This window comes from Papaver somniferum, chromosome 5 (genome assembly GCF_003573695.1).
Source record: "Papaver somniferum cultivar HN1 chromosome 5, ASM357369v1, whole genome shotgun sequence".
NCBI classification, from domain to species: domain Eukaryota; kingdom Viridiplantae; phylum Streptophyta; class Magnoliopsida; order Ranunculales; family Papaveraceae; genus Papaver; species Papaver somniferum.
In genome coordinates this window covers 206,219,961-206,292,049 of record NC_039362.1, presented here as the reverse complement: position 1 = coordinate 206,292,049, position 72,089 = coordinate 206,219,961, and the positions used below count along the sequence as shown (strand labels likewise).

The window sequence follows — 72,089 nt, the reverse complement described above, 5'->3', positions numbered from 1 at the left end:
GCAAGCAACATAGTTGCAACGAAAACTTCTTTGAGAGAAAAAAAACAACATCAGACACAACCAATACTTAAGCAAACTTGTTTGCGGACAATAGTTTAGCTATGGACGATAAGAAAATAGCTCAACTAAACATAAAGCAATTTTTCCAACAATATACTTGATTATTAACACATCTTACTCAACAGGATTTTTATGAGTAAGTTCTCAACCCTTGTGATTAATTAGCACAAGTATGAGCCTTAAGCTCATTAGATGAAATGTATTTACGGTTGAGTCCCTTTTTTCTTTCGAATCTAGAAAAGAATCCCTTCTGATGTGAAAAATTATCATAAAACTTATTGTCATCAAAATACAAGACATAGTTTGAGTTCTTACCAGAAGAATTTTGACTTGAGGAAGTTGACAGCCTGTTGACGATTTCTTTATAACCTTCAATTATCACCTTTAGGTTATTTTTCATATCATCATTTTTGCTCCCTTCTCCTGATACTTTGTTCACATCAAAAGTAACATTATCTCCCTTTTTGACAGAAGAGAATTCCTGATCTCTTCTTGGACGTTTTTTGTTAAGACGTCTGTTATGCTTTTGAGCTTTCGAGGAACTCATCGAACGGACTTTCCTGGTAGAATACACAGGGTGAGTACTGAAACCAATCGGTTTAAACATACGAGTGTCAGTTACACCTTCGAGGATTAAATCTAAGGTGTGTTGAAGTCGAACAATGGAATTGTTATTCAACCTAGAGTTTCTCTTTTGCTTAACAAGCCCTTTTGAATCACAAAAGGGACATACTTTAAGATCACAAGGGTGATTAGACAGTATAGGCTTAACATCATCGTTTGAAGATTTCTTCCTTCCCTGTGATGTGGAACATCCTTGATTAGAGGAGGCTATAAGCACATCTTTTCCAATAGGAAAGGATTCAGGTTTTACTTATGGAACCGGAACTCTTTCAGTTGTGATAGAAGTAGATGGTATAGTAGACTTTTTGGAACATTTCGAATCGAGAGTTTACTCAAGCGATGTTCAATTTCCAAAGAATACTTTTTGAGGCTCGCCTCGAGTAAGATACTTGAAGACTGTACTTCAGCATTTTCTTTGCAAGGATCTTTTTCTTTAGAGTCACAGTCTCTTACTATACCTAGAAGTACATTAACATTGTTTTTCAACCGATTAAATCTATCAGCTTGGATTCTAACGAGGTTTAGAATCCATTTACTTTCTTCAGCTGCTTCCCTTTCGTCAACGGAGTTAGACTCTTTCGAAGGGTAATCAGGATAACACTTGTCAGTGTCCGTTTGTTTCGTCAGAACACTAGGTTCATTTATATTTGAGATTGAAGAATCTTTCTCTTCAACAGACATTGTCGAAACAAAACTTTTGTTTCTGATGACGCGTTTATCAGGGATATTATTGCCGTCCATAGAGTCAGATCGCTACAAACACAGACTTATAAGGTCTTAAAACGTGTTTGCCTGCTCTGATACCAATTGAAAAAGCGGGGGTTTAACAACCTCACACAATATTTCGTTTAGCAATCTGTATGGAATAACTCCAATATACTTTTAAGAGAATCAACTAGACAGTCAGACTCAATCTTAATAAGAAGTATATCAAAGAGTTATATCTCAAATTCTCGATTCAATCCTCACTCAAACAAATAGAAATCTGCGAGCCTGATTGAATACACGAGAAATAACTTGAACACCAATGTTCAAAGATCAATCAATTTCAATCAACAACCAAAGGTTGGATTTACCAATTGATCGATTCAATGCACAACCTGTGATATTTCAATTATATAACAAACTATAATGCGAAAAAGAAATAACACAGAAACCAGAAGTTTTGTTAACGAGGAAGCCGCAAATGCAGAAAAACCCCGGGACCTAGGCCAGATTGAACACCACACTGTATTAAGCCGCTACAGACACTAGCCTACTACAAACTAGTTTCGGTCTGGAGTGTAGTTGAACCCAAATCAATCTCACACTGATTCAAGGTACAGTTGCGCTCCTTACGTCTCTGATCCCATGAGGGTACTACGCACTTGATTCCCTTAGCTGATCTCACCCACAACTAAGAGTTGCTACGACCCAAAGTCGGAGACTTTAATAAACAAATCTGTCTCACACAGAAAAATCTATAGGAATAGATAAATCTGTCTCCCATAGAAATACCTACGAGTTTAGTTTCGTCTTTTGATAAATCAAAGTGAATAAGAACCAATTAATATACCGGACTTATATTCCCGAAGAACAACCTAGAAATATCAATCACCCCACAATAATCTTAATCGACTAGCGAAACAAGACATTGTGGAATCACAAACGATGACACGAAGGTGTTTGTGACTCCTTTTATATCTTGCCTATCGGAGATATAAGTCTCAATCCAATCTTACGATTATACTCAATCACGATAGAAACAACAATATCGGATCACGCAACTACAGAGAAAATAGTTGGGTCTGGCTTCACAATCCCAATGAAGTCTTTAAATCGTTAACCGACAGGGTCTCTAGAGAAACCTAAGGTTAAAGGAGAATCAACTCTAGCTTAAACAACTAGTAACACACAGGAGGTGTGCGGATTAGGTTTCCCAGTTGCTAGAGTTCTCCTTTATATAGTCTCCAAATCAGGGTTTGCAATCTAAGTTACCTTGGTAACAAAGCATTCAATATCCACCGTTAGATGAAAACCTGATTAGATTCAAGCTAATATCTTTCAACCGTTAGATCGAACTTAGCTTGTTATACACAAATAAAATGTAACTTCATTTAGGTTTGAGTAACCGTACCTAAACGTGTACACTTAGTTGGTTCAACAATGGTTAATCAATGGTTAGCCATATGAGCACTTTCATATCAACTTGATTCATCTTCACCATAACTAGTTCAAATGACTCAAATAAACTAGTTAGAGAGTTGTTAAATTGCTTAGATCTTATAGAAGTATACAAGAAATAATCGAAGCAAAATAGTTTTGATTCACTCGAATCGATTCATGAATATTATAGCCACGGTTTGCAAAGATTGCATTCCTTAATATATAAATGTTTTAGTTCATGAACAAATCGATTTTAAAAAGTAACCTACCTAAGTATGCGAACAGGTACGTGTACTTAAGTAATCGGATTGAGTTTGGTTTCACTTTCAAACTCCAGCAGAATTTCACGGACGTGAACTTTCCGCTAGTACGCGTACGGGTACACATACTTACCCGGATTTCCAACAACCGCCAGTATGCGTACGGGTACGCATACTTTAGGTTCCCGGTTTTGGACTTTTACACAAATGTGAAAACACACCATGTTTATATCCAAAGATGGTTATATGTTCTAAACTCTCATTTCAATCATTGAAACATTCTTAGAGGATGTTATATAGTTGTTATTCACATCTATTTTTCATCAAAGAGATTTTCAAGATATTGAAATAATTAACATGACTTTCTTCACGAGTAAAGATGAACTTGGCCAAAGCGAAAGCTTACCAACACGTATTTCGAGAAATAGATAAGCGAGATAAACTCAGGTCGAAATAGCAAATGTGTATAATCGAAGTCTATATAGCAATACGACTTTTGTCTCAAGATAGGAGATAGAATAGATATACTTTTGAGTGATAGATAAGTTCAAGTCTCCACATACCTTTTTGTCGATGAAGTTCCACCAGTTCCTTGAGTAGTTCTTCGTCTTTGCATGATGAATGTCGTGGATCCTAGAGATCAACTACACTTACTTTCCTAGTCCGAGACTTAGCTATAAGTAGACTACAAATCAAGACTTATAGTTTTGGCAACTAAACTTGACAAACAAAATTGAGATAGCAACGCTTGCGAGTTCGACCGAGCAGTGCTCCAACACTAAGTATATATGTGACTTTGTATTCTTGTAAATATGGGGAAGTGAATCGAAAGCAAAGGCTTGGGCTTATGAGCATGGACTGCTAATAAATTGCGTGCTAGTGACCGGGCAACAAAGCCGATGGAACCGGGTTGAAATGATTTGTGAGAGAAGTGGGAAAGACGTTGATAAGCATAAAAATGGTTCCGTATGTGTTGGGAAGACAGGGAGAAAGAACAAGACCAAGACGAAGAAAAGAGAGTGCCCCTTCAAGATCGATTTCAACAATATAGAAGATAACGAAGATAAAAAATATTGGACTATGAACGAAAAGATGGATTGTCGTCATAACCACCCACGTGCACTTGTTCTTCATGGACATGCAAGAGTCGCAAGAATAAAAAAAAAAAAGAATACTTGGAAATATGTAAGATGTATCGAGCACGTGTGCCACCAATTAAAATCCTAAGCAAGTTGAAGGCGGATGACCCTAATAACAAATCCATTATACGAAATATCTACAACGCTAAAAGTACTTTGAGGAATAAAGAATTGCAAGGTGGGATAATGATGCAACAATTGATGTGGTTGGCGGGGAACAACAACTACATGGTCCAAAAGGAATTGGATGACTTCGGCCAAGTCACATACCTCTTTCTTGCTCATCCGGATTGGATTAAATTAGCTCTATGTTTTCCGCAAGTGCTTACAATGGATTGCACCTACAAGACAAATAAATATAAGATGTCGTTGTTGAACATAGTTGGGCATACCTCAACCAAGGCACCATTCACCGTGGACTTTTGTTTTTTAAGAGGTGAGTTGAAAGAAAGTTATGTTTGGGTATTAGATCAATGTAAGTTAATGTTCCGGGAGGATGCTCTTCCTAAGGTGATTGTAATCGGACAAGAATCCGCTTTGATGTATGCCATTCGTGAGGTATTTCCAGACACCCAAAATTTTCATTGTGCTTTTCATATAGGGAACAACGTTAGGAAAAAATGTCAACCAATAATTCAACCGCTGAAGATGAAAGATCTAGAGGATATTAAGGCACTACCGGATGGAGTACAAGAAAATAAAAAGGATAAATTTATGAAGGAGTATGATGAAAATGAAAATTGAATTGGTATTATAGGTCGAACTTGTTACTGTGGTCGACTGAAGCTAAAGAGAAAAGTATGTGATCAAGTAACTTAAAAATGGAATTAAAGTTATTGAGAAGCACTTGAAAGAGAGTGAAGTTTCCTCTAATGTTTCTAGAGTCTAGCCTAGAGCCTGTAGCAATCAACTCGAGAAGGAATGCAACACAAGCAATTCCCCAAGCGTACTCATGAAACTTTGGAAGATCTTTTAATAATTTGAGATATGGAGCACTAACTTTGTTTCCAGTATGGTCGGGAAATATAATTCGGCCGAGAGTGTACAACAAATAAGCAGCCGCGACCTGGTTTACTTTGGTCACGTCCATCACCAACCCATCCTGAACTTTCTGCACATTGTTCTCGAACTTTTCTTTCAGATTCTTTATCTTGAACGACTTCAACATATTTAGTTTGTTATCCATGCCACGACGCACGCTTTCCACCTCTTAAGTGGCATAGCAAAACTCCAACTCGGTAGTATCGCGATCCAAACCAAGAACTTCTTCGGACAACTTATGAAGTTGTTCTCAATCCAATTCAGAATATTTAGTATCTACACTTTTCCAACGTGCTCTAAGACCTATAATGCTATCAGCGTCATCAGGTGTGATTGTCATCTCGTCGAATGGAAGATGAAATGTGTAAGTTTCAGGACAAAATCTCTCAATAAAGGCAGACGCGGTCACTGAATCACAACACCTTTCTTCATGCTAAATTGCTTTCCATAAACCATAATTCTGAACTATTACTTCAATCTCATCGACCTCATTCTTCAAATCCCAAGCAGCGGCCCTTTAGTGTCTCAAATTTCTGATCACACGCCTACGATCCAGAGTCTCATAGATTCTGTTTTTCCACGACTCCTTGTAACCAATCAAAACCTTTCCTCCATCTTGAGGAAGACCAAATATTGGGGAGTTCCTATGCGTAGGTATTACGTAATCATCATCTGGAATACGAAGCTTTATCTTCTGTGGTTCAACAAGTTTCCTCTCTTTTACTTTTTTTTTTTGGTTGGGGATGTGGTGGTTCTTCTTGTTCATCATCTTCATGTTCTTCATCTTCAACGACTTGTATTCCAGCCCTTTGTGGTCTTCGTTGCTCATCTTCTTCATCATCTTCATCTCTATTTGTGTTACCTTGTAATCCTCCTCTGTTCCGATCTCTTTGGCTACAGTAGTATTTGTGTTGTTAGCTTCACTTCACTTCCTTGAACTTCTTCTTCTGGTCGTATCTTTGTCCCTTCATCCTATGTATCGGAGGTTGTACTCCCCTTTTTACGTGCACCAAAATTTTGGTTGGGGAGTTTTAACATTAGAAGTGGTTATTATTCCATAGACCTCTTATTCTTGTTCTTTTGAGTTACAACTATACCACCATCAACTTTGGTTTGCTTCCTAACACAAAGAAGAAAGTCTAATTAACGCATACACCATACCAGGTTCAGCCAATAAAAAAAGTTCGCATAAAGTATATACTTAGTTCGACCTTAAATAACATAGTTCGGCCTAAAACTAATTTTTTTGAAACACACAGTAAGATGTTCGTCTCAAAGCTGGAATACTAATTTTTGGACGAACTTCATTGAACTACAAACTGTGCCTAAGTGATAAGTTCGGCCGTAAACAAAGAGAAGTCGAAGCCGAACTTCACTGTAGTCTGAGTTCGGCTCAAAACTAGAATACTGATTTTACGCCGAACTTCATTGAAAAAAAATCGAATGAGATGAACTTCACTGTAGTCAGATTTCGGCTCAAAAATGGAATATTAATTTTGGGCCGAACTGTTCATCCATGGAACAAAAAATAAAGCACAAACTTAGGTTTGTCTCTTTTTATCGCAAATTTTTAGGCCAAACTCACTCCTGAAACCCTAAATTCATCTAAGAAATCCTATTCTATAGATCAAACAGAGTAAGAACAATTAAAATCAAGATGGGTTTGTATAAATTACCTTCTAATATACATTATCGGGGTATTCGCATCTGGATTTCGTGAATCAATGCCCCTCGACTTGATTTGTTCTTCACTTGCCCTAGAACTTGCTTGATTGTAATGAAGTCTAACATGCGCGTTTGGAAGTAGATCTCTAGCGCAACCAGTGGCGGAGCCAACTTTTTTTTTAAAGGGTGCTAAAATATTTATGTGGACTTTTGTGGAGCAAATTCAAAATTTCAGGTGGGCTAAATAAGAAATATCAGATAAATACAAGGTTTTCTCATTGGCTTTATTGATTTTAGGGGGGCTGGAGCCAGGGTTAGTCTAACCCTTGAGCGCAACATTTCGTTCTACTCATCTTGTAGTTTTGATTCTAATCAACGATCAAAGATCTTTCATCGAACAATTAATCGGTTTATGGCGGGGGTTCGGCTGCTAGAGCAAAGAAGAAGAAATAATGAAGAAGAATAAGTGTTGAGTGATTCAGTTTTAGTTTAGGTTTTAATTTAGTCAACGGGTATTTAAGTAATCTGACTAGTTTTAGTTTAAGTTTTTAATTAAATTGAAGATTAAAGATCCCTTATAAAGATATTCTACATGGCATCATCATTTAGTATGCCTAAAAAAAATCAGTATGCCTCAAAACAAGTTTCCCTTTATAAACACCTCTGTATTTAGCTAGTCGTCATCGATGCCGACAAATTTTTCTCTCCATAAAATAAAAGATATCAAGTTAGCACCCCAAACAAAAACATAGGTAGGAGCATTGCATTTTCTAACCACCACAGTTACTTTTTTACCCCCAAGTGGTACGTCAAAACCTCTTGGGTTTAGATATGGTCAGATAAGGTTCAATGAGAAAGGGAACCATGTCTGCTGGGACGCGTGGGGAAGACCCCTAACACAAACAGTACATGACTTGGTCCCAATATTGAGCATAATGCAAGAGATTACCGAAGGCCAAGTAGGTTGTTGAAAACCTACGCACAAAGCATTAAGGCGGAAGATTTGTGCTTGACATTAGAACTCGGTGTGGTCTAAGGTTATTATAAGAAACTTAACTAGTCAATATATTGACATGCACATTGATTTAGCCTGGGGTAGATCCATCAGGAAACACTTACTTGTGGAATTATGCATCCAACGGTTTGAATAAAAAAAAATGTTTTTGAGTTGTGAATCATGATTTTGCGAGTGAGGAATGTAAAAAGCAGGTAGTGAAATAGCAAAAAAGGTTCTTGCAACTCTCATACCAAACGCATGGCGGAAAACACTAACATCGCCATCAAAAACTGCATCTCCAATTTCTTCATCAGAAGGAATGCCATCAATCATATTATTATCTTCGTTTGTCAAGACATGAGGAACTGCATCAAAAAAAATCAGGCTCAAAAGATACATGTTGAGCAGTAAAATTTAGATGTGAAGTATTCAATCAAATTATCTGCAATAAGCTGTTGACTGGTAATTATATTACCATTTGAATTTTCTAGTTCAGTAATTGCATTATGAGGTTTCCTTAAGTTGATTTGGGCATAAAAAAACCTAATATTAGCTTCACCATATTTATTCCGATTTACTCTATCTTTTTGACTAAGCATAGCATGATAATTCTGAGCAGCTACCTCATATTGACCCTTAGCAGTGATATAGTTGTTGAGCAGAATAGTATTAGCAGGATCAGTATCTGACAATTTAGAAATTTCCAAAACTTTCTCTTCAGCTTTTTTCAGATTCTCATTAACATTACCAAAAAATTGCCAGTTCCATTTCTTCAGACTAACATTTAATTTTCAATTTAGACATAAAATAAAAATAAGGTTACCATCTAAAGCCTCATTCCAAGAGTCAGCAACAACAGACAGAAATCTAGGGTGAGAGACCCACATTTTTTGGAATCTATATGGTGCATCATGTAGTTTTAAAAGATTAACATATGAACCAATCAGGGGACTATGGTCATATATACCTCTTGCACCAACCTTGTAGTTCCAACCATTATACATTTTCAACCATTTCAAGTTATAAACAGCTGTATCAAGATTACATGATATCCTTCTCCTCCCATCTTTACCATTATCCCAGGAAAATTGCAAACCAGTTTTAGGAGCATGAGTAAGACCACAAAAATCTAAACATTGCGTAATTTCTTTCATTGCTAATTTTAAAGAAGATCTAGCACCTTTTTTTTCATCAGTAGAAGTAACTATATTAAAATCACCTAGTACTAATATTATATAAGTCCTGCCATTTTTCTCTCCTATCAACAGTATAGGTGTCAGCATGAATACTAGTACTAAGAACACCGCCAATTTCTACAGTAATACTTTGTCTTAAAATAGAAATAATAGAAGGAGGTTTGATAGAGCAATTCCAGAACAACCAAATATTATCTTTCCTATCATCACAAGAGTTATGAATAACAACATGAATCACCCCTGGTAATTTTAAAGAACTACAAGATTTAGAATTTACTTTAATTTTTGGCTCAGCAATCAGACTAGCATAGGATTATTTTTAGAAACTAAACATCTAAGTTTATCCTTGGCTTTGGGTCTCCGTAAGCCTCGGATATTCCAAAAAATTATCTTCATTTAAAAGAAGTAGGTTGAGGAGATGAGGAACTCCCCTTATCACTCATTGACTTCAAATTACCTTTATTAGTTTACTTTCTTGTTACTGGAAATGAAGTTGTCTCAGGTGGTTTCTTCTTAACATTGTCATTTCTATTAGCATGAACCTTCTATATGCCATTTATATCATTACAAAAATTAGCTATTTCCAATAATTGATCAGAGCTCAACTGTTCTATATGAGATGAATTACTTTCCTCATCATCTTGAGAAATATTACCATTAGAAGAATATAATATAACACAAGGCTTATCAACAAAAATTTGAATCAAGAGATTCAAAAGTAAACTCATCTCCGTCACCACCAGACTTAACAACTTGAATTGTTGAAGAACTACTTGAAGATACATCCAAATTTTTAGTAACACTAGTTACAAGAATATCATTTTGTGTGCCTTGCAAAACATGAAATTTACCAGAAGTACCACCTATCTCTGCATAGGAGTTCACATTACCATTCTGACTACTTGGAAATATTGCATCCACTATTACATCACCAAAATTCTCAACTTCAATATTTTTTTCCTTGCTCTTAGGAGTTTCACATATATCAAAACCAACTGATTGTAGTGACTTCTTTTTCTTAAACTGCCAAACCTTTTTGTTCAAAACAAGATTTACTTCTTTAGAATTCCTGAAGATGTTTCATTCTTTTTACTTCTGCATTCAACTACCCAATGACCCACACCATCTTACAGTGATCACATAATTTAGGTAATTTTGGTATTTGGATCTCTTGATTAAAACTACCATACTTTGATTTAACTACTACATGGTTAGGGATATGTTGTGCTAAGTCCTCATAGTATCCAACCTCTCTTTTTAGTTTCATGCACCTTATTAGCTCTCCCAATAGCATCTCTCAAAGACAACATAATTTTTTCTTTCCAATACTCCCAAACCAGGAAAATGAGCTCCAAAAAAAGCAGTAGTTGATTTCTGGGCAGCAGGGCTAAAATTTCCTAGCATTTTTAGGGTCGACCCAAAAGGAATTAGGGGCGACACTAAAAGACAAAAAGGACACCCAAACATAATTCTAAGCTACCCCTTATCTCTGATTTTTCGAAATGGCCAATATGCCCTCATATAATCGGGAGCCTACACCATAATCGGTAGGTTGAATTGAAACTATACCTACCGATTATAGTGTGGATACTTCGGCTAATAATCCCTTGTATAATCGGTGGGTTATCCAACTTGTAAGACTACCGATTATAAGGAGCCCCATATTCAACCTTGGCCAAATTCCATAGGTTCTGTAGGATCAGAATTTCGCAATGACAATGTTTCAGCGAAGTTATCAATGACACAGCATAACAGCGTCGCAGAACAGTTTCAGAAATGATAGAATAAATGACGTCATCTAAGGTCACGAGAAAGATGTGATAGTCTTGCGAAGATTAGAGAGTTTGCGAAATTAACATCTGTAAGGTCGCGAGAATGTCGCAAATCATATCCAAAAATAAAGGAAAAATTAGCTGTCATCCACTATGTATTTCCTTATAAATAGTCATTCGAGTTGTGAAGAGGAGAGTGATCTTTTTTGAGTAAGAAACAAGTAAATAGGAGAGATAAAGTTCAGAGCAGAGATCATTCTTGACTTCTTTATCTTTCTTGTAAGAACATTCAAAAATTAATCAATAAAATTAAGAGTGTAAATCTAAAAATGAGTTGATCAACAATGAAATCATATGAGGGGTGTAGTGTAGGATTGCCGGCAACTACATAATGGCGCTAGAAACAGGGAGGAGTTGAAGATTATTCTAGAAAAATCTAAGGATTGATATTGAGATTTGTGAAAATTTAAAGTGATTGATTAAGAATTTTTCATAATTACTTGCAATACTGTTAGCATTGAAGAAATGGCTAGAAGAAGAAATACATCCGAACAACCGACTACTATTAGAAGAAGCAAAAGAATTGCTGGAAGAGAAAGAAGTGAAATGGGAGAATCTACTAGAATGAGAAATAATAGAGAAAATCAAATTCAATCGTCAATTTAACAAACACTAGTTCGAGAGAGGAATACAGATTATGACAGAGTGAGCGTACACACTTGGCAATCAAATTCAGCAGAAGAAATAGAAGAAAAGCAACAAAATAGAAATTATAGACAGGTGATAGCTAAGGAATTAAACCTAAAACTATGGTTATATTTACACCTGCAAGTATACAGGATCTAAAGTAGAAAGTGAATAAGCAGGGGTTTGTCCACAGGGACTTGGAGGGAGCTATTGTTGTTTTCCTAGAGATTTCTGACAAAAAAAAATATTTTTGTGTTGTGTTGAAACACAACTGAGCTGTTTTGGTATGTGACTGAAATAGTGACAGAAAGTAAAGCAATGCAATATGGGTACTAAGGCTTCGAATCCACCATGTGACCTAATCAAGAAATGCAATTCTAGGTTGAGTTGAAGACCTTGAGCATATATTAGAATGGGAGGAAAATCAGCTTGCTCACTGATATGCCCCTAGTATTGACTGTCTTTTGACAGCACAGTCAATCACAGGCATACCAGAGCACTGATTACTTCCCATTGCTCAAGCAAAAAAGGCATCAAGATAACTATCCTAGCAATACATCATTCAACAGTGCACTAGGCTTCATCTGAGCCTTAGCAAGTGATAAATTAAAACATGATGAATATGTGAAAATAAAACTGAATTTGAAAGTGAAGCAAAAACAGAACATGAACAATTGAGGAACTGGCTAGTCCAGTCCTCTTGGTGGTGCACTGGCTAGTCCAGGCATATTTACAACACCCACACACCCCTCTATTTATACCCAGAAACCCAATTAGGGTTTTTCCCCAAATTACAAAATTAGGGTTCTTCCCCAAAAATATCCCCAATTTAAACAGAAATTAGGTAAATTATTTCTACCTAATTTGACAGTACAAAACAGACTCGTATCTTCTCTAATGCTCTCCCTAACAGAACATTAGGGTTCTTTAATAAATTCCCCCAAATCAGAAAATTTAGGGTTTGGTAATTCTTACCCATATTGATGTGATTTGACGAGTTTGTCTTCGACCCATTCTTCTTCTGACTCTCCTGCTCCTCTCCATGCCTTCCAATTGATTTTCTAACTCGACCTATTCTATTGATTTCTTACCTAGGGTTTCAGAGAGAAATCAGGGAAGAAATCGAGAGAATAGATGGCTAGAAGTTTAGGGGAATGATGGGTTTCGGTGAGGGATAGCCATGATGGCTTTTGGTGGTTGATTGTGGTGGTTGAGGCAGTGGAGTTGGCGGAGTTGGTGGTGAAGGTGAGGCTGTTGCAGACGGGGGTGAGGGAGGTGAAGTCGATGGAGAAGAAGGAGGGGAGTGTTTGGTTGACGGGTATAGGTGTTAGGTGCTCGGGTGTTGGGCGGTTGTAGCAAATTGGATGATTTGAGAAGCTCAGCCGTTGGATGTGGAATTGATAGATCAATCTGACGGCGAGATAGAAGGGAGCTTGTAGCGACCGTTGGATGAATAATACATCAAAATTAACGGCGCAGATTAGAGTTAGGTGTTGTAGTGTGAAACAGGATCTTCAGATTTTGATGAGCGACGATGAGGCGACCATAGGATGCTGAGATGATCCAATCTGACGGCTACAGGAGAAGTGGGCTATGGATATTGGAAATGGGTTTGGGTGAGGGTTTTGGGCCTTGGGTATGCCAAGCCCATATCTTCTTTAAGGACAATTCTTCCTCTTCAAGCCCAGTTCTAGCCTTTTGGTCTTGCGCACAACATTCTTCGCGGCTTCCTTGTGTGATTCCTCTTGGCTTCCACCACTTTTCTGCTCTTTTCCGCTCCGCAATTCATCCAAACTTTATTTATTACCTAAAAATGCAAAATTAATTAATAAAAATATTTATTCTTGAAAACAAAGAAAATACAGAATATGGGATAAAATGTAGAATTAATGCACAAAAGATGAGTTAATTGCCAACAAAAAGATATAAAAATATGCACTTTTTAGCACTCATCAAATACCCCCAAACCTGAATTTTACTTGTCCTCGAGTAAAACAAAACTAAGGAAATCCTACCTATACCACTGTCGCTGGTCTCTCGAATGCATTTAGCGTATGCACTAATCCTTTTAAACCACTAAGTGTCCCTAGTGGACGAGTGAAGTCTCGTGAAGGCTTGCTTAGAACGTACCTACAAAGTTCTAGGTCAAAATATAAGCTCAGATTCCATCAAATGTGACATGTGCAAGTCAGTTTAAGCTCACAGCAAAATGGAGATGTCAATCTAGCTATCCAAGGCACAATCCTAGCACTGATAACAAATAAAGACATGTGATAAGAGTGTAAAGTGTATCTACACATGTGTAAAGAAAGATCGGATGTTATGACTACTAATCACCAAGAGATAGTTTCTCAGGCTAAGAACCAAGGTCGAAATCTAGCTAGCTGTCCGGACTTTACGAGAATTGTGAATGAGTTGGAGGTATTTCACAATTACTCGCGTTGTACATCAATGGCATACACCCTCCTTGCTTATTACAATGAAACAACAAAATGACTATTTACATGACTCTTATTTACATTGACTACTCTCTTTTATTTTTGGAACAAGAGAGGATGGAATTGATAAATACTTGATTGATTTTTTCATTTTTTGCATTCTTTTTTTTTTTTTTTGATTTTTTTTTTTTTTCTGAAAATATACATCTTTTTTTTTTTTTTTTTTTTTTTTTTGATAAGGAGACACTTTTGATACATATACAAAAGGAAACAAAAAATTACATGACACTTTGCAAGAGGTAGCCCTTTTTGATGCACCCACTTAAATTCGATGGTTGTTTTTCTTAATGTAACCTCCACCTTCTATCCCAACCAACCAAAGAACAAGCTAGTCAAGTTTCGTTCAGTATTCTAAAGTGATTGGCAATCGTGATTTCCTATCAAACACCTTGAAGATCGAGGCTATACATGTATTGGTAGATCGTGCGCGTGCAAATTTCTTATCACTATGTGAATTGTGCTAGAATCAGGGTGCCTAAATATCTAGACTAAGACTCCTAATAATTACATATTTGCACAAGAGTCAACATTTCAAGGTAAATGAGCTCCATTTTTTTTTTTTTTTTTTTTTATAAGGAGACACTTTTGATACATATACAAAAGGAAACAAAAAATTACATGACACTTTGCAAGAGGTAGCCCTTTTTGATGCACCCACTTAAATTCGATGGTTGTTTTTCTTAATGTAACCTTCACCTTCTATCCCAACCAACCAAAGAACAAGCTAGTCAAGTTTCGTTCAGTATTCTAAAGTGATTGGCAATCGTGACTTCCTATCAAACACCTTGAAGATCGAGGCTATACATGTATTGGTAGATCGTGCGCGTGCAAATTTCTTATCACTATGTGAATTGTGCTAGAATCAGGGTGCCTAAATATCTAGACTAAGACTCCTAATAATTACATATTTGCACAAGAGTCAACATTTCAAGGTAAATGAGCTCCATTTTTATTTTTTTTTTCAATTTTTTATTTTTTATTTTCATTTTTCATTTTTTTCAAAAAGAAGGAGTTCTTGTTTTCAATTATGGTATATTATCAAAGTATCTACTTTTCACCCCCAAACCTAAACTAAACATTGTCCTCAATGTTTCAAAATATGAACAAAATTATAATACAACATATGAAGAGGATCATGTTGAGTAGAGAAAAAGGAAAGAGAATACCCGATTTCGGCGAAAGCAATATTAGAACTCCGTTATTCAAGGCAAGAATCCAACATATGTCAGCCGAGATCATATTGGATTAGCAAAATATATACAAAAGGAAAAAAAAGGTTTTTAAGAAATTTTATCTACTGGATTATATACAAAAATTCACCATACACTAACAATCTAAAGAGTTGAGGATCAACCCAAAAGACAAAGTGTAGAGGTTTCAACAGCTTCACACAAATATAACAGGAAAGAAACGCAAGTGAAACTGTGAAACAAAATGAGCTACCCCCAAACCTGGATTTTTCAATGGATAAAATTTTGGAAACAAAATCTCGCAGTTTTGGGGGTTCATCATGTACAAGGTCTAACTCAAAGTGAATCCAACTGTGGCTCCTCAAAGATATTATTCTTAGATGCAAAATAGTCCAAGAGGACTTGGGAAGCACACAGTTCCAAACCTAGATTAGGGACTCTCAGAAAAGTCGGTTTGACAATATGGGTACAAACCAAATCTAGGTTGGGTGGAAGGCCATCAGATTGTGACTTATGTAGGACGATAGGCACATCATTACTAATCACCTCAACATCTCCTAAGTCTTCTACACGTGTCACAACATGCTCACAATCATCAAACAAATTGGCAAGATCACAATCAGAGTCATCAACATCATCAACAAATTTGTTCTCATGCATCGGAAAATCAGGAGAAATATCACAATGTGACCTAGGTAGAGAATCAGACACATCAAATATATTTTCATGCATATTAGCATTAGTGTCTACAGAAGATTCAACTATTCTTATGTCATGCTCATCTTCAAAGAATAATTGTACGAATCCCATGTCAATATCAAAATCATATGAATTACAATGAGTATTAGAAAAAACAACATTCATGAAGGTCGAGGGCGAGAATCCATATGTTATTGAACCAACAGGTTCCACAATATTTTCATGTTCTTCTAACATATCATCATAATCATCATAATCATCATCATGGTAGCATGCATATTGGTCCTCATTAACAGTTGTGGTGTCATTAGTCGATTCATGTTCCTCTAAATTAGGTTCATATTCAACATCATTTACATGAATGAGACTAGACACTTCATTAGGGACAACATACATTTCCTCATGAATTTCCTCCTTTTGTAGGTGAAGCAAAATCTGATCTAAATATGCATGAATTCATGATGTAGATCTATCAAAGTTTTGCTTACTGAGTCTTAAAGCTTCTGTGGTGGAGTCTAAATTCATGGGAGTACAAAATTCTTCATGTTCAAATTGTGGTGAATGGTACATGTGTGCATGGTCATTAGGGTTTACAAAATATTGATCGCAACCCTCAAAGGATTGATTATGGTCCCAATGACTACCATTCTCACAATTTATGGGCATTTCATACCTTGGATTTTCTCTAGATTGCCTAAAATTATGCAAAATATGACAATTCTCAACAGGGTGGTCTAAACTACCACATGCGGGACATGCATAGATTTCAGGTTGCCTAAGAAAATTAGGTGTGACAGATTCCTCATGTGATTGCATTTCTAAAGCTGTGATTCGAGCTTTTAATTGATCGATCAGTGATGATTGTGTGAGTGAGGCACTAGCAAAATGTTCATTTTCACGTTGTGATGAATGATGCATGTGTGAATAGTCATTAGGGTTCATGTATTGAGGCTCGGGACTTTGAAAATGTCCATAATAATTCCTATAACTATTGACATCATGGTCTATGGGAGGTTCATAACGTGGAGTATGTCCATACGCAAGTTCTCTAAGGGATTTGTTGTATTCCCCAACTATAGACCAAGATCCAGACATGATTTGGCTCAAAAGCTAAGTAACTATGTTACAAAGCCCAAAATTTGGTTTTTAATGGGTTTGGATTTTTGGGAAAACTTTGGTTTTTATGGGTAACATTTGGTTTTTATGGGTTTAAAAAACTTTGGTTTTAGACTTTGAAGACAAAGCCCATTTGGGAGCTTTTGGTTTTGATGGGAGCAAATTTGAAGAGGTTTGGGGGTATTTGGTTTTAAAGAGGTGGAAAAATTTGGTTTTTAATTGGGAGCAAAAATTTTGGTTTTAGTGTTGGGAGCAAGCCCACATTGGTGGGAGAAATTGCTTTGCCAAGGGAAGGTGAACTAAGCCCACAATGTGTATGCAAACTGAAGCCCAATGTAGCTTTTGAAATAGCCCAACTGTTGCTTGTTTGGTCTGAGGCCCAGTTGGGCTTTTAAAAGTTCAGTTTTTCTAATTTAAAACTACAGGCCCAAATCAATCTAATACCACAAGCCCACAAGCAATTAAACAAACAAGCCCACAAGTAATTAAGATTACAAGCCCAACAGAAAAATGGAAAAAATTATTACAAGCCCACAAATGAAAAATGGAAGCCCACAGGTTGGGTTCTCTTAATGGGTTTAGGCTTACTTGCTTAAGCACAGCCCAGCTGCTCAGTTAGGTTGCAAAAGCCCAGTTGGGCTTTGGTTCATCCTAAGCTTTGGCTTCAACACTCAAGGCCCAGTTGGGCTTGGTTCAAATCAGTTCACTTCACAAGCCCAGTTGGGCTTTATCTTACACCAGCTGCAGCAGCTTCAGCAGGGACTCAGCAGCAGCAGCAGGGAGCAGCAACAACAGCAGTCTTGGCAGCAGCAGAGGCTGGCAGCAGCAACAGGAAGAGCACCAGAGGCTCAGCACCAGCAGCAGCAAGCGCAGCAGAGCAGCAGCAAGCGCAGCAGAGCATCACAGCAGTAGTTGGCAACAGCAGCAGCAACAGGCAGCAGCAGCAACACAGTTCAGCAGCACCAGAAGATGGTACCTGGTGAACTCAACAACATTCAAAACAGTAAGTCAAAGCAGTAAATCAAAGATGCAGGAATGCAATATAAAAATGATGTAAATGCAATATGCAAGATATGCAAGTTACAACTAATGCTAACAACAGATGCAGTTGGGGATAAGATGCAAGAAAAACTTCAACAACACAGCACCAAGTCCCCGGCAGCGGCGCCAAAAACTTGATAGCTAAGGAATTAAACCTAAAACTATGGTTATATTTACACCTGCAAGTATACAGGATCTAAAGTAGAAAGTGAATAAGCAGGGGTTCGTCCACAGGGACTTGGAGGGAGCTATTGTTGTTTTCCTAGAGATTTCTGACAAAAAAAAATATTTTTGTGTTGTGTTGAAACAGAACTGAGCTGTTTTGGTATGTGACTGAAATAGTGACAGAAAGTAAAGCAATGCAATATGGGTACTAAGGCTTCGAATCCACCATGTGACCTAATCAAGCAATGCAATTCTAGGTTGAGTTGAAGACCTTGAGCATATATTAGAATGGGAGGAAAATCAGCTTGCTTACTGATATGCCCCTAGTATTGACTGTCTTTTGACAGCACAGTCAATCACAGGCATACCAGAGCACTGATTACTTCCCATTGCTCAAGCAAAACAGGCATCAAGATAACTATCCTAGCAATACATCATTCAACAGTGCACTAGGCTTCATCTGAGCCTTAGCAAGTGATAAATTAAAACATGATGAATATGTGAAAATAAAACTGAATTTGAAAGTGAAGCAAAAACAGAACATGAACAATTGAGGAACTGGCTAGTCCAGTCCTCTTGGTGGTGCACTGGCTAGTCCAGGCATATTTACAACACCCACACACCCCTCTATTTATACCCAGAAACCCAATTAGGGTTTTCCCCCAAATTACAAAATTAGGTTTCTTCCCCAAAAATATCCCCAATTTAAACAGAAATTAGGTAAATTATTTCTACCTAATTTGACAGTACAAAACAGACTCGTATCTTCTCTAATGCTCTCCCTAACAGAACATTAGGGTTCTTTAATAAATTCCCCCAAATCAGAAAATTTAGGGTTTGGTAATTCTTACCCATATTGATGTGATTTGACGAGTTTGTCTTCGACCCATTCTTCTTCTGACTCTCCTGCTCCTCTCCATGCCTTCCAATTGATTTTCTAACTCGACCTTTTCTATTGATTTCTTACCTAGGGTTTCAGAGAGAAATCAGGGAAGAAATCGAGAGAATAGATGGCTAGAAGTTTAGGGGAATGATGGGTTTCGGTGAGGGATAGCCATGATGGCTTTTGGTGGTTGAGGAAGTGGAGTTGGCAGAGTTGGTGGTGAAGGTGAGGCTGTTGCAGACGGGGGTGAGGGAGGTGAAGTCGATGGAGAAGAAGGAGGGAAGTGTTTGGTTGACGGGTATAGGTGTTAGGTGCTCGGGTGTTGGGCGGTTGTAGCAAATTGGATGATTTGAGAAGCTCAGCCGTTGGATGTGGAATTGATAGATCAATCTGACGGCGAGATAGAAGGGAGCTTGTAGCGACCGTTGGATGAATAATACATCAAAATTAACGGCGCAGATTAGAGTTAGGTGTTGTAGTGTGAAACAGGATCTTCAGATTTTGATGAGCGACGATGAGGCGACCATAGGATGCTGAGATGATCCAATCTGACGGCTACAGGAGAAGTGGGCTATGGATATTGGAAATGGGTTTGGGTGAGGGTTTTGGGCCTTGGGTATGCCAAGCCCATATCTTCTTTAAGGAAAATTCTTCCTCTTCAAGCCCAGTTCTAGCCTTTTGGTCTTGCGCACAACATTCTTCGCGGCTTCCTTGTGTGATTCCTCTTGGCTTCCACCACTTTTCTGCTCTTTTCCGCTCCGCAATTCATCCAAACTTTATTTATTACCTAAAAATGCAAAATTAATTAATAAAAATATTTATTCTTGAAAACAAAGAAAATACAGAATATGGAATAAAATGTAGAATTAATGCACAAAAGATGAGTTAATTGCCAACAAAAAGATATAGAAATATGCACTTTTTAGCACTCATCAACAGGAAGAGAGAAATCAAGAAGCAGATGAAGGAATAATTCATGGAGGTGATGAAATTGGAGCGTTAGAATCATTGAGGCGAAGAATACATGAAGAAATAAGAGCTGAGGCAGAAGAACGTGCGAATTTAACAAGGCAAAATCACGAATTAAGGATGGAGAATATAAGACTGCAGAATAGAAGATCGAGAAGTATTACAAAATCATATTCAAGATCGACTAGAAGAGAAATGAGGCGAAATTCACCCACAATCAATATTGGAAACAATATTCAAGAAGAAATATCAAATCCTAATGAAGAATATCGCGAAAATAGAGAAAGAACTGATGATCGTTACATTCCACAAAATGAAACTTTTGAATGATGGGAAAATTGGAGGAAATCAAGAGAACGGGAAAAATCAGAGACAAAATAACCAAGATGGCGAAGGAAATCAATAGGAAGGAAAAAAAAATTTACATGTGAGAGAAACTCAAAGAAATCAACAGACAATTGAAGAAGAAATTGAAAGACATAATGCTGATCAAGCACGTTTAATCTGCGAACGTGAAAGATTGAGAGCGGAAATGGAAGAACAAGAGATTCAGGAGACAATTCTCCAGAACAATCATGACAATCGAGAAAGAAGGCGTATACAAAACCGGAATAACGATAATCTCAATGAGGAGTATGATAGAGTAAAGAGAATGGCTGAAAGACAGCGAATTGAATTGATAAGAAATGAACAAAATTATGGAGGGGAAAATTAACGACATCATCATTTGCGAATTCAAGATAGGGATGAGGAAGAGAATCGCAGAAGAAGACGAGATGAGGATAATGAAGAAGAGATACAAAATTTCGCAAGAGAAGATAGACGTGAACGCAGAAGAAGAGAAGCAAAATTAAAGAGTCCAATGGGTCAAGATTCAGGTGTAAATAAAGAAATCTTGAAAGAATTAGAAGAAATGAGAGGAATGCTAAATAACATAGGAGAAGTAGGTAGAAGACAATTGGATGAAACAATAGAAGAAGCTGCGAAAACTCCATTTACAAGGGAAGTACAATTAGGAGGAATACCACCGAAATGCAATTTTCCCGCATTAACCAGCATTTTTGATGGAACAACTTGTGCAATTAAGCACATTAAATCTTATGTGAGGTGCCTTTTACAATGGGAAAATCATGATGCGGTATTGTGCAAATATTTCGCATCCAGCTTAACAGGAGAATTGTTAATATGGTTTGAAGGTTTACCAAAGAATACAATAACCTCCTTCAATCATCTGCAGACCACATTCTTGGGAGCATATATAAGTAATAATTCCTCACGACCTGGTATAGAAGATGTCTTTGTATTAAAACAAAGGATTGGCGAAAGTTTGAAACACTTGACTAAAAGATGGAGAACTATGTGTAGAGAAATGGCTGGTCGTGTAGATGAGAGATATCTCATATTATCATTTATCAATGTTATGTTTGCAACAAACCTGTTGTATGTCCAAATTTTCAGAGTCAAGAATACGATTACAATGACTGAATTGTGAGAACTTCAATAAGAATACATTGCTCTAGAGGAAAGACAAAATGAAATGGAATCATATCCAGTTGCGAACACCAGCTCACAAACAGCGAATGCAAGCTTATTACCCAAGCTAATAAACACAGTGGCGAATACTTCGCAAGTACAACAAGAAAAGGTGACAAGTAACAATCAGCAGAAATGGGTAGGTATGGGGAGCCGACATCAAGAAGAGTATGAAAGAGAAAGAAATTTCTACAATCGTGGAGGAAATAACAAGATTCAAAGACTCGATCAACCGCAAGAAACTTATGGAGGTCAAAGACCAAACTTTAATAGAGGACAAGGAGGTCACAAGGTAATATGAGAAGAAATCAAGATGCCACCTCTAAATGAAAGTGTGGAGAAGATATGGGAAGCTATAATTTTGATGGAGAATATACCAACACCATGGAACATGGGAACGGAACCACCTCCAAACCACAGAAGTCATGAATTTTGTTCTTATCATCATTTTCATGGACATACCACAAACGATTGCAGAAATGTAAAGAGAATTATTTTGAGAATGATAGATCAAGGAAAACTAAACGACTTTCTGGTAGGGCATCCGCAATCTCAACCATTACCACCACCGCCAGAACATCACAAAGTGAATACGATGAAAAGGAAAGAAACATTCTTCATAGAAGTTGGTTCAAAAGAAAAAAATATATTCTGTCACTCTATCGTACATTCATATAAGACAATTGAAGATTTTCATGATAATGTTTTGAGTAGAGTGTTCGCAAGAGATAATAATGGAAGAGAAATTATGAATATTGCGAAAATCTCGCCACTAGAGGAATGGCAGAAACAGATCATTTCTTTTACGCAGAAGAAATTCCCGAAGGAGAAGAGGTGCATGACAATCCATTGGTAATAAAATTAGAAATTAATCCAAAACCGAAAGAAGATGAGGATGATGAAGCTGAAGATTCATGGGCAATCAATAGAATTCTAGTCGATACTGGAAGCTCTGTGAACATCTTATTTTATCATACTTAAAAACCATGGGTGGAAGAGATGATGATCTTATACCATCAACATATAAGATATATGGTTTTAATGGTACTGCTAACAAGCCTAAAGGGGAGGTTACTATGCAAATTCCATTGAAGGGAATATCTTCTGAAATCTCATTCTGTGTCGTTGATGTAGAATCACCCTACAATGCATTAATTGGTCGACCTTGGCTACATGGGATTCTAGGTGTAGCTTCAACTTTCCACCAATGCATCAAATTCCCTCACCCCAATGGTGTAGGAATCATAAAGGGAGATTGGGTTGAAGGAAAGATGTTACGAAACTGAGATAGAATCTTGCGAAGGAAGAGCAAACAAGAAGGAAAACTGGCGACAAAAATCAAAGATGTACAAAGAAGTGAGAGGTTGATGGTGGATACAATCGAAAAGAAAGGAGAAGAGATGTTGCGAAATTAATGCTAGCTCAGAATAAAAAGGATGAACATACCACTACCAAGGAAGCAGTAGCAGAAAATAATAAAGAAGCAGAGGATGGAAAAGGTAATAAAAACAAGAAATGTATGAATGATTAAGTTGTTGCGATAATCTCGCAATAAGTAAAATTCTCAAAAATACATTTGATTGAACAACAAAATTGAGATTGCGAAATTCAGATACAATATATGATTTGCGAGACTCTCGCAGAGATAATGAATTTTACAGAAAATAATCAGAGAAGAATGACAAAAGAGAAAGAGGCGAACCTTTATGGCGTACACCCTAGTTCGCGAATACAATTTCGCAAGAGGCAAATGTAAGACCTAAAGTACGTCATATAAGGGGGTACCTATTGCATGATCAGGGAAAGGCTACACCGCCACCGGAACCTGAGTCATGGAGATTTGGGGTCAATGAAGCCCATCCGGGAGAGGCACCTTGGATTCTCAACTTAAGCATATGACTTAGGTTGGGCGACTAAGGTAATAAGGACTCTCCCAAGGAGTGCAGATCTGATCAAGGGCCGAGGTACACGGTTGAGTCAAGAGTGCCAGGGACGTTTGAAGCGTACCTTTCCATTCTTGACAAGTCTTGGCTTATACTTCACTCGGCCTGAAGAAAACCCCACTTAGGGTGTTGTCTCGTAACCATAAATCCTATAGGTAAAAGGGATAAGAGGCTGCGAAAACAACTGGTTGTTGTTAAGACTGGATGGGAGGAGCTAACCTTGTATGGTAGAAGTACGCCTCCTTGAAGGGGCGACCAGGGGGGAGATAAGGCACCCTCTATTAGGGAGCTGATAAGTGTCTTAAGACGCAAATGTCATAAGGATTTTTATTCGCAAGGATATTAAGGCTTGTCATATTTGTGCAACAATCCTGAAGAGGCAATAATACAAAAGAAAAAGATAAGACGAGATCAATGGGTTTTCGCATGAAAGTGCGAAGACGTCCTGCGATTTCGTCGCAAGACGGCAATGTCATGGGGATTTATTTTCGCAAGAATATTTAGGCCTGTCATATTGTCGCAACATTCCTGAAGAGGCCATAATACAAAAGAAAAAGTTAAGGCAAGATCAATGGGTTTTTGCATGAAAGTGCAAGGACGTCCTGCGATTTTGTCGCAATGACAAGAGGTGGCATAATAAGACCTTTAATTAGGAAGGAAAAATAAGACCACACAGGAATGAGATTTTGAAAAGAAACAAAATTCACTTCGCAAAAGGTTGCGAAATTATACAATAAGAAAATTTATGAAATCTCTCATTTGGATTCAAATAACAGAGGCAAGTATGGGAATGTATGAAATTAGAAAATGTTATTTGTCTCCATATGAGAGATTTACTCAAAAATTCAAGAATTAATGATTATATTGATTAACTGTATTGCAAAGAAGAATTGTTTTAATTTACGCAGGTCAAAATGAAAGAAACACAAATATACAGAAAGAAGAAATAAATGTACAAGTATTACAAAGAATCAAAAAAAATAAAGACTATTTCTTGGTTAATCCTTCATTATCTTCATCAGACTTTTCCTTCTTCATCTGCGTCAGAATCTTCATCACCATCAGAACTTTCACTATCAGATTCTTCATCGTCAGCTTCGCTATCAGAGATAATCAAACTGGGAGTATTCTGTGGGATTTCTTCTAAAAGACAAGGATAATCAGAATGTGGGATATTATGATCATCACAAACCATTGGATGGTTTGATTGCGAAAATGCATAGCGTCATTCTTAAAATTCTCAAGTGATTTGATTTGATTCTTCAATCTAGAATACTTGTCGTTGCGAGAAGAAAGATTCTTTGCGAGTTCCTCCTTTTCAGCTTCAAGTTCTTCAATCTTTTCACGATATTATTTTCAGAATCTGCGAACAAAAGACAACCAATTATTAACTTGATGAAAATTCATAAGAAGCAAAAGATTAGTAAAGAAGAGCAATTAGCAACCTTCTCTGTCAGAAATCATGTCTCTAATCAAGGCTGTATGTTCAACTTGGAGACTAACATTTACGCCTAAATCTTTTCTAGCATCATCTAAAATTTTCGCAGCCCAGACAAATTCATCCTCACTACTTATGAGAAGACGAGAACGAATTTGATTTTCCCTTTCGCAGAGTTCAATATTCTTGCGGTTAGCTTCATCTCAAGTTGAACTTCAAGGAGAGCCTCTTGGAATTTCGCCAAAGCCTTGGCACCTTGATCAGAGATACGATCCTTATCATCTATGAGACCGCTAATTTTGGTTCTTAACTCATTGGTTTTCTCTTTGGAATCAATAAGGAGACGCTTAAATCTGTTGGCTAAGCCTAAACTGGATCTATGATCAATTTCTAAGAGGCGAAATTTCGATCTAAGTTCATTTAGAGAAAGAGATGAAATTCTATCATTTGAGAAGCTATTTAAGGAATTGTTAAGACGTTCAAGAAGGGTATCATTATCCAAGGCATTAGGAAATGAGCGAAGAAGGGTAGCTTCATCAGAAAGACCATAAATGTCTGCAAAAAGGATCATTTAAATAAGATAAAACAACAGGATGAATGAATAAAGAGAAAAGTAACATACCGTAAAGCTGATTATTAGCTTGTTGAAGACTAGAAATTTTGTTCTTATACGAGGAAGAATCAATTTCTAATTGTCTATTTTTCTCGCGAAGACCTTTAACTTCAGCTTCCAATTCTTCATTCTTTTTGCGAAATTGAAGATTCTTCTTTTCAAGATTTTCGCGTCTTCTCTCTAGATCTGAGGCAACACAAAAGAAGCTTTTCCAGCCTGCGAAAAGATATAAAAAATATTAATATAGAAAGAGATTTTGAGTTATAACAATGAAGAAGTAAAAGATAAAAGTATACCAGACTATTGAGAGAATGCAAGAAGTCGGGAGTCACTGATCTAGAAACTCCACGAAGAGAGCTATCACCATAGTAAAGGGACATCAAAGTAGGGTAGCGAGAGCTTTGCAGGTATTTGCGAATTGGCTATCTCCCATTCCTTGTAGAGAATCAGAAAAGAGGCCAGAAAGCTTAGCCATAGAAGATTCAGGTGGAGAATCTTCAGTTGCAGCAAGATCATCGTTATCCTCATCACCCTTGTCACTTTCGAATTTCGTTAGGAGAACATTTGAAGGAGAAGAAGAACGAACTTTTTTTCTTTGGAGGAGGACCAGTTGATTTTTCCCTGCGAAGAGCACCTTTACCTTTATCACCAATCTTCGCAGCATCAGCAGATTCTTCTACTTCAGCAATAATCTTCACACACAGATAGAAAAAGAAATGGAAGCATGGAAGTAACAGTACTATTTAAAGTCATAAGAGAAAATTTCTTACCTCATCTGTATGAGCGAAGAGCTAACAGAGTACTAGATTTCCCAGTCCTGTTATAACTATCTTTAGTTTTTGGATCTGCGGAATGTCGCAAGAGTTAGCGAACAGAATAGTAAAAATAATATAAAAAATAAAATGAGTTAAAGGGAGAAACATACCTCTTTCTCCTTCTCGGGCCAAGAGAAAACCCAAGGTTGATATGCAGCGAGATTCGCAGGAAGAACGTTTGATCCAGCAATGTAGGGTCCCTTTAGCATTAAAGGAAAAACACACCATTTATCATCTTTGGATTGGCGAGGAGTTGTGTTTTTACCAGAATGCCAGTCAATATCTTGCATAAGAATTTTGGCTTCATCAATGTTATCTTTCCTTTTAATCGAATACCCCAGCGAGTATTCTCTTTCTTCATGGAGATAAGTTCGTAGTTTCAAAGAAATTCGCCACTGTATACTTCTCAGCAACTATCTCTAGGTTTGCGAATTTTGGATCCCTAAGTTCTTTTTGAGTAAAGAGATCCTCTACCAGCCACGATTAGCGAACTCTAGCATCAGACGGATGCAGTCCCCACTTAGTTGGAAGATGGCTCGCGAAAATCCCGAATGAGCGAGAATTTCATAAAATAAAGGAAGATCTGGGTTATAAAGAGGAATAGGGAGACCTGCGAGAATCTGACCTAGCGAAATTATGATTGATTGATCATCACAATTTGATCAGAGAAAAGCTTGACAGAAAGAATTGATTTGGCATTCTCACCAGGAATGGTGGAGAGTGTGAAACCTTTATCAGCAAGATCTTTTTGGACATCTTGTAAATTCTCATATCTATGACCACTTGGAGCCATGTTTGAATATAGAGTATGGGAATGTATAGAAAGTAAAAGATTGAAGGAAGAAAAAATTACAGCAGCAGAATTTGCAGAAGAAGAATAACAGAGTTGCAGAGATGAGAGAATAAAAATAGAAGAGAAAGAAAAGAAAAGTGGAAAAGGGGGGGTAAGAAGAGTATAAAGAAATTTTTTACTCGAAGAAATAAACACCATTAAGACGAAGAGACGTGAGCGGTTGAAAAGTAGCGGTTACAGAAGACGTGTCAAGAAATAAATGGAAGAGAGAGTAGTGATAAATGTGGAATATGAAAAGATAAGCAGCTGCGGCATTTCTCACATCATTCTCTACTTTGCAGAGAAGATATGAGAAGAGGCAAGATGTAGGATCAGAATCTCGCAAACAATGTTCAGCGAAATTATCAATGGACACAGCATAACAGCGTCGCAGAACATTTCAGAAATGATAGAATAAATGACGTCATCTAAGGTCACGAGAAAGATGTGATAGTCTTGCGAAGATTAGAGAGTTTTCGAAATTAACATTTGTAAGGTTGCGAGAATGTCGCAAATCATATCCGAAAATAAAGGACAGATTAGATGTCATCCACTATGTATTTCCTTATAAATAGTCATTATAGTTGTGAAGAGGAGAGAGATCTTTTTTGAGTAAGAAACAAGTAAATAGGAGAGAGAAAGTTCAGAGCAGAGATCATTCTTGACTTCTTTATCTTTCTTGTAAGAACATTCAAAAATTAATCAATAAAATTAAGAGTGTAAACCTAAAAATGAGTTGATCAACAATGAAATCATATGAGGGGTGTAGTGTAGGATTTCCGGAAACTACAGGTTCTGAGGAGTGCAGAGCCAACCATAACCACTTGGCTTAAGTTTTGGATGTAGCCATAATCGGAAACTAAATAGGTTACAAAACCTACTGATTATAAGTTGCCCCAAAATGAGTTTTTCTAAAATCCTTCACGTAATGAACTTTGAAACCTGTTATAATCGGAAGTTTGTACAGCTTAACAACCTACCGATTATAAGGAGCCCCAAATCGAACCCTTGCCAAATTCTATAGGTTTTGACTGTACAAAGCCAGCCACAACCACTTGGTTCGTGTTTTGGATGCAGCGGTAATCGGAAGTTTAATATGTTCCACAACCTTCCGATTATAAGTTGCCCCAAAATGAGTTTTTTCAAAAATCCTTCATGTAATGAATTTTGAAATCTAGCCTAATCGGTAGGATATATTACTTATTACCGTCCGATTATACGAAGCCCCAAATCCAACCTTTGCCAATTTCCATAGGTTTAGAGGGTACAGATCCAGGCATAACCATGTGGCTCGTGAATTTTGAAATCTGCTATAGTCGATAGGATATACAACTTATAAAGTTCCCGATTATACAAATAATCGGAAGTGTAATCCTGTAATCGGAAGTCTGGGGTCTATATATTAGTGTTTGGAAATTGTTTTTGGGTCATTGTGAGATATCTTCCGATTGAGTGAGAGAAGAAGAAAAAAAAAAAAAAAGGGGTATATGTCGCCAACTCCCGATTGTTTCCAACTTCCATAAACATGGATGGGTACGAAGAAGAATGTGAAGTTGTTGAAGTTCAAGGTTCACTACCGTTTAGAGATGACGATTTGGGGTATATGTTGAATGATCCAAACTTTAATGGAGCTGAAACTCTAGACGACGACGCTTTCATGGAAGAATATGGAGAATCACCCGAGATCGAAGCTAATGATGCATCAAACGTACAGGTATGTTTTTATCAAACTCTAATACCCAAGTTATCCATGTTATGTGCGTTTGTGTGTGTTTTGAACGTGAAAATTCGATTTCTGCATGCATTGAATTCCATGAACGACATATATTCGGTAGTTAATTTAGTACCATATCTACCGATTATTGGAAATCGGATATCTGTTGATGTAATAATCTGCCGAATATGGAAAAAATCCCCAAATTGAAAGCTTCAATTTCTCACAATCGGAAGTTTTATACATCCACAAACGTCTGATTGTAAAACTTCGCCCCAAATACGAAATTCTCCAAAAATGAAATATTTGTGATTCTTGATATTTCATAATCGTTTGTTTATGAATTACTTTTACCTCCGATTATTGAAGTTTTCTTTACAGGAAAAGTGTTCATTTGTCTATTTCATTAATCGGTAGCTTATGGTCGTAATAGGCTACCGATTAATCTATAATCGATCGGTCTGTGTCCTAATGGTACCCGATTAATCTATAATCGAGTGTGTTGTCTCTAAACTATCTTCTGATTATTAATGAACAACTTGTTCTTATGGTCCGTAGGCGATTGTAGCGGTTAATGACGATTATTATTTGAGGCCGGATACTTCCCTACGCTATGCAAACGATTTGGTATGGTCATGAATCATCTTTTATTTTTCCAATCATGTATGTTACATGGTTATGCTTATTATTTTTGTTTTGTTATATGCGCATTTAGATATTTGGAAGTAAGAAGGAGGCAAAGGTATGGCTTGTGAACAAGGCAAAAGAGAATATGTGTGTGGTAGTTCAGAACCCTTGTGTGAAGGACGTTAGGTTTGAAATGGCGTGTGAGCGAAGTGGAAAGAAAAATAATCACGAGGGAAATAATAATAAGTATGTAAGAAAGACGCAGAGGAAGAAGTACCGAACTCTGACAAAAAAATGAAAAAATTTCCCAGAATCGGCAGATTACATATTAAATAACAATCTTATTATAGGGGTGGCATGTTTTATCAGAGGGGCGGCATTCTAATAGGACAAAATTGGTCATTACATGATCATTCAAGGTGTCCCTTATCAAAAAAAATGGAAATGACAAATTAACCCTTATTATTGATAACCTAGTTTAGTGATGATAATCAAGTTTAGTGTTAATGATTAATTTCACTTATATTAACTCAAAATCAAAACAAAATCAGATTTTTAGAGTTAAAAAGAAAAAAGTTTAGAGGAGAAGAAAAAGAAAAACTTTTGTGATATATGTGAAACCCTAGATTTTGATTCACTCAACCAAAATGAGTGATTCCAGTGACCCGGTATACTTCTAAATTAGTTCCCATTAGCTTTTTCTCGCTCAAAATTATCTAAAGTACGTAACAAAATCAAAACTTTTAAATTTTCAGAAGAACTTACGGTTGCAATTTTGCTCGTGACCAACCGTAACTCTTAGTTACGGTTCGTAAGTTATCGAATACCATCCGTAACTGGTTAAATTTGGGGAAGATCCAATTGTAAAACCAGTTACGGTTGGTAATTAAATTTGGACAACAAACGTAACTAAATTACGGTTGGTAACTAATGAATCGAGACCAACTGTAACTACCCTACGGTTGGTGTGTCAACTTAACTTTTGAACCGTAAATCATTATTTAATAAATTCTTAAGATACAGGACTATTTACGGTTGGTATGGTTGTTTGAGTAACAAACCGTAACTCAGTTACGGTTGATAAATATGATGCAAATACAAACCGTAACTGAACATATTTCTCAAAACTAAGAACTTACGGTTGGTATTTGAGTTAAAACCAACCGTAACATCAACCCAATCTACAGTTACGGTTCGTATTTGAGTTATTACCAACCGTAACTCACATGCAACCAGAAATTTCAATTTCAATTTTCATACAAAACCTTAATTTTTGATACAAAATTAACTTAAATCCAACACGATAAACTAAACCCTAACTGGGTTTTTCCAAACATTTTTCGAATCGTCGATTAACGAAGACGATGAAATTTTCAGTTTTAGTGGAGGTTAAGGTTGATGGGGGAGAAGAGAAGATGAAGAAGATGATGAAAAAAACTGATTTGATTTTTTCTGATTCATTAGGTTTAAAAAAAATGATTTGATTTTGGTTGATTTAAGGTGAAAAGGGTAATCTAGTCAATTTACATCCCCTTTAGGACATCCCCTAACCAACTAAAGGGACATTACTATCACAATGCCGCCCCTCTAATAAATCATGAGGCCCCTATAATAAGCTTGCAAAAAACATCCGACAAACTCTGACAAAAAAGAGTGAAAATTTTTCCCAGAATCGGTAGACAACATATGAAATAAACTTCTGATTTCCTGTAATCGGTAGACTACATAACTTAATAACCTCCGATTGTAACCATCGATCAATCTTCACACTATTGCCACAGACTTCAGGAATTCATAACTCCCATCATAAGTGAATTCTTTACCCTTTTCCACTAAGTACTGTCTTTTTACGAGTGTCTCCTACATAAACAAACACAAAATTATGTCAACTTCGTTTTAGTAAGAAATATTAGACACCCGGTGTTATTTAAAGAAAAAGTATGCAAATACTTAAAAATTGCTGGATCGACAAGCTTAAGTGGCTAGTGTTAAACATCCTCTTTTGTATCGTTATGTAATCATTTACCCCTTTTCCATCTCCGGCATTCCCCGAGAGATCGTGCTATAACCTCATCATTGGTTTCACCCCTCAATCGATATTGATTCACAAGATAAGTTAAATGGACGAATTCGTTGACGTGTCTGTGTATTGAAACAACTCGGCAGAAAAGATCAGCGGAGTGGCGGTTGTTTGGGTTACCGGTGTCGGCACAGAATTTTTCGTGAATTCTCCTCAAATAACTCATACTCATTACGCCTCCTTGCCTACTTTCTTCTCCTCGTCTTGGATAGAATTGAACATAGCGCCTACATAAAGATAAATCTTCTTTAATCGTGAACTCCGTAGGATTAATGAATGGTTGTGCCATTATGTTGAAGATGATGTTGGAGAGAGTTTAAAGGTATTTGTGTTCCATGGAGGGTAAAAGGATACAATCCTTATATAGAGTTTAGAGTTCAAACGGCTCTATTTTGCAGGGGAAACTGTATAATCGGTAGTCAAATAAGGTACTTTCCCTTCCGATTATACAGTTTCCCCAAATTTTGTTTTTGCCGAAATTTCAATTTTCTCGAATTTGAGAACTAGTATAATCGGTAGTCAAATAAGGTACTTTCCCTTCCGATTATACAGTTGCCCCAAATTTTGTTTTTGCAGAAATCTCATTTTTTTCGAATTTGAGAACTAGAATAATCGGTAGTTAATACGACTTCTGGTTACACAGTTGCCCAAATTTCTTCTTCGACAAAATCACCAATTTTGGGAATTTAGGAGCTAGTATGATCGATAACCTAGTGAGGTTATTATTCTACCGATTGTTATACAACCAAGATACACGTTTGGCACAAAAACGAACTTAATCGGTAGTATAACCACGTTAAGAACCTTCCGATTGAGATATATCAATCGAGCAAAAAATAGCTTCCGATTATGTAAGGGCATTAACGTATTCTCCGCGTTTTTGGACATCCCTTAACATTGTGTATGAATTGGGAATAAAAAAATCGCCCCTACTTCTTTTGGGATCGCCCTAAAAATGCCTGGTAAAATTTGGTTCCCATAAACTTAGTTTAAGAGCCTGAGATTCGACTATCCAATAACCATTCCAAATATATTTCATATCAATTTCATTTGCTAATTTTATAATGAAAAATCCTTTACCATTGACTTCTCAAAGATGATTCTGCTACTGCAAATTTCAATTTGACAAAATCCAACCTCCCAACTAAACTAAATCGCCATTCACTTAAACTTTCATCAATATCCTCATCTGGAACATATAATGATGGATGTTCGTGAAATATTTCACTCTCTCAAATACACTCAATATTCCCAGAGGAAACCCTAAAATTATTGTTAAACATTTTCGATCCAGATTCAGTTTCTGGACGATTTTTATTAGTTTCAGACATCGATTTAGTCTGTGTAGACAAGATTTAAGCTTAACTAACACCAATCATTGAAATGATTGGAAGAAGAAACAAAATAATGATGTAGAAATCACTCAAAACTAAGAACATTGAAGAAGAAAAAGCTGAGTCGATCGCCGATCCTCAGACACTCTCTCTCTTCAACTCAGTCCGATTTGTCAAGGGTATGCATCCATCCACTGATTTAAAATATCAGTCTGATTCCACAAATATCTGTATCACCAAATAATATTTCTTACAGTGAGCAAACAATACGTTCAATTGTAATTCAAACCAGAATGAAGTGAGATAATGTCAGTTCTGGCTTTAGAAAACCACGCACACTCTAATGATTTAATGATTAATGAACTCGCCTGAAATCAGAAATAAAATCACATACACGTAAAAAGATAACGAAAACCACAAACCTCCAAGTCCGGTGCAAGGTTATACATCTTGTTATCATCCTGGTCTAGCAATGTTATTCCTCTGATTTTTTGAAACCCGACTCTGGTAGCAATTAGATTCTGCATCGTCATTGTTTATGACCATTTGAGATAAGTACATAAGAACAGGCAAAGAAATCAAATCAATAAAGAAAAAAGAAGCAGGTTCGACCTTTTTTTGGTACATGATAATCATCTCCACATAATGTGTTTATATTAACAATCTATTTTGACATGCTTTCTCTGCAGCTTTAGGATTACTTGCATTTAATTTTTTGTAAGTCTGCACCAGTTTGAAATTCGATTTTGTGGAGAGAAGAAAACCATTTTGCCAGTGTGTAATTCATCTACTCTTTTGGGAGCAGTTACTATAAAATCGTAAGACTGACAAGGTAAATATCATATATAGTTGTCTCACCAGGTTGATTTCCGCCAAGCTGAATGCTTGCACCTGCTGTATTACCTGTACAAGATTGTTAAATAAGTAAGCATGAGTTCCCAAATGCAGCTTGTAAAATTCCCCAAACCCAATCGACTTCTGACAATAGCAATTGTATATCATACCAGATTCTGAGCACCATGAATCATAACAGCTTCGTCCTCTTGAAGATCCTGTCTTGATAAGCAAATTTTGAAGGGGCCCATCTCCTTGTTCAGATGATTTGTGAGGGTTAACCTTACCTGTGAGAATATGAGTTAGTTCGCAAAATCCAAATAATTACACATTTGTCTGAAAAGTGCTTCTTTACTTTTCTTTTTCTCTTAATTTTTCTGCCCATGGGTTCTTAATAGCTACCATAATTCAGAAATAAAACAGAATGCAAGTTAAATTACCACAAAAGGTTTCTTCACATTCGTGGCGGAAGGAACCTCTGCCAGCCGCAATTCAATCGGCTGCAAAAATAAGATACTTTCAGCACTCGGAACTGAGAACTCTTACAAAAGGGTGTACACTAAAGTAAGGATAAGTTATAACAACAAATGGAAATTGTTGCAATTACAACAGATGAAATGTTTGACGAAATTGATTGATCACAGATATGCCAGCTGAATGTATATATATGCGCCATGGACTGCACTTTTAGGTGTCCAAACCAAAGTGAACTGTATAACTGGACGAGATTACCGAAGACCAAGTAGGTTGTTGAAAAGCTACACACCAAGTATTAAGGCACAATGATATATTGACATTCCTTACTGGACGAGATTATCGGAAACTTAGCTAGTTATTGAATTGACATGCACATTGATTTAGCCTGGGGTGGATCCATCAGGAAACACTTACTTGCAGATTTAAGCATTGACCGATTTAAATAATATTAAAAAAATTGTTTCAGTTATGAATCATGATTTTGCGAGTAAGGAATGTAAAAGAAAGATGGTTGAAGCTTATGCATTGAACCGCCAATTGAATGGTTCAGTAATTAGTGGAGAACATATAAAAAGATCGAGGACAAAATCCGAGAAAGAAAAAAATTCAGGATTCAAAATATAGACGCTGAAGCAAAAGTCGATTTGCCGGGCTAGCTCTAGCTGACTGGAAAAATTTAATCAACATTGTTCTCTGGAACTTTTGCTATGGAAAAAATGAAGGATACAACATATGTTTTGAACCATAGATTTAAGGTCGATAATTGCCAGCTCAGACGCTGAGCTACATGTATCTTAGCTCGATTGTCCTTGGTTCTCATGCCGGTGTATGTATGCCATGTATGATTAAGGTTATATTAGCAAAGGTAACACATAGGTAAGCGTATCCATTTAGCTGATCCAACTTGCAGAACATCCAACACAAAATTGCTAAGCATTAACATATCAGATTTCACTTGTAATATTCTTCAAAGTAAAGTTAAGAAAAAAGGTGGTAAAGTAGCAAAAAAGGTTTTGCAAACCAAACACATGGCATCAAACACTAACATCATATAGATTCTGACAACTATCTATGTATTTATCTTAAGTCAAATTTCTTACAACTATCAGACAGTTTAAAAACGGTTTATTGGTCGACTTCTTACAATTACCCGACAGTTTAAAGATGGTTTATTGGTCGACATAAGAGGACCTCTTGTGGTGACTAAAGGCAATTCCTGTCAATCAGAAATAGTGTCCCCTAAGCAGGATGAAGAAGTAACTATACTTTCTTTTCAATTTACTGCATTGCTGCTTGGAAATGAGTCTAAATTTATGTCAGCACCCACCGTGGAAGTGGTTACTCGTAACAATTATCTAGCAGCCAGCATACATAGTGTAATGCCCGAGTAATGAAAGTTGCTAACAATCATCATTTCTAGAACCAAAGTACCACTTTAAAGGATGTAATTCCAGTCATACATAGTTAATACTCGAGTAATGAAGATAAATATCATCACTAGAACAATTCAAAAACTTGCAATGATGCAATTCTTAAAAAGCTTGAGAAATCAATTGAAAAAACGCATCAACATAAAAGTGTTACAATGAAACAACTTGAGTACCGTTCTAGTATCCAATTTTAGTTTGAAAGCCAATCACGACATTATCTAGCAGACCGCACACACAGTTTAATGCTGGAGTAACCTAAACTTACTGACAAATATCATCTCTAGTATCAAACTACAACTTTCATGGACGCAATTCCAGTTAACAAATCCAAAATACAATTCAAACACAACTATGCCTAGTTCCACTATTCTTTTACGCAATTCTAGTTCAGAATCTTAATTTCATAACCAATTAGATTCAAAGTCTTTTATAAGTTTAAGAAAAATTCGAAAATTAAAAACTCGGTTAGAAAATACCTCTAGAAATTTTAAAGTATTCGGCTGAAGTTTCTTCAAGGAAATGAGAGAATGAACATGTGGTATGCAACAATGGTTGATATCTTGTTCATCTTCGAAAAGTGTATCCTCCGCATCATTGAGAATGTCATAGGAGTTGAGTAAATTTTTATCATTCCAATACAAAATTTGATGATTTTTCACTAACGCAAATATTTCATGATCTTCATTCACAATAAATGGACTCAAATCCAACAAATTTCCCTCAGAATCTTTTAAAGAAAACTTAAACAATTTTTTCCAGACCAAATCGTCGAGCATCCATACAGTAATCTCACCACCATCTTCCGGGTCATCTTCACGTAGAAGACACAACTTCTGGTTTAACTCCAGCGGTTGTACTTGATCAACTTCGATTTGAAAGGGTGGAGACAAAATCAAATGAAACTGATTAGTATCCAAATCAAGACCCATAATTCTCTCTGAACCATATGAGACCCAATATAATACACCATCAGCATAAACACCCCTAGGAAAGCTACCAGAAAAAAAGCAATCAGTATTTCCTAATGAAACCCATTCGCATTTCTCCGTTCCTAGAGTAAACATCTCTACAACTCCATCACTAGTTCCTAACTCTTCTTTGTCTTCCCAAAAAATTCTAACAACTTTATACTTATCATTATGAAATGCAAATCCAAAATTCATACAACCACCACTTACAGCTTCTCCACCTCTGAATTTTGGCAGTAAAGCATACTCTTTAGTAATTGGATTACAAATATAAATAGGATCACAAATATAAGTAGGATCATCACATTCTGCATCTAAATCTTCTTGACAAAAGGGTAAAGCAATACATACCAGCCCGTTTCTTGACCCTACTAAGGTAGGTTCGAAATTGAAAAACCCTGGATGGTTCACTTTCTTCTTCTTGATAATATTATCATCAATTCCATCATAATCATACTCAATATGGCTTAAATAATACTTTTGATCATCCTCACCATCCTGTGCTATCCCAATAAAACCAAATTTTCCTCCGCATTCATTATCATCCACATAGCTTGATTCATTCACAAATTGCCTCCAAGGTTTGCAAACTTCTTTTACTTCCAAAACCTTTTCCATTGGTAATTTAAAGAAAACCCTAGTTATAAGATCCTGGTTATAAATTACACTGTGCTGCTGAACCCTAGAGCACTTTTTCATCATCATGAAGAAAAACTACTGAGAAATTGTTTGATATTTGGGTGATTAGCGGTGTTGATTTAAGCAGAATTTTGTTAATAGAGATGAGGGTTAATAACTTAATAGCTTACCTCCTATCCGCTCCTCTCTTCTTCGATTCACTGATTTTCCCGTTTTCTTACTTGCTTCTTCGAATCTTCTTTACATGCTTTTGAATTTCCAAAACTGGAGCCCGAAACCCTTAACCAAACATTTTATGGTCCAACAAGGTTTCTTCTTTGTTTGGGGGGGATTGCAGGAAAGGATGATTATTCTACCTAGAATGCGGCTATGGGGTGTCCGAATAAATACCAAACGATTATGATTATTCTACCCAGAAAGTGGCTATGGGGTGTCCTAATAATAGCACATTTAGATACATATCGACTTCTAGAAGTCAAAAGCAAGAAGTCAGTTTGGGTGTGGAATTTCAGAACGACTTCTAAAAGCAGAAAAGTCGACTTTTTGTGAAGCAAAATAGAAGTCAGAAGCAGAATTGTATCCAAACGCGCTATAAATACATTATATAGGGTCTGGGAAACCTGGCAGGTTTCGTAATCCAGACCTGGCTAGGCCAGACATGCCTCGTATTCAGCTACCCAAAAAGCGCGTCAAGCCGGATAGGTCAGATATTTGAGGGCCAAAGTCCATTCTATTAACCAGGTCAGGTCAAGCTGGCCAAACAGATGATGGGCTTTTTGTATTCTTAAATTATGTAAGTTTCTGATTAAAATTAAGAGATTGAATGAATATATTTTAAAACAATCTTAAGAAGTTAATCGGAAATGCTATTCAACTCTCTCTTTTCCACCTCCCTACAATCTAAACCACACATTTAGATTTAGATTCAGAGTGGGTACAGGCGGGATTCACTATTCTCCAGATGTGGGGTTTAGATTGTATGAAGGTGGAAAAGAGAGTTAAATAGCAATCCCAGAAGTGAATCACTTGAATGTGGAATATAAATGAATATAAAAAGTGGCTATGGGGTGTCCTAATAAATACAAAGAGAGTGAGCTCTTTAATAATTCTGTCCATTTAAATCTAAAGAGAGTGAGCTCTTAACAAGAATTTATGCACATGGTTCTACCAGTACAATTTTTATGCTGGTGGTAGTTTCTTTCACCTAATGCGAATTTCCTTTTTCACCTAGTAAAAGTTTTGGACCGCACTTCAGCATAATTGCATGATGCAAAACCTCTCCAAAATTTCCAGGCCTGGTAGTCTCTGTATCTGTGCTGCATAACATGCCACTGATGTCAGCCAATAATTTTCATTTAAGTTACACTACGCTTTCAAAATTCCTATGATTTGGTCCAAATCTTATGATCTAAGACCAATGGAGACAGAGGGAATATCCATAGCACTTATTACACGTTCACAAATGCTGTACAATCGATATCCTGCAGGGTGATTTTACCCAAGTATAAGTCGCTTAGATGGTCGCAACAAAGAGACAGGCACTTGCGGTTCAGGCTTTCATGAATAGCACCCATTCCAGGAACCCACTTCTCTGTGTTTATTGGATCGACGTTGAGACGGTTCTGCAGCAAGCGGATCCGATAAAGAGCAGTTTCTTCTCTATCACAGAAATGAGCCATACAATATGACTTAGGCTCGTCGACAGCCAATCTGACCACAGCCATTGTTAAGGCCCCATCCACAGGTTTCGGATCCGTAAGGTTTTTATCACCCATCATCTTGACCTCCTTTTCTGTGGGAAAGTATACTTCTTCTCCACCAGCCATATCAGATGTTTTTAAGTCCTTTGTGTAATGCCTAATAGCTTCGAGTTTTGTGGAGCCGTGCTTTTCTGCCAGTGTCAATATGCACGAGAATCTCATGTGATAAGAAACAATAGTTTTCACCAGTTTAAAGTTGCGGCAACAACAAAAATATTCGAGCCATCTCCTCCCCACACCTGCGTACCACTTAATGATATCAGCATCCTCCAAACAAATGAGTAATTTGATTGGTCTGGGACGACCCATTGAGTTTGTAAATCCAGCCAGCTTAACTGCTTTCCTTATGAGCTCTGGAGGTGCAACTACTTTCATGCACAACTTTGTTAAATCATCAACAATGCTCTCTGCATAGTTCTTTTTCTCTTCTTCTTCTACTTGCTTTCCAACTTCCTCCAAGGCGTTCCTCGCCTTCAAAGGTGTTAAGTGTTTATCCACTTGTTCCTGGAACTGGTCGTAAGCATCCACAAGTTCACATGGCAATTGACTTCTAATGTTTCTCAGAGTGAAAAAGTCACCACCTGTGAACTTCCGGTGCCAATCAGCTCGATCCTCCAAAGACTGAAAGAATTCCTGCACTGTTTCGTCACCCCAACTTCTAAAAATCTCTCGCACCTCTCTCTCTATCTGATAATCAAATTTGAATACATCACCTCGCTTCACTTTCTTAAAAACATGTTCAACTATCTTCAACCCCCGTTTCCTCCTCCTAGTCGCTCTGGCATTTTTCAATTCCAACAGTTTCATCTCTTTTTGTCTATTGTACTTCTTCCTTGCTCTAATTTCTTTTTCTGACGGACGTGGATGCAAAACCGAAGGTGGGACTGCCTGAAGCTCCATCCCCAAAAAATCGATCTTTTCCGAAACAGAACTATGGATAGCCGTCTCCAATTTATCTACCTCCATCTCCAACACCCCTTCTAAGAACTTCACTACTTCATTTTTCAACCCCACCACATGTCTTTTAGAAAACGAAGACGTTATCACTAGTATCTCATCTAAATATCTAACTGCATACACCCTTTCAGGCTTATGAAAAACTCTACCCCCAACCGAATCAACACTTAACTTCTTCTCCTTCCTATCAATCTTCTTACGAAACTCTTGCATTTCTTTGTCGAAACCATCAAAGTAAACATTCACAAGCATCGAATTCAAGCTACTCTCTTGAGGAAAACCTCTACCCATACAAGAACCACCTAACTCAATCCTCAATGCTTCAAATTCAAAAAACTTCTTTATCAACTCAATCAAAAACTTATCGTCTATCTTCTCTTCGACAATCAAACATAATCTACAAACATGTTTATCATCAAACACACTATGGGGCTTAAACGAAACCTTAAACCACCAACTAGGGTCCTGTACAGTTGTTTTCAAGTACCTAATAGCAGTATGTCTACCCATTCCAACACGCCCACCATAAGCAAAAGTTGCAAAACGTTTATCATAAACAATCTCTAATACCATCCTAATAGCTTCAATCAAAACTTTCATTTTCAAATTAGGTAAAATAAAAGACTCTCCTTTTATTCTATTAGCCACCATTTTAACACAACATTCTTTCACATTGAATCTGTTCTGTCTAAGCTCATCAGAAATTTCATCAATTGAGATTCTCTTAGAAACATAATATTCACTGATTGATTCATTATTTGATAGATTTCTACAAGAAGCAAGAAGAACAGTAGGTTTAGAAATGACATTTTCAATTAGGTTATAGAATTTACCTTGTTTGTATTGTTGGAGTACTAAGGTTTCAAGCTCTGTGCTGTTAATGGGTTTCAAAGGGTTTGTAGCTAAGCTGGAGTGACATCTGAAATGGGTGCAGAGATTTAAAACCCTAATTCTTAATGAAGATAGTTTCATACTGATGAAGAATTGAATTGAAGTAGCACATACAAAAAAGGGAGCTCTTTTATTATTGGGTGGGTCTTTTAGTCCCACGATATAGAGGTAAGTGTCCTCGACCCAAATAAAGAAGGCAATTATTGGGGCGTCACACTCCAGTAGAAGGGCTTCACTTGGATTCTTAATGTTCAAAAAAAATAGTTATGGGATATCCTAACACATATACAAAATGTCTAGCTTACCCTTTAGCTAAAATAAAACTTAAAAACCGTAGAAGTGATTTTACGTCCAGGTTAGGATTAATTCCAATCGTAAAATTTTATTTGCATGTAGTTTAACGTCCAGGTTTGGATTAGTTTCCAACCGTAGAAGCTCGTTTTACTTCCAGGTTTCTTTTAATTCCAACCGTAAAATCCGATTTTACGTCCAGTTTTCTTTTAATTCCAACCATAGGAGTGATTTCACGTCCAGGTTTAGTTGAATTCCAACCGTAATTTTCAATTTTATGTCCAATTTTCTTTTAATTCCAACCATAAAAGTGATTTTACGTCCAGGTTCAGTTGAATTCCAACCGTAATTTTCAATTTTACGTCTAGGTTTAGTTTACTAAATTTTCTTTTCGTCAACCTAGCCGTAAATTTCAATTTTACGTCCAGGTTCCTTTTAATTCCAACCGTAGAAATTGATTTTACGTCCAGGTTTTGATTGATTCCAATCGTAAAAATTGGTTTTACGTCCAGGTTTGGATCGATTCCAAGCGTAGAAATTAATTATTATCTAATTAAATTAAATAAAATTAAAATTAATTAAAGGGTTATTTGGTCATTACAAAATTATTTGAAATAAGGGGTTTTTGATATTACTTCTGAATGACCCGTTTTTGTCCTATTAGATGACGCCCTTCTAATGGAATGTGACGCCCCAATAATAGCCTTCCTAATAAAGGAGGCTCCTTTTTTGTTTTGTTTTCTCACCCCCACCGTCTCCCTTCACTCAATTTCTCTCTTTAGGGCGGAGCTGAATGGCCTCAGCTAGAGCAACAAAGCTGTTCCTCTTCTCCTCTGTTTTACCCTTAAATTCATTTTCCAAATCAATAAAAGCAATACCAGCATTGAAATTCTTCTTTTCCAGCACCAAAAATTACAACTTTAATCTCAATAATTCCCATAGTTTTAGACCATATTCCAGTGTCAGTAAAACCACTCTTATCACAAATACTGTCAGTGACAAAAGCAAGAGCAAGAAGAAGAAGAAAACAGCTAAGGGGTCTTCTCCCTCTTCTTCTTCTGGTGGAGAGGAGAAATTGAAGAGGAGGACACGTTCACAAAGGGAGTTTGAAATACCTGAAGATTTTCATCACCAATTGGTAATTCATGGAGAAAACAGTAAAATTAATAGTCATATACCTGTTATGCTTGGTGAGGTTTTAGAGGTTTTTGAAAAACATCCGTCTCCACTTCGTTCTTTTGTTGATTGTACTCTTGGTGCTGCTGGTCACTCGTCTGCAGTAAGTGGCTCTACATTTTCTTGCCCTTATCATGCTGTTTTGTGTAGATAATGCCTTTCAACTGTATGTTATAATGTTTGCGAAATCGAAACAACCGCATTGCAGAAAACGAAGTATAAATTTTGTTGTATATTGATAATTTACTATCCAAGAATAACAAAATGTGGCTAGAATCTAGATACGTTTTTGTTGGTTAGCTCATTATGGACATGCACTAGTTTTTTTGTGTTAAACATTGCGGTTGTTTGTTAAATTATAGTTGTTCTTCTATATACAACATGATCAATGGCTTCAATTAAAGTGCATTTTGATGGATCATGGGTGTAGTGTAAGCTGTAGATATGAGAAAGGAGAAAAGATACAACTAAGCCACTGACTAGTTTAAGGCTGGACTGTTTGATTAAATGTTCGGAGTTATGGAGTTTAGGTCTATGTTGGTTGTTAAGTTCGTTTGGTATGATCAATGACTACCAGCCTTTCTCATTCATATTTGTTATCTGAAGTCTGAATGTAGTAGGTGATAGTGAGTTTAGTAAAATCAATATCTTTGTTTCAATCCCTTGAAGCACTTTGTGACTTTGGGACATCAGCGTTTAAGGTTTGTTCGGGCAAACAATATCTCAGTCTCACCTGTCAAAGCATTAGCGGGAAGCCGGCTACTCAATGTTTTGTCCCCAGATGTTTCTCTGCCTCTCTTTTTTCTTTTTTTTTTGGACCTGTTTTCTTTAGGCATTAAACTGCACTAACTGCCTTTTCTGTTGTTTTTTTTTTCGAAATGAAAAATAGATAATCAGTGCCCATCCAGAACTGGAGCTATTAGTTGGATTGGATGTTGATCCTAAAGCACATGAAAAGGCTAAATTGCATATAAATGATGTTTTAAATCTGAATGAGCAAGCTCCAGCGTTGAAGGTGATCACACGTCATAAGAATTTCAAGGATATCAAATCTGTTCTCTCCGAGATTGATGAGAAAATCTTGACACACGGTGTTGATGGAATCTTAATGGACTTGGGAATGTCATCTATGCAGGTTTGCCTTTTAAGATATGTACCTTCATGAAGTCTTATTTCATGTATAGTCTTCATTTATCAATATTCGTTTAGTTGATTGACCATGAGTTAACCGGCAAAAGATTGATGAATGAGGATTAGCATTTTCCATTTCCTTGCACTTACTAAATCTTGTAATTTTAATAGTGGTTCCCTAAGTCAACTTAGCATGTGTTGCAAATCTTGTTAAATCCAAATTAGTTGGAAAAAAAAGGAGAAAAAAAAATTCTTTTGAGTATGGCTTGCTTTGTGTTGCCTTTAAAACTAGAACCTGTGGCACATTTTTTTATTCTTAGATCATTTTGCACAGGTAAACAATGCTGAAAGAGGGTTCAGTGTGCTTTGTGATGGACCTCTTGATATGCGGATGGATCCTCAGGTTCGTAGTTCAACTATTTAATTCATTTTAATTGAAACTTTTCATATCCTGCACTGAGAATTGAAATTTTAAGTCAAGTGAAAAAAGCTAAGATGAAATAAGGAAGCACAAGATTGCAGAAGCTCGTTTTTATAATTCAGTTTTCAGTGTAACCCATTTATCTGACCTCAAATTTTATTAGTTTGGTAAGGGCACCTTAGCAGGTTTCAGCCCAGCTTAACACCCTACATAAAATTAGAAACATGATCTCATACTTTAACTAGCCCTGAATGCAGAATGACTTGTGAAGTACCTTTGAAAATTTATGTTGTAATGTGGTAAACCAAATTTGAAATTTCTAATAAAAAATTGTGGTCCGGAGTCTTGGTAATACTGGTAAGCAAGTTATGATGAATAGACATGATTAGCATGTATGGCGTACTAATTTGGTCTGTAGATATGGTAATCCCTGCATGTCTCTCTCTAGAGGTTATCATCATCTTTCAGTTTGGTGTGGGTATGAACTTATTTCAGTTTATTAAAATCAGATGATAGAGTTACTTGTGCGTACCCTTCTTGCATCGCAATGTCTACACATGCTGCAACCATCATCTTTTTGTTGCGGACCTGCAATTTGATACTGGAATTTCAATTTACTTGCCAACAGTTATCCACCTTAATCTGTTGGTTCTACTTTAACTTAATCTGCTGTTGCGGAAAACATACTCCTTCTGATTAATGGTTGGAAAGTGTATATTTTTCATGTAAGACGTTCTAACTTTTCATCTCAGAATAGTTCGATCGTTTTAACTGATCTGAGCAGGTTTCTCACAGGCAACTTTGAGAGCAGAAGATATTTTGAACTCCTGGCCTGAGGCTGAAGTTGGACGAATTTTGCGAGATTATGGGGAGGAAAGCAACTGGTACTCTCTGCAAAATAAAATTGTGAAGGCTCGTTCATACGGGGGTCTGCATTCCACCAGTGAATTGGGGAATCTTATTCGTGGTTCAACTCCGCAGTCAGCAGGTAGGTTATTCAATCTAGGAAGTTAAAACAAAGCATGACGTGAAAGTAATTTTACCCTTCCAGATCTTAAAATGATATTGTCTAGCTATTTTGAAGTAAAGCATCTCATGTACGTTTTGAATGGGAATGCAGGGAGACAGGGTTGGATGAAGACGGCAACACGAGTATTTCAGGCGCTGAGAATAGCAGTTAATGATGAACTGAAGATACTCGAGGATACACTTTACGCGTGTTTCGATTCTCTCTCCCCTGGGGGTAGGCTTGCTGTTATCTCATTTCACAGTTTAGAAGACAGGATTGTGAAGAAGACTTTTCTGGACATCATTGAAGTTGGAGATGGTAATGGACTACTCAAGGAAGAGAAAACTATCACAAAAAGAGAGGAAGTGAAAGAAACATGGATCAAACAGAAGATCATTGGAAGGAAAGGAATCAACCTGACAAAGAGACCGATAACACCTTGTGAAGAGGAAGAGCGATTGAATCGCAGATGTAGGAGTGCTAAACTTAGGGTGATTCAGAAGTTTTGAGTGTTCATATATAACAGCATCCGAAGTCCAAACTATCCAATGTACTGTAATCTCTTAATCCAAGTCAAATTGTTTCATCATAGTTACTCTAATGAATGACATCCAATTTGCAAATTGGTTTGCCATCATTACAGATATCACATAACAACAACAACAAAAATGGATCAAAATTTCGCTCCGATTTCATTCAAAAATATGACAACTGAAATAACATTTTCATGAAATTCCTACATGAATATATGATACAATGGATTCAGGTAAAATTTGTTGCCAATAGCAGAAAACAAGAAGAAATGTTTCAGAATTACTACTTATTTCCTTTTCCACAACATTAAATTAGAACAGTATTCTACAAAATCAAAAGGGGCAGCTGGAAACAAATGAGGAGATGCTTTGCCTCCACCCCCTCCCTTTTCCAGCAAAATGAGAGAAAGAATCAAAATAGACAGACACCCTATTGTTCTTTTTTTACTTTTTTTCTTTACCCTATTTCTCTTCTCTCCGGAAGGCTTCGACAAATTAGAAAAACTTTAATATAGTACACCCACCACACAAGGATGATGGCCACTGGAATACAAAAAAGAGGACAAATCAAAGAATCACCTCAACAGAGGGGCTCCCAAGACAACATTCTGTAAGTACAACCACCAAGTTGGAAGGACATTCTAATTTCAGCAGCCACGGCAAGAATGATCACACCATCCAAGATGATACTCCATTAACCCATTTTGTTCTGCTCAAAAAGAATCTGAGGGCGATGATAAACACTCTTGCCTTTCCACAATGAAAAATCCCCTTCAACTGGAATGGTTTCCTACTGCCCCAACTCCTTGCTCTTCATATTTTCGGCATCATCATCTACACATTTCCATTGATTGGATAATCATTTGTAGGAGCAGCTAAGATCTTTTGCCCAGCTTCACTGTATCTCTATTCAGATGTCCACCCATTATGTACAAAGCGGTGTTCATCCATTGTTCCCAGCAACCTCTGCAGCTCGTTGTCTCATCATTTCCATCACGGCTGCCCTACGTCGAGAATCAGATTGCTGTTGCAACCTTCTCAGATGCTCTTTCAAATCTCTGAACAACAAAAACGAAGGAACAGTAAAGCTATGAGAGGACAAATCCAGATAATGGTCTTTTTTTTTTAGTATTACGACATCAAATCACAAAAAATTTCTTGAAAGATGTACGCACTTGCAACGCGGCACATGGCACTCTGATTCTTTGCATGCTCTAGCGTGAAGTTGAAGGAGATACCACATCTTCTTACATAGAACACAGCCACCAGAAGCACGCTTTTTGCACTGTATACCATGGCGAAACAGCCCCTTAACCTTACGGCAGTTGGGGTACTGGCATTGTGGATATCTACATTGAGACGCGTGCACCAGAAGATCGAGCATTTTCCTAAGCTGCGGTATAGAACAAATATCATATGAGAAGTTGTAGACTCACCAGACTGTCATCAGATACTAAATTCGGATGAAAAATGTCTAAACATCACCAGATAACCCTTGCAAGAAGATGCCTATCTAGCAGATTTTATTTAACAAGCATCTAATTACACGTAGTCTTCAGCAAACTTGGTTATCAATTACTCAGAAACATGAAATGTGGAACCAGTTTACAACAGAAAAAGCTAGTAACAGGGTATCAAAGAAAAAGACACACACGTAATAGCATCCACAATGTTGTATGCTAAAATGGTATGGTTTAAGTTAAATATACCACAGCGTTATAGTATACAAGTCATAATTCTACATTGGAGAAAATGTTAAATATGATAAGCGCAGTATGAAATATACCCTAGAAGTCTAGGCAGACTTTAGGCGGGGTTCGAAACTCATCCTAGAGTCAGGCGGTGTTTCTTATAACGAAACCCCGTGTTCCATTTAATTAGTAGAGTTTTAGCCATGCGAAGTTTAAAACCTCGTCTAGCATATGGTATACAAACAATTGGGTTTAACATATATCGTACACACATATATATATATATACTAGTTTACTCTTCTCACTGCCACCCCCTCCATACAGTATACATACCATTTAACCATACCAATTGTGGATGCTCTAAGACCCATACTAAACAGAAGAAGCAAGGAAATCTACGTACCTGCAACACTCGCTTCTGTCGAGCTTCTGTGTTCTGTGCATTCTCAGTGGCGGATGGATGATTCGTCAACTTATGAGGATGATCAGCACCACCATCCTTCTGGAAACAAGGATTGCACACATCATAGTCAGGGCAGATCTCACACCTCCATCCTTGACCTGCTTCAATGTCCTGCTGGCACATGTTGCATGTAGTAACAAAAGCAGGTGCAGTTGGGTTATGAAGATGATATAAAACCATCATTGACGAATGTTTTGCCCTTCGCAGAGTATCATACTGATAATGATTTCCTTGACAAAGACTTAAAAATGCCTGTCTTGTGTCGAAGAATTCACTTTCTAAAATCTCATCCTTGTCCTTAGTATCTTGTGTCACATCCTTCACTTCAACCTGATCAGATATATTTTGCATTAAAGATAGGTTTGTGTTTATCTAGAAATGAACACATGTGATTGCCTGAAATGGATCTAAACAACCTGAGGAAATACGAAGTTGTGCATCGTATGGCAAGAATCAACAAAGAAACTTGCATTTGAATACTCACCGGATACAAAGCATGTTTATCTCTGCTATTGACAGGATGTTTTTCTCTGTCATCAAGTTTCTGCTCCGCATCATGGCACCTGCAACAAAGTATGAAGGCATTTTGAGAAGAGGTGCAGAAGCTATCATCAAATATCAGCAATCATTGAACTTACTATACTAGTACATTTGTAACACGAGAGATTACATATATGAACTATAAATTAGTGACATTAAAAAACAAAAAAAAAAGGAAAAGATTCTCTCATCTTATTTTAACAGTTAAATTTCAGCTTTATAATTCTTTGTTTCTATTTTGAGAGACAGAGTTCTTTGTTTCTATTTTGAGAGAGACAGATGTGACTATAAGGTTAACTCTGATGAATAACCGTTGATCTTGTGGGTGACATGGATTGAACACCAGTTGCCACTGTTCTAAGCACAACCCTAGTGGTTCATTTGCACGGATTATGTTATTCAGCAGTAATATTCAGAGTTATGGACTATGTCAATCTGCTAATTATTTGGCCAGTGAGGTTCTTTTTCTTATGTTTGGTAAAAATCTTAATCCAGACACCCTGCTTAAAAATTTGTTTATGGGTTTAACTAAAGTACAGAAACGATAGTAACTATATATCTTTATTGTAGTTAACAGTTAAAATTAAAGGTAGCATATGGGTGGGGAAGGTATACAGATGGCTTTCATGTTAGAACTGAGAAAGTGGAGTTCCGAAGCATCGCTAGATACTTTGGATATAGAGAATTGCTTACTTGTCGCAAAGCTGAAATCTTTTGCAAATGTTGCAAACCCACCGGTTCCCAGACACCATTAGACTACAACAATGGCTGCATGAATGTTGCAGGTGTACCATTATAAAATCTTCTTTCATCGGGCATATGGTCTCACCAAGCTGTAATAAAGAAATGATAACAGACTTAGAACTAAAACAATTCTCAAGAAGAAGAAGAAGAAAATAGTTATCATTGTACAGCTGAGGTCCAATCATGCTAAAACTCATAAGAGTTCCACCGATGATAAAAGCGACCAAAGTAGGTGTTTTTCGAGTGGAGGTGGCAAAGTCTGTTGGGTGTGGAAACTACAAAACTTAACCATACCCTAACGTCCAACAAATCACCAATAGTTACCAGTAAAGAAATTGATCAACCTGTAGCAACACTTAGGGTATAAATCACCTTTTGCATTAAAAGAACATCTTTTGAAGCATTTGCAGAAAGATCAGTGTGACCAGCAGCTTTTAGAGCCCTTTTTGTGATAATTTTTTTCGTTTTCCCTTTCTTTTGTAATTTTCTCCCGTCCTCCTCTTGTCGGAGTTGATTGATCATATCTTCGGCAGCACCAGGCCAATAATCACCGTCAAAGTATGGCAATCGTGAAGCAGTAACCTTGGCCTTGCATTCTCCAGTAGAGATAAAGAAATGGTCATATAAATTAGTGAGCTCAGCCACAATGTTCTCCTTTGAAGCTTTTCTAAGCATAGCCAAATACCTGATCAGGAGAGAATCCAACAATACCCAAAAAGACATTAGTGAGGACTACAATTCAGTAGTGCTATAATGAAACAAAACAATTTTTAACCTAATGGACTCACCACTCCCTGAGTTTATCAGACTTCGGCGTCTTCTGAATCTCCGGATGGCAATACAAAATATAATCTTCACCCTTCAGGGGAGGGCATGCCCATATATAGCAGCTTGTGAAGCCTCGTAACTTGCAATACTCAAGGTATCCTATCTGGGAACAAAAAAAAAAAGAAAAGGAAAGACACCGTTATTTCCAACCCGAAGGTTTATACAAAAACATATATACACATCAGGTTTCTTCTTCTTCTTTTTTTTTTTGGAAAAATCAAGTTCTTGTCTAAACAGCCTCACCAATTCGCTTCTAACCCCGCTAAGTAACAATCGCAACTAGGTCAATCTATACTTAATAATAAATTGTGATTAGTGTTAAACACATTTTGAGGCATGCCTACAGGCACATCTGCGCCACGAAAATAAAACCACCTTTATCACTTAGCCTCTTGAGCCTCTCTAAATATTTGTACCTTTTGATGTTACAAATTCTCTGAACTACGCCTGAGAACGTAGTGGCATAGACAGTTTTGTTATTTTTCCTGTAAAGGGTCTAGAAAATATCTTTTAGATCAGTCTTGGATTATACACAGAAAACGAATCATGTTGAAATACAACTGAGGAGATGAATAAACAAAATGGAGGCTACAGTAACATGCAGAGATGACAAATTGTGTGTGTGCCTACTCTTAATATCTATGTTTCAGAGAGACTAATTGACAACTTGTAAATTTTATAGATTTATTGATTTGATTTTTCTACCATTGTACTTTTAGCAATGTGAGGCGACGCCTTGAAACCGCATTCAGGCAAGCAGTTTCTAACATTGACTGTGATTTTAGAAATGGCCGACTGGTGAAGATATCCACATGGCAAGTAGAACACTGTGTCAAAACTTAAAATTCTATTTCGTCTACATGTGGCTATCGTGTCAAATGGAACCGGACTTAACTAAGAACCTCGCTCTATATGGATACCACATATGTCCAAGTAATGGTGATTCAAGGCTGACTTTTTGTGAGAATATTAGTCACTATAGAGGTCATTCTCAGAAAAATCACATGTCATTATAGCCTTGAATCCTACACCAGTGTCAAGAGAATTATATTTCCACCCCTAAGCCTTAACTCAGCATGAACCAGCCTTAGACAATGTGGACCTACAATCCGGTCTTGTCTTATGGTCACATACCGCTGTCCCTTTCCCTACTTTCTATTTACAGTACGAACAAATAAAAAGGCGAACAGCAAAATAAAATATGAGAAAATATTAAAGCAAAACATATAATTGAACAGATAGAAATCCAAATTATTACCAGAATTTCATGATAAACAAAAGTACGAAGTGCCTCCCCACTAACAGTTCTTATTTCAGGTCTGAAGTATTTGACAGAATCCAGATAAGAAAGATATACACGCCGCTGGTTTGGGTACTGACATTCTGAGCCAAATTCCTGAACATACATGCCAAAAAGGCACACTTCTACGCCCTCAATCTTTTGAAACAACAGAACAACCTGAAAGAAACATTGTCTAATACATCATATCCAGGTCCTCTAGGAGCCATCAAGACCACAAATAATTCTTTCTATAAATTGTAAATTTAAGAAACAAATTTTGTGACTACTGTAACATCAAGCCTGTTTGCGCATATCAGGGAAAGACAAATATGTTTTCATATTTCATGATCCATCATACAAAAGAATCCAACAAATCATGGTAAAATACGAGGGTAAGTTGTAAACACCTTGGATTTGTAAGGAAATTCTAAAGGATAATTGTCTTCTCGGAAGATTTCCAAAAACTGCTGCTTCACTTCCAACTTTTTATCAACAGAAGACACGACTCTGACAACAAGTGATTCTGCTCCTGGGACCTGCAATACCAACTGTAGTTAGCTCACGTCACTGATAACAGCAGAAATGATGTTTCATATAAATCACTTATCCTAAAGCAATCAGTTTAACTTCAGAAACATGTACTATTGTTGTTTTGATGACACTAAAGAGAGTAAATGGAGCCTTTCCTGGACAAAATGTTTACAAAGAATAATATAATACATATGAGCTTGTAAAATCAGTAACATGCATAATGCAGAGTTTGACATATAAGAAAATATCAAATGTGCAACCACTTTCAAAAACAGCTGCACCTTATCCAAAAAAAAAGATGATTTTCCACCCATTGGTTAGGCTAGCTTCTTAATAATTATATCAGCACTGAACTAAGAAAATCACCTCGTCTATACTCTTTCCATGGTACCGCGCTCTTTCTAGTTTCTCCTGCCTTAAACGCTTGAAAAGCCGTGACTCTATGTGGTCGCTTAGTGTTGTTTTCGGCAAATCTTTTGCACCAAGAACAGCACTTTGAGGCAATGGCTTTCTCTCTCCTCTTTCGACCTCTCCTATGTAGCAGTTCGGGCAAGTATACTCAGCCTGCCCACCATCATTTCTACGTCCATTAAAGAGAGCGCATATTTGATGTTGCCAAGCTTCACATTTATCACATTGGACCCACTGCACATGGAAAAAATAGTCATAACCAAGTCTTACAATGAACATGCAACAGAAATGGAAAGAGCTACAAGTACTTACCCATTCTTCAGTTTCTTCATCATTTCTCTTCTTTTCAAGCCTCGACTTCGGAACTGGATGTCCATCAACCTCGATACTGTCACCACGAGCCTCATTATAGCAAGGAATGCAAAGGAAATGCCTGGTCTCACCAGTTCCCATGGTATAAAAAGTTGCATTTCGCTTTATTCGAGCACCACAAGGTGTGCAATATATAGGAGGAGGTTCAAATGTAAGTTTTTCCACTGCACACAATTGACAAGAATTCTCACTCATCGTATGTTCCATTGCTTGGTTTTTTTCAGCCTTCGCTTTGCTCTGCAATTGAGTAGAAAAAAGAAATAAATTGACTAGTTTCCTTGTTATTATGATATAAATTCACAGAACCCTATATGCATCTGATTTTAGGACTACAACACACACTGTAAAAAACTTGTAGAAAGATGCTCGGAGGGTGGCAATGGGCGATTAATTGATTTTGTGCATTTTTTTTCCGAATTCTGCTATTCAACTGTATAAATCAGGTTTTGCTCGATGGACTTTAAAGAACAGGTGGGAATGCATCAAGAACTCATTGAACTCTGTAACTTTCTCTACCGCGTCCAAAGAATCCAAATTTGGAACTGAAGGCGTTACTAAAAGAGGCTTGTTTCTACATAAGGTACTATAGACGAATCTACTGGAAGACCAGAATGTTTACCTCATTTGAAATAGGCAAACAAGAAATCCATGTCATGGATTGCAATGGAAATAGGATAGTGGGTCTTTTATAGTTTCCTTTCTAACTAGAATGAATCAAGAGGTGCTGTCTCACGATCTTTCAGTTTGGGTATACTTTCCGCGCATCTAACAAATACATGTTTGTCTAACAATCTAAAACTAAAAAAAAAAAAATGAAGAAGAAATATCAAATATATTAGTACGCTCACCTGACCGACCCACTGCCTGAGACCCTTAATGTGCTCTCTTATTTGCTCTGGAGTGAACAGTTCAGTCAAAGATACACCCTTCACTTTTGACTTTGCAGATTTCCCAGGTACACTTTCAGTAGGAACAGCAGTACTTTCTTGTTCAACCTCTTTCTCAACTTTCATGCTCTCTTGTTTTGCAAGCTTACCAGTCTCATTTGGGATGACGGATCCAATATCGGTCCTCATTATACAAACATCGTCAGATTCATCTTTCCGGACCTCCTTCGAACAAGGGTTCCCTCGCCCAAAAACTTTCTCTGTTTTCACATCAATAACCTTCGGTATCGAAGCCACTGGAAGGTCGACATGTTGACTTGCTTGAGTATGTTCGACATGGGAAACATGAAGCTGGCTCATTGCAGGAACTAATACAGGAGAACATTCAACTTTAGGAACATGAGAAGAAGATGGGTGTTCCACCTTCATGCGTTTCAACGAAGACTGCGACTCGTGTGTAGCCTCAGTAGTTGATGAACTAGTCTTCGCTGTCATCAACCTAGCACTATCTCCAGTATGAACGGGTTTCCAAGATCCACTCGCTGAATTTGGTAAAGCAGTATTGACAGACAGAGCGCGACCGCCTGACTTACTTTTGTGTGCAGCAATACGGGCAGGAACACAAACCAGACATGCCGCGTCTCGACACCTTTGAATATGATTAATCAATTTCCTGGAAACAGAACAATTTTTAACTGGACATTGTTGTTGCACACTGCAGTCTCGTACGTGCTTTAAAAACTTCTGTCCCTTTACGCAATTACGTTCAGGGCACTTTCCTTCAGGAGCTGTACATTTACGAGCATGGCACAAAAACAACAACCACTTTTGTTGTTGGAGACACAATTTCTCCTTGTCTGCATTGTCACTGGCGCCAGCGGCAACATTGGATGTTGAGGGTACCATAATGCTTCCAGAAGCAGCAATTTGACCAGTAAGAGATCCTTCCGAAGAATGATGGGGTCGTTGAGCTTCATCTTGTTCTGTTATTCTTTGGTGAAATTCCTCTTGGATATGTTGCTCGTGCATTGGCTGGTCTAATTTCTGCACCTTCTCATGCGACTGAATATTCCATTGACCCTGTAATAGTGCTTCTGATTGGGGACTAGCAGAGAAACAACTAAAATTACTTTGAGCTTCGGCAGCTTGATCGTGGGGTTGTATTGTTTGTTGTATATGCTGAGAGTTCTGGGGCGGTAACTGATAATTTGGAGCACCAGAATTCTGCTGGAAATGACTTTGTAGATCAGAAAGTTGAAACTGATCCGGATCTTGTGATTGTAGAACTTCATTATTATGAGTCTCAGTTCCATGCTCTACCATATTTTCTCCTAGATGAGATAGTTGAGCCTGCCTTAGAGCATCATTCTTCAACAGAAGCTGTTGGTGATGCTGATTTTGCTGTTTTTGCATATTCTGATGCTGGACGAATTGTTGCTGGTGGAGCTGATTATGGTTCTGCTGAAATTGTTGCGGCTGAAACTTCGGTATCTGTTGATGAGAAGAATGAGCCGGTTGAAAACTCGCTTTTGATGAATGATCAATCATCTGAGGCTTCACTTGTTTCATTGCCTGCTGATTAGGTTGATTGACCATCATCGTCGGGTTAGTTTTTGACTTGGGCTGCATGCTCGCAGCATTTATATTTTGGTTATCCATTGCAGACCCAATAGAGGTCGGACCACCATATAAGTTCCCAGAACCAGACAAATCAGCAGAACTTAATCCATATCCATCACCTGCCATTGGACCCATTTGCTGGGACAACGCTGCTGCATACAGAAAGATACTTGCCTTAGTTTGTGTGTGAACAAAGAGACCTTAAATGCATGATATACACATATATATACACGAGCACACATGGCCAGGAATGCCAGGAATTCCATTCATGAAGCATTAAGCGCCCGCAGGCCCACATGTAGATGAATCAGGGACTTGTTTTGGTCTGGATGTTCTACGAGGGAGGTCATCCTTACAGAAAACCATCTCAAAGTTGTTTCAGGTAAATAAAATATGGTGAAGAACTCATCCCAGCCAAAATCAGCATTTAGATGTCTCCATGTGGGGCCCCCACAGTCTGTGCAAATTACTTACCAGTATTTCTGTAACGGATCTTGACCTATTATGTGTACACATATATCAGAGAGAGAGAGAGAGAAAGAGAGTACATGGTATTAGTTGTTGGCGTTGCTGGTCGAAGTGTTGATGCAAAGGTTTTGATGAGTTGCTATATGCTGACGCGGTAAGATAGCCATCAGATGATGGAGGCCCATTCATCAGTTGCATATTGTTACCAACACCTAACCCACCATTCAGAGCACCATTTGAAAACCCATAAGCCTTCTGCTGCAAATTAGATCTCATCATTCCTACTTGACCTCCCAGGCTTTGCAATATGCGACTGTTATTCCCGCCACCAATGTACTGTTTTGATTGTGGTACTGTTGATGAATCAACCCCAGAAAATCCACTTCCATTATTGATGGATTCAGGGTTCACAGAAGACTGAGTATTACTCAAACCTGGAGTAGGAATCATTTGGCTTGGAATTCTTTGCGCCATCATGTTAGCTCCACCAGATCCAAAAGAGATACCGCTTGGTGATTGTTCATATCCATTAGAAAGGCCTCCTGCAAAACTACACCTTATTACCCTGTTTTGAAGAAGTGAGCTCTCAAACATCTCGAAAATCATAGGAGTTAGAATTACCATTGGATGAATTGAAGGAACCACCATGTACACCACCGCTAGAACCAGAGGTATTTTGTTGCAAGGTATTAGAACCAGTTGGAGCAATCATAGAATTGGGCATAGAAGACGTGATACTTGAGTTCACATTTCCATTATGATGTGACATGCCAGGGGTCGGTATCATTGTTCCAACGGATGAGGAAGATGAACTGGGGTGAGGCAATTGCTGGTTGTGATTTTGACCTTGGGTTTGCCTGACCACAACACGCAAACGCTGCTCCAATGTAGCAACGTTCATGTACTCCTCCTAAATGTACCCAAGAATATATGAGTTGGAATCATCCGCAACCTATAGATGCAGCTTATGCAGCTTTAAAGATATTCTAACTGTAACAAAAAAAAATGCACAAGGGCTACAAAAAAAGAGTCATCGTAGTGAGGTGAGGATAGATGTTTGACTATCTGTACTTGACTTTCTTCTTAATTATTTAGGCAACATTTGACCCAAAAATAGTAAATCCAGATATCCAAAGTTCAAGCTCACTACAAGGCACGAAGTTCAAGAACAAGAATAGCAGACCTGAGTGGAAGCGTTCCTATATAGACCATCATCCAAACGCTTCACCATATCTCTAAGCTTTGGAAGCATTTCTGTAGTAGCCGGCCGCTGCGTCATAAGTGATAAACTGGGAAAGATAGAATGGTAGTGCAAAATTAACTAAAACACCAAATTTTAATTTCAGTAAATTTTCTATAGACTATTAACCAACTGTAGCTCAAAAAGCATATAATAATCGACGAAGAGAAGAATATGGCAACTTGATGAACAAAAATAGAGTAATTGGAATAACCCATACCCAAAAACCAGTCAACCTTTCCATAGTAATATAGGTACATGTGCATGTGGTGACGTAGTCATAATGAGTAGAGACTTGGACACTTTTTTTTTCTTGTTTTTATACTTAAATGTATTTTCTTGAGGTTATTAATTTAATCTAGAACCAAGACCCTTGTTCAGATATGCACAACAACACTCACAACAATGAAAAAATAGCAACTAGAAACTTACATTTTTTCCCGCATTTTGGTGCGTGACCTATCAACCTCGGGATCCATATCCAAATTATTAATGAAACCAGTATAATTCTGCATCTGCGGAGCTAGTGAGCTGCCATTATGTTGTGGCATTCCAGACATTTGTGGGCCTACTTGGTTGGTTACTTGGCCTGATATCTGTCCAGACATATGGGTCTGCGCGTGCATCTTTATTCTGTATGCTAGACTTTAAGAAGGTTGTGACAAGTTTTGACAATTCCACCATTGAGGCTGCTAATACCAAGAGTTGTATTGCACAAACAACCCTTTGCTGAAGTCTTCATGAACTAAAGTTCCATGGGACACACAGCTACAGCAGGAAATCATCCAGTAACCCCTGTAGGGAAAAGTCATATAAAGCTCAGATATTCAACAACAAACATGAGAAACATGTTTCAAAATTATAGACCAGGTAAGATATCATAAATGAGAACTTCTGAATTCAGTGACAACTGAGGTTATACAACATACAAAGTTATGTTTGCTTTAATCAAATCCCAAAAGTAAGTAATAAGTTAAACTAATTCATACCCATCCATACTACTAACAACTTTAACACAGAACTTCAACATAGGCATCTCCTCGTCAAACTTGACATAAATAGCTTACCCAATCACAAGAAGTATTATAACTAAGAGAGTAGGAATACCACTTTGGGTTTTTTGGGTTGTTTAAATATATGCCAATCATGAATTTGTACATGATATTATAACAGAAAAAGATTGTTTATGGATCTATGCTCAAGTTACATAATATTATAACCAGATAATTGCAGATAATTGCAATTATCCAGATAATTGCAGATAATAGTTTAAATATATGCCAATCATGAATTTGTACATGATATTATAACCAGATAATTGCAGATTGTCAGTCCAAGTTACATAAGAAGTATTACATGGGATATGAGAGGACGAGTCCATCCCAAGGTGTAATAAATCTGATAGTGTACATAACGATATTAGACCAAAATATGCCACAAAAGGACTGTTTGCAACTAAAAGAAGTGATACAAAAATTGAAAACCCTACTTTTAATAGTGCAATACTCCAAAACTCATCCTACGCGCGAAGGATCTTCTATGCTATCAAAGCTGCTGCAAACAGTAGGTTCCACGCTCTAAATAGAGACACAACACAAACCTCCGATAGTTCTTATCTAAGTAAGACGGAAAGTGACAAAGATGGTAGGGTTACAAGATGTAATGAAGTTTCTATCTAAAGAATCAACGCAAACCTGATATATTTTTGCATAATTGCATCCATTAAATTCCGTCTGTATTTTCATTATACTATACAGACACCTTCGTTATCATTATATATTCAAAAAGAGGGAATGTGTACTCAAGTTAATGTAACAACATACCCTCACTGAGTCTATCTGTCGATTATGTATAAAAATGAAATTTGTTTTAGAAGGTTGTACCAGCATGTTCCATCCTTCGGATTTTGGAAATACAATGAGTTTCCACAATGCATAGACCAGATAACTACATTTAAATTAATTTTCAGATGTAACAAACTCAACGACTGTTGCTGGAAAGATGTGCACCTCTAGAAGTGAAGTTCTAACTTGAATGTGACAATAATCAAAAATCGGAAGTGGCGAGGATTTTCTTTCCCCTTCGAAGCACAAAAAGAAGGGAAGTAATATATAACATTAAGTGAAAAAGCTAAATATAATCCGTACTATGCGGACAATACCACGTAGAAGGGATGACAGGATATATTCCTTTTTCGCATTTATCAGAACTGCACTAAAATCTCCTCCTAAATCCTTTCATAAACAATCAGTCAACATAATCGCCCAGACACAATTCTGTCCACGGCTATCAAGGGCATTTTTAACTGCATTTATCTTATACTCTCACAACAATACTCTAACACGAAACAAACATTACATCCAAATATGATGATTGATTGACATAAAAACAACACCAAAGCTCCGATACACTTGCAAGAGAATTTATTGCGATTAACAACTTTAACCTTAAACTTACCGAAACACAATGACCTAGTATATTACAAATTCACTCGTACAAAAACAACTTCTTCTATTGAATATCAAAAATTACATCATAAAGCTCAAAAAATTGAATGCAACAACAAAGATAAAAGAGAATGATTTACCTTTTTGCCACACCAAAACACTAATCTTCTTTCACCGCCCAAAGGTTAAATTCAATAAAAATCCACTTCCTTTGTCAATAAAATAAACACTTGAACCCCAATCACTTGTAATCACTACAATTCACACAAACCAAAAAAACAAAATGAGATCATCAAAACCCCAAACAAACAAAAGACACAAACTTTCTTTCCTTAACAATAAGTAACTCAAATTAAAACAACCCCCACAAATATAGTACCAACTATTACTTAATTAAAGGAAACAAAAGTGAAAATTTCAAAATTTTGGGGTTCAAACCCTAACTAGAAACCCTAATAAAAAAGGGGGGGAATTGAAAATCAAACCTGAATCAAATTAAACAAATAAAAACACCAAAGTTCGATTGGTGGTGCAAGGAATCGATCGGTGGTATGATAAAATACTAATTTTGATGAATGAAATTATCGAATCGAAACCCTCTTCGACAAGGAGAGAGTAAAAAGGGGGAAGAAGAAGAAGAAGGAAAAGACGACTAAAAACGCCACGAGTGAATCCGATTGGTTTTGGGGGCTGAAAACAATTTCGGGTTCGATAAAAATAGAGAGAAAGTGAGGATCAAATTTGGTATTGATTTAAAGGCTCGAGCGAGCCCCTCTTAATGTCCCGGTTCGGGTTTTTGTTTGGACAAAATTTGGGGAAAGAAGGAAATTCTTACAGGTTTCTCATAGACTCTCTCTCCGCCGTTATTTCTAAAAAAGAAAAAACGTTTTGACCACATGATGGAGTTTTGCTTGAGCCTAAAGTGTTTGCAATTTTGTTTTTTTTCTTTTTCTTTTTTAAGTTGGTGTATTATTGGTTCAATGGTAATTTGAGTAATTTGATTTGTTTGCAAAGTAGTTCCGAGGCTTTAGAAGGTGTTTTGGCAAGCTTTTGTGTCTGAGGAAATAAAAGTAAAATTGAGGAATTGAGATTGGAGATTTTTTGTTTTGCGAAAATTTTATTTTTGTTGTTTTCAGAAGTCGTTTTGAAGTTTCAATTCGTGTTGTGACAACTTTCTGTTTGTCAGGAAGTAGAAATAAATTTCAAGATTCAAGAACAAAGATTCTTTGTTTTGTTACTTATTTGTTTTCAGAAGTCTTTCTGAAGTTTCGTAAGGTGTTTTGGCAACTATTTATTTGTCGAGAAGTAAAAATAAATTTCAAGAGTCAAGAAAAAGGATTCTTTATTTCGTAAAAGCTTTATTTATTTGCTTTCAGAAGTTGTTTCGGCAACTTTTTGTCTTCTAAAAGCATCCACAATTACGAAGTGTAAAAGTTATCCAAAAAGTGCATACATACCATTTCAAATATGATTACTTTGCATTCACCACGGTGGTGGGATTGCTATTTCATTTTAAGCGGATTTCATAAACCCGCGCGAAGTTTAAAATACAACGTTATACCACGTGGTTTTTAAAACATACCTACATTTTAGGCGGTGATATAAACTCATCTGTTGATATTTAAAAGGTGTTTTAATTATGGCATCGCTTTTCTAACGTATGAGAATGTTTAAAATTGTGACTGATATTTATGAGAAATTTGAAACTACGCCTACTATTTGGAGGTTATTTAGCAACTTCTGCTTCTCGAGAAGTATAAGTAAATTTGAGGAGTTAAGTGTATAAATCTTTTGCTTCGTATAAACTTTACATTTTTTGTTTCAGAAGTCTGTTTTAGTAATTTTTATCTATTATGAGCACTCGCAATTACGAAGTGTAAACATTATCTTAAAAGTGTATACATACCATTTCAAAATATGATTATTTTGTAATCACCACGGTGGTCGGATTGTTATTTCACTTTCAACGGGTTTTCATATCACGCACAAAGTTTAAACCGTAACATTATACCATGTGGTTTTTTAATACACGCAAGTCCAGATGGACTAAAGATCAATTTTTAGGGAGACTATTTATTTTGTATCCAAACATTACCTTTGAAAACCCAAGTTTTGTGCTGGATTTAGAATCTTGGGGGAGGTGGACTATAAAAGTTTAAACTGCACCTTAACATTTAAGAGAAAAATGGCGTTTATTGTTTGAAAGTAATTGAAACTCTACTTTTAGTTTTAAACCAACGACATAATTTATGTTAGGGTTTTAAACATCATGTCAAGTTTTAAACATCGGCTAATAAATTAAAAAATTGCTAAACTTTACCCATCGCTAGCCCCATATTACTTTACTCTTTGTAGATGCTCTTAGTACTATTAAATTTAGGAGTCAACATCAGAATCTTTTCAATTTCAAGTTACTGTACATTTTTTCTCTTCATAATGATTCTGAAATTGTGTTCCCAATTAACATTTGAATTTTTAGATTTATTAAGTCCAGAAAATAATTCTTATGTAGAATTCAAACACCCTTTTCGTTTTCACTACGGTTTTTTTTTTTTGAGGCTATTACAAAGGGTAACCAAATTTCACGGGGATTACCATACTTCATATATAATTGAATGGTGGTTTTTGCTAGGTATTAGAAATTTGATCTTAATTGTTATACATATTTCCAGAGAGTACTTGCAAAGAGGTTTCAGTAATTTTAACTTCAACTTTATGTTAATTTTTTAATGTTAACTTTTTTTATTAATTTTGTCCAATTAAAATTCATTCATGAAATAACTTGAACTGTTGCAGATATGCATATTGATGTGTGCACCAAGTTAACATATTATAATTAAGGTATATCCAAGAAAAACATACAGCTCGGGCAGTAATACCCTAAATATTAATATTGTTACAACATTGCTCGGTCGAACTCACAAGTGTTGTTATCTCAAGCTTGTTGTCAGATTTAGTTGTCAAAACTATATCTCGATTTCTACTCCACATTTAGTCAGGTCTCAAATTAGGATAGAAGTGTGTGGTTGAGATTCGGATATCGTTGTGTTCTACCGTTTGAAGTTTGAAGGCGAAGATCAACAACAACTTTGGAGAACTTCAACATCAAAAGGTAAGTGAAGACTGGACAACCTGTATATGAAGTTTTCACCTTTTTATCTTTGAGACATTGTCGCATAACTAAATTAGATAGTACATGCATAATAGAAATTTCGAGTTAAGTATATCTTGAATATTTTCTCGAAATATGACATTAAGCTTAAGAACATTTGTTCATACTTGATGAATTTGGTTTATAATCTAATTATGATTCAAGATTTAATCATTTGAAAATAGCATGGAATAATGATATGTGTCATTGATGTTATTCGGAATGTTTCGAATTGATTATTCGAGAGATATAGAACTAGTGATAATCTAGATATAGGACAGTATGCATACCAGTTCACATACTGGAAGAACTGTTATAAGTCCATAGTTGCAGTACATGTACCCAGTACACGTACTGGCGTAGGTATAGTTCGGCAGGAACTTTTTGGTACGCATACCCGGGAGAAAAATTTGATGGGGGCAAATTTTGATGGGGGTATGGGGGACCATTAAGAAACTGACATTTGTCATTTTTAGTTTGACGATTCTAACAAATATAACTTATGATATTAAATACCCAAATCACTTTTCTCTAAATCAATGTTGTTAGAAAACTAATCAATTTGGGTTTAATCGACTGCTTCGCCTTACTATGACCATCCTCATTGTGCATTAAATGTGCTTATTTGTCATTACGTCTGTCTTATCTAGTTTCTTAGCTATGATTTTAAGGTTCTATCCGGTTTCAATGATCCCATGATTCTAGTACTCTGACAAGAGGTGCAGGATGCTTAAATGATACCATGGTTCTAGTTCTATCCGGTTTCAAGTTTTTGCCACATGGTTGTTGTTTCAACTGTAATTCTTATTGATTTAAGATTCTTGTTTGATGACGAAAAAATGATCAGTGGTTAGTTGGATGGATGCCTATATCTTTGGATTTTTCTTAAACGGATGATTAAGAGATGACTAGTCATCGCACACATGGAAAGAGAGTGTATTCCTATATAGGAAATTTTGTCTCAATTATAACTTTTTAAAAAAATCCAAGTAAAGATCTTTTTCCTTTTTTACTCCAGCAAAATGAGAAGACCTTTTACTCCAGCAAAATGAGAAGTGGGTTTGAACACTTCTTTTAGACATCCATACGAGAATGTTATGAAGTTTTTCATTTCGCAGTCGAAAACGACATCTCCTTTCAAGGTGACCTTTGTCCCCGCAATAATAATAGTTGTAAGGAATTTTTTTGACTGTTCTCATATGAGTTGTTTTCGAAGGTTGATGTTTTTTGTTCATAGAAACATCATTTGTTGAAGGAGTTTTTTCACTTAGAAACTTGTCATTAGCACAAATTTTTTTTGTCTTACTAGTACTTGGAGCGTCTATTCCTTTATAGCCCAGACCGCGTGTATCACGATGTTATTTACATACTCCCAGCACAGTGGATAGTTTTGTAGTGCTAGCACTGAATCTTTTCAGATTCTCTTCCAGTTACTTGACTTTATCATGAGCAGCAGCAAGATCAGCCTCCAATTATTTTTCTCTGGCGAGAAGACTGACTTCTCCGTCTTTAAAACATTTTTGTTGAGAGTCACATCTTGCTTCAGTTTCTGCAAGTCTTTCTTTCAACACAAAGATATTTTGACGAAGATTATCACATACAAAATTCTTTGAACGCACATCTTCTTCACGATCTTTAAGTATAGATTGTAATAGTTTGTAACCACAATCATATCCCCTAAAGAGTTTTCTCAATTTTCTGTTTTCTTGACAGAGAGGAGTCATATATTCAGCCAAGCAAGTTGTTCCCTTCTTTTTCTTTATGAGATGGTCAAAGAGCTTGATATATTGTGAGACTTCCTCATCGAGATCTTGTCCCCCTTTTGAATCACTTTCACCTTAAAGATCATCCAACTGTTCATCTAAGTATTTTTCCCAGTCGAACATAGTTTCAGTTAATGGGGGAGATGTGAGAGATTTCTCTGGATGCTCAAGAATTTGAACCAAATCAGAGAGATTTAGAACTGGTGTTGCGTTTTCAGAGATAACACAACTGTCCATAGAGTCAGATCGCTATAAACACAGACTTATAAGGTCTTAAACGTGTTTCCCTGCTCTGATACCAATTAAAAAAAGCGGGGGTCTAACAACCACACCCAATATTTTGCTTAGCAATCTGTATGGACCAACTCCAATATACTTTCAAGAGAATCCACTAGACAGTCGGACTCAATATTAAGAAAAGTACATCAAAGAGTTATATCTCGATTTCTTAATTTAATCCGCAATCAAACAAATAGGAATTTGCGAGCCCGATTGGATATAAGAAATAACTTGGACGGTATCAAAAACCAATATCCAAGTGTCAATAAATTTAATCAACAACCAAAGGTTGGATTCGCAATTGATCGATCTTACACACAACCTGTGATATTTCAATTATATAAACAAATATAATGCGAAAAGAAATAACACAGACACCAGAAGTTTTGTTAACGAGGAAACCGCAAATACAGAAAAACCTCGGGACCTAGTCCAGATTTGAATACCACACGGTATTAAGCCGCTACAGACACTAGCCTACTCCAAGTTAACTTCGGACTGGAATGTAGTTGAGCCCTAACCAATCTCACATTGATCAAGGTACAATCGCGTTCCTTATGCCTCTAGAACCACGTCGGATTTTACGCACTTGATTCCCTTAGCTGATCTCACCCACAACTAAGAGTTGCTACGACCGAAAGTCGAAGACTTGATAAACCAATTCGTCTCACACAGAAAAGTCTATTGAATAGATTAATTTGTCTGCCACAGATAAATCTATGAATTTTGTTCCATTTTTTGATAAATCAAGGTGAACAGGAACCAAGATATTGTAGAATCACAAACGATGAGGCGAAGATGTTTGTGACTACTTTTTATCTTGTCTATGAGAGATTAAATCTCGAGCAAATATTAGAGAAGATAGTAATCAATCATGATAGAAAACAAAAAGATCATAACACACAACTACATAGAAAATAGTTGGGTCTGGCTTCACAATCCCAATGAAGTCTTCAAGTCATTAACCTACAGGGTTTCGTGAAAAACCTAATGTTAAAGGAGAATCGACTATAGTCGCAACTAGTATCACACAAGAGGTGTGGGGATTAGGTTTCCCAGTTGCTAGAGTTCTCATTTATATAGTCTTCAAATCAGGGTTTGCAATCAATGTTACCTTGGTAACAAAGCATTCAATATTCAACGTCAGATGAAAACCTGATTAGACTCAAGCTAATATCTTTCAACCGTTAGATCGAACTTAGCTTGTTATATACAAATGAAATGTAACTTCATTTTGATATGAGTAACCGTACCTAAACATGTACACCTTGTTGGATCAACAATAGTTAACCGAAGTTAGCCATATGAACACTTTCATATAAACCTCATTCAACTTAACCGTAACTAGTTCAAATGACTCAAATGAAACTAGTTCTAGAGTTGTTCAATTGTTTATATTCTCGTAGACACAATTGAAGCAAAATCGATTTTGATTCACTCGAATCAAGTCATGAACATTATAGCCACGGTTCAAAAGATTGCATTCCTTATTATATAAATGTATTAGTTCACGAACAAATTGATTTTAGAACTTAACTTACTCAGGTATGCATATGGGTACGCATACTTAAGTACCCGGACTAAGTTTGGGTTCGCCAGTATGCGAACGGGTACGCATACCTTCCAAACTCAACAGAAATTCCCGGACCCGAAACTCACGCCATTACGTGTACCGGTATGCGTACCAGGTTCCCGGACTTTCACTAAACCAACCAGTACGCATACCCGTACTTGGATTACATATATGCAAGTACGCATACTATGCTTATATCCAATTGTTCTAAAATCCATTTCAATCATTGAAATATTCTCGGAAGACGACAATAGCTGTCTCACACAAACTATTAGCTTCAAAGCAATTTTCAAGTGATCGAATGATCAATACGAAACATTCCGAGTATACATCAAATGACTGTCTCACACAAATCATGTAAGATGTTACAAGGCGATTTTCGCATGATCATCTTTTGACTTTCGTCAAGAATATAAGATGAACTTGGTTAAAGCGAAAGCTTACCAACACATCATTGATGGGGGGAAATGATTTGCTGGTTTTTTAGGGAATGTAGAGACGACTGAGCGGACGGAGGCTCCTCAACCGAGCAAACTGCCTAACCTCAAACAGATGCACTGCACGGGAGTGCTTTAATTTCGAGAGATCAATTTATGGGACTCCGGCCTAAACCAAGACAATGGTTGTTCCAGAGTCAATTTTATCACAAAGAGGGAATAAGGTTGATATGTAGGACGGAAGCTGAGAAGTATGTGAATCAATGATGATCGAGGATTGTGAATGTGTTTTAGTTTTCTGTGAACTGTTGAGTTAAAATAAGTTCTGGTTGATTGATTGAATTCTTGAGTGATTGCTCAGAATTCTTCTATTGAACGTTGTCTTGTTTTGTTATGTTGTTCAATCATGGATTCAGAGACTTATTTATATTGCGGGAATATAAACACATTGATCTCCAGTAAGTGTGACGGTTGTTCGAGCGAAAGAGTGGGAAAGTGGGAAATCGTGGTTGCACCAGTTCCTCGTACGTGCGAGGGTTGGTTGATTTTCCACCCACTACTTTGTTAACTCCCTCAACTGCTTGCACGACTTACTCACATTTCTCATCGTGGATGAACACACGTGTTGTAGGCCGTCATACCAAAACCCTAATGAATATCCCCCATGTGACGTGATTGATGTCTCACGAACGTGGAGTCTGCAAGGCAGACGTATATTTGATCAGTCAGTCATTGACTTGATTTGAAAATGAGTCTAAGTATTGTTCAGTGGAGCATGATTGTCGAATGCTCTAGGATTGATGGATCGAGCGTCTGCTAGGATGCATAGTTCTCGAATGAATGATGTTGATAGTCTGAGCAAATATTGCTCGTATGATGACTTGTTGAAGATTGATGGTTGAATCAATATTCGAGCGTCTGATCAATTTCGATGAATTACTGAATATTGATAGGTGAATCAATTTTTGAGCATTTGAGCAAGTATTGCTCATTCGTTAAATTACTTAATATTGATAGTTGAATCAATATTCGAGAATTTGAGCAAGTATTGCTCATTTGATGAATTATTGGTAGCGTAACCAAATAAAATAATAATTAAAATATTGGTAGCTGGACCGAATATTGTGTAATTAATCCAGATGTTGATTGTTGTACCAACATAAAATTATTAGTGTTTGAACTTGCTCAGAATTATGATTTGTAGAACATTTGTTCGAAACCCTAATTTTGATCAATTGTTCGTCAATTGATGATTTATTGAAAATAGGCCACTGAGTGAAGGAGTGACCGGATACATGGGATGATGGACGACCATGTAGCGCCCAAGTGCTCGAGTGAGCGTGCACCAAAGTCCTTTGTTGACTGGTTGGTGAAAGAATGATCAAATGCTGGTTTAATCATTTATTAAAATAGTGCTCGTGTGAGAGTTAGGTAGTAAAACCTAATTATGGAGAGATGAGGGACCGACCAAGAGAGACCAAGAGGGCATGGGACTGTCCCTTGGTGGTCGTGGGACCGACGGTCATGTGAGCGAGTCTCAAGTTGGTTGGAGAGAGTTTGGACCTTATATGAGCGATGATAGCAAATTAGGTCAAAATTATGAAAATGTGTGGGACCGGCTTATTGCAAGCCTTAGGGTCGGTATTGGTCGGTCAAGGTAGCATGTTTTGGTATTTTCTGGTGAGCGATTGAGCAGTATTTTGGATTTTCAGAAGAGTTTGATCTTGACTGAAACTCTCAATTTTGCTCTAATGAGCAAGCAGAACTTTGCTCATGCGATATTTTGAGAATATTAAAATAATGATATTATTATTTTTGACGTGAGAAGCCTAGTCGGCCGAGTATTTGACTTTTTGGCTTTTTCATGATTTGAGCAATATTTGAGAAAATATTGAAAAACTAGGATTTTCGCTCAAACGACAGAGTTCCATGAGATGATGGAAAATAATAATATGAGAAAATAAGGGATTGTGAGGTGTGGGACCGACCACGGCTCCGTGACACCCTTCCCTATTTTTATTTGATAAAAGTATGGAGAAACTAAGAGTTTTGCTCAAATGAGGGAGTTTGCTCAAGTGAGGGAGTCTCCATTAGATGAGGGAAATAATTCATTAAAATAAAATAAAACAATGGAAGAGGGTGACAGGTCACGGCGGCATGGACGGCCGGCCGGTGGGCCCGGTCCCATGCCTCTTATTTATTTTATTTAATATTATTTTCCTTCATAAGTTGCTCGTTTGTCCATTTTGAATGATTGTTCGTGCGTTCGGGTGCTCGTTCGTGCCTTATTGTCAAGTACACTTTCACCATTTTCTCGGGACTTACTCGGTGATGGCTCAGACGCCCGATTGTTGAATATTTATTACTAATTCATGAAATTCAGTTGGGAATAATCCATGAAACGGAGTAATAAAATTAGTTGAGTATCTATTACTAATCCATGGAATCCAGCCGGGGGATTCAGGGAACAAAGTAATGAGATAAAATGATTATCTATTACTAATCCATGGAATCAGCTGGGGATCAGCCATAGAACGGAGTAATGAGATAAAATAGATTATTTTATAGGAATTCAGTTGGCGAATGACACGCTAGAATTAATCTATTTGCATAATCGATATGAGATGGTTGAAGCATCATATTCGTTCCGAGGGGGTGTAGTCAGGGAACAATGAGCGACGTGACGTCCTAAAGGCTTTAAGCTCTCGAACAAACAATTATGTCTAAAAAACCGCCGATTCTATACACGGTCTCTCTACGTAGTCAGGGAACAACGTGCAGTGTGACATCCTGAAGGTGTTCATCTCTCTAACAAACAATTATGTTTAGAGAAAGGTAGTCAATATCGGTTGTACAGGCCGATATTACAGGTTTTTATCGGATATCAGAAAATACCTATACGATATAGGAAATATCAGCGATACAAAGATCTAACGATATTATCGATTGTGCAGGCCGGTACAGACCGATATATCGGTTTTACTTATACACCGATAATATCGGTTCCAGTGAATAAATTTTCTGTCAACATGAATCTAGTCTTTACAAACAAGTACAACGTCAATTGGAGAAGGTAAAAAATCATAACATATTTATGATATAAAATCAACGACTATATGGTAGGATGTAAGATGGAAACCATATTTTGATTGCAAGGAAGGGAAATATAAAAGATAAAAGTGAAGGATAATAATAAAGATTTACCGGCGTAATGGGAAAACTATCACAATGCAGGCTAATAAATCACCTTGTATTTTAAAAATTTGAGATATATGCATGATTTTTATGATTTTTTACTATGATTTTATAAATTTCTGAAATTCTAGTTCTAATGATATATCACCGATAAAAACCGATGTTATATTTTGTATAGATGTATCGGACCCGACCGATCGAGACCGATACGCGATATTAACTACCTTGGTCTAAAGAACCACCCAATCATTAAGATTCTATGTAGAGGTGGGTCTCTCTATGTAGTCAGGGAACAACGAGCAACGTGACGTCCTGAAGGCGTTAAGCTCTCTAACAAACAATTATGTCTAGAGAACCGCCCAATCATTTGATTCTACATAGAGGTCATGATGAAATTTGTGCAACATCGAACGCTTAGCTGGGAGGCCCTTCGAGAAACATATTCATCATAGCTCTGAGAGGAATGTTTGCTCAGTCAGAGATCGTGAAACGGTTCACGGATCATAAAATATGAATCGTCACATGCGTTCCAGAAGCCGGGTCAGAAACATACAATATCATGATTTTACGATTTTGGCCCTTGTTGAAAATCCACCATCTACACACATATTTCGAGAAATATGTAAGCGAGTTAAACTCAACTCGAAATACCAAATGTGCATAATTGAAGTCTGTATAGCTATACGAATTTTGTCTCAAATATGATATAGAGTAGATAGAATTTTGAGTGATAGATGAGTTCAAGTATCCACATATATTTTGTTGATGAAGTTACACGAGCTCCCCTTAGTATTTCTTCGTCTTCAATCGATGAACGTCGTGAAGTCTAATGCTCAACTACACTTTCTATCATAATACGATACTTAGTTATAAGTTGACTAGAAACCAAGACTTATAGTTTTGGCAACTAAACTTGACAAACGAGCTTGAGATAGCAACGCTTGCGAGTTCGACCGAGCAGTGCTCTAACAATCTCCCCCTTTGTCAATTTTAGTGACAAAACTATCAATACATATGGATTACAAAATAAATAAACTTTGTAGCTCTCAATCCAAATGTTTGATTTCCTTGGTTCTTCAGCATTACTCGAAATCTTCGTCACTTCCAAGTACTCCAGTGATTATGAACGTGTTCAACTCAGCATCATCGTTGTGGAAGATCTGTAGATATAACAATGATAAAACACTTTCTTTCAATCATTATTATACAATGTCATAGTATTATTACACAGCATCAAAGTACAATTGTATCACAACTTTGACAACAATACTATGGTGATATGTATCACTCCCCCTAGTCAATACTTCATCTCACATGAAAGCCACCCCCACCCCCCCGCATAATGATCCATAAACCATATGTATCTGTTGTGTGAACTACACATTAATTCTCCCCCTTTTTGTCAATATAAATTGGCAAAGGTATGAAAACTAGTGGGATGCTAATGAAATTTCCATAGAGATACTTCATGACCAAAAGAGAACATATCAACTTTGTTTCGATGATTTCACATAGCCGAAACTAGTGTATTCATCAAGGAGTTTATAAAGATACAAGAAAACTCCTACAATATTCCACTGCCGCACTCCCCACAAAGATTTGACAATTAATCACAAGTTGAAATAAGAACTCTCCCCCATAAAATGTCATTCCTGAAAGAACAACAAAAGCGACCTTACTTTCACAAGAAAAGAAGGATTTATTTGGACATTAACAAATCACGTGAAATATGAATTTGTATCCAAAATACTCAATTAAATTAACCACAAGAGAACCCATGATTAATTTAATCTGAAATGCTCAACATAAGAGAACTTATGGAACCGCACAGTATTTACACAAAGATGTAGATCATGGAAAGACCAATACTGCGGAATATTCAAATATTCATTCTATTTTTCATCAATATTTGCATAGAGACGTAATAGAATAAATCTTCATAAACAAAAGTTCATCCTATCTTCCATCAATATTTGCATAATGACATAATAGGCTTAACTTTTGTGGTCAAAAGTTCATTCTATCTTTTATCAATAAGACATATGATAGACTTAACTTTTGAGCAAATATGGGACAATCATAGTTCACAAAGGCAAACACACATATCCCATAGCAAGTTGCAATATATAAAACCATAAAGATTAATACTACAAAATCATCTTCCAAATAAACTTTAGAATTTAATAAATAAATCTAGCAAGATGAAAAACGTTGGAAATAGCTATGTTTACTCACAATAATTGCTATTCCAAACCCTAATTATCCTTCTAAAAACACAAGAATAAATTCTCATAAGAAGTTTCCTAAATAAAATAACTCCTAGGAAGAACGCAACCGAGAGTCGTCAGATATGACAAGCAACCAAAGATCGAACATAAACAAGCTAATCAGTTGCTTTTGAAAAAGCGGGGGTCTAACAACACCACCCAATATTTCGCTTAGCAATCTGTATGGACTAACTCCGAAATACTTTGTTAGAGAATCAACTAGACAGTCAGACTCAATCTAGATAAAAGTATCTCAAGGAGTTAATATCTCTCTCTTGATTTGATTTATACTCAAGCTAAAAACAAT

General features: G+C 36.8%; 4 protein-coding genes across 6 annotated transcripts; 1 reads left to right on the top strand and 3 right to left on the bottom strand.

Annotated features, from left to right (window-relative positions):
- Positions 1-32,870: 32,870 nt before the first annotated feature.
- On the bottom strand, positions 32,871-37,760 carry LOC113284428 (putative F-box protein At3g10240). Its single transcript, XM_026533884.1, has 6 exons — positions 36,294-37,760; positions 34,351-34,410; positions 34,081-34,197; positions 33,935-33,979; positions 33,499-33,597; positions 32,871-33,304 (listed from the first exon to the last, which is right to left on the bottom strand). Exons 1-6 carry the CDS (start codon positions 37,488-37,490, stop codon positions 33,284-33,286), a joined length of 1,539 nt encoding a protein of 512 aa, XP_026389669.1. The 5' UTR covers positions 37,491-37,760; the 3' UTR covers positions 32,871-33,283.
- Positions 37,761-38,658: 898 nt separating this feature from the next.
- Positions 38,659-41,177, bottom strand: LOC113284427 (nuclear intron maturase 3, mitochondrial-like). The gene has a single exon (XM_026533883.1). It carries the CDS (start codon positions 41,111-41,113, stop codon positions 38,873-38,875), a length of 2,241 nt encoding a protein of 746 aa, XP_026389668.1. The 5' UTR covers positions 41,114-41,177; the 3' UTR covers positions 38,659-38,872.
- Positions 41,178-42,082: 905 nt separating this feature from the next.
- On the top strand, positions 42,083-45,793 carry LOC113284426 (ribosomal RNA small subunit methyltransferase H-like). 2 transcript variants are annotated; one of them, XM_026533882.1, is made up of 5 exons: positions 42,083-42,461; positions 43,389-43,634; positions 43,965-44,033; positions 44,847-45,039; positions 45,172-45,793. In XM_026533882.1, exons 1-5 carry the CDS (start codon positions 42,117-42,119, stop codon positions 45,567-45,569), a joined length of 1,251 nt encoding a protein of 416 aa, XP_026389667.1. In that variant the 5' UTR covers positions 42,083-42,116; the 3' UTR covers positions 45,570-45,793. The 2 variants fall into 2 exon arrangements, with proteins under 2 accessions (XP_026389667.1, XP_026389666.1); XM_026533881.1 differs by having other exon boundaries at positions 42,083-42,602.
- Positions 45,794-45,865: 72 nt separating this feature from the next.
- Positions 45,866-59,891, bottom strand: LOC113284424 (histone acetyltransferase HAC1-like). 2 transcript variants are annotated; one of them, XM_026533880.1, is made up of 18 exons: positions 59,603-59,891; positions 59,258-59,371; positions 57,103-57,465; positions 56,614-56,719; positions 56,052-56,340; positions 55,511-55,972; positions 53,304-55,114; positions 52,396-52,692; positions 52,039-52,317; positions 51,549-51,677; positions 51,118-51,318; positions 49,820-49,962; positions 49,404-49,716; positions 48,981-49,120; positions 48,232-48,310; positions 47,688-48,077; positions 46,769-46,986; positions 46,537-46,651 (listed from the first exon to the last, which is right to left on the bottom strand). In XM_026533880.1, exons 3-18 carry the CDS (start codon positions 57,294-57,296, stop codon positions 46,537-46,539), a joined length of 5,166 nt encoding a protein of 1,721 aa, XP_026389665.1. In that variant the 5' UTR covers positions 57,297-57,465; positions 59,258-59,371; positions 59,603-59,891. The 2 variants fall into 2 exon arrangements, with proteins under 2 accessions (XP_026389664.1, XP_026389665.1); XM_026533879.1 differs by lacking the exons at positions 59,258-59,371; positions 59,603-59,891 and having other exon boundaries at positions 45,866-46,651; positions 57,103-57,296.
- Positions 59,892-72,089: the final 12,198 nt, after the last annotated feature.

Excerpts from the sequence above, each read along its gene's own strand:
- LOC113284428 (XM_026533884.1), bottom strand. The coding sequence starts at position 37,490 with ATGATGATGAAAAAGTGCTCTAGGGTTCAGCAGCACAGTGTAATTTAT. Across the intron at positions 33,980-34,080 it reads TTCATGGTGCTCAGAATCTG|GTAATACAGCAGGTGCAAGC; the intron begins GTATGATATACA and ends AATCTTGTACAG. Across the intron at positions 33,305-33,498 it reads ACCTTGCACCGGACTTGGAG|ATATTTGTGGAATCAGACTG; the intron begins GTTTGTGGTTTT and ends TTGGTGATACAG.
- LOC113284424 (XM_026533880.1), bottom strand. The coding sequence starts at position 57,296 with ATGCACGCGCAGACCCATATGTCTGGACAGATATCAGGCCAAGTAACC. Across the intron at positions 51,319-51,548 it reads AATTTCCTTACAAATCCAAG|GTTGTTCTGTTGTTTCAAAA; the intron begins GTGTTTACAACT and ends TGTTTCTTTCAG. Across the intron at positions 49,963-51,117 it reads TTGTTTATCATGAAATTCTG|ATAGGATACCTTGAGTATTG; the intron begins GTAATAATTTGG and ends TTTTGTTCCCAG.
- LOC113284426 (XM_026533881.1), top strand. The coding sequence starts at position 42,117 with ATGGCCTCAGCTAGAGCAACAAAGCTGTTCCTCTTCTCCTCTGTTTTA. Across the intron at positions 42,603-43,388 it reads CTGCTGGTCACTCGTCTGCA|ATAATCAGTGCCCATCCAGA; the intron begins GTAAGTGGCTCT and ends AATGAAAAATAG. Across the intron at positions 43,635-43,964 it reads TGGGAATGTCATCTATGCAG|GTAAACAATGCTGAAAGAGG; the intron begins GTTTGCCTTTTA and ends CATTTTGCACAG.
- LOC113284427 (XM_026533883.1), bottom strand. The coding sequence starts at position 41,113 with ATGAAACTATCTTCATTAAGAATTAGGGTTTTAAATCTCTGCACCCAT.